The 72,089-nt window shown below is 42.7% G+C and overlaps 1 protein-coding gene across 1 annotated transcript; it reads left to right on the top strand.

Moving 5' to 3' along the window:
• Positions 1 to 50,969: 50,969 nt before the first annotated feature.
• Positions 50,970 to 52,412, top strand: LOC100757084 (PRAME family member 12). Its single transcript, XM_027433998.2, has one exon. It carries the CDS (start codon positions 50,970 to 50,972, stop codon positions 52,410 to 52,412), a length of 1,443 nt encoding a protein of 480 aa, XP_027289799.1.
• The last annotated feature ends 19,677 nt before the right edge of the window (positions 52,413 to 72,089 follow it).

The following is a 72,089-nucleotide window of genomic DNA, read 5'->3' as shown; positions in this document are numbered from 1 at the left end:
TTATACAATGGAGTACTACTCAGCAGAAAAAAGCAATGGAATCTTGAAATTCACAGGCAAATGGATGGAACTAGAAGAAATCATCCTGAGTGAGGTAACCCAGTCACAAAAAGACAAACATGGCATGTATTCACTCATATATGAATTTTAGACATAGAGCAAAGTATTACCAGCATACAATCCTCTTCACCAAAGAAACTAGGAAACATGAAGAACTCTAAGGGAAAAACCTTCTTGCATGGACCCCAGGAAAGGGAAGAGGCAGGATCTCCTGAGCTAATTGGGAGCATGAGGGTAAGGGAGAGGGAGCTGTCAGAATGAGAGGAGGAGAAGGGGAGGGGAGAGGAGGAAATGGAGTAGCAGAAATGTTAAGTTGGGGAAAGAATAGAGGAGAGCAGGATGAGAGATGCCATAACAGTGGGAGCCATTACGGGTCCAAGGAGAGATCTAGCACTGGGGAGATTTCCAGCGATCTACAAGAATGACACGAACTGACAATCTAGGTAATGGTGGAGAGGATATCCTAAATGTCCTTCCCCTATAATGCGACTGATGATTACTTTTTTTGCCACCCTAGAGCCCTCATCCAGTGGCTGATAGGAGCAGAGGCAGACACCCACAGATATACACTGAACTGAACTCTGGAACCTAGTTGCTATGAGGGAGGAATGAAGATCAAAAGGGTGGGTACCAGGCTGGTGAAACTCACAGAAACAACTGGCCTGAACAAGGGGGAACACATTGGCCCCAGACTGCTGCCTGGGAGGCCACCATGTGACTGATCCAGACCCCTGAACATGGCCTCTGCACTCTAGGGGGTCCCTGGTAGTGGATTAGTATTTTTCCCTGGTATAAGAAGGGACTTTGTGAGCCCATCCCATGTCTCAGCCTGGACACACGGAGGAGGGCCTAAGCCCAGCCCAGAAAGATGTGGTGGACGTTGGGGAGCCCCCATCGAGGGCCCTACCCAGCCTGGAGAGTAGAGGGTAAATGGGATGGGGGCAGGTGGGAGGTTAGGGGGGTGGTTTGTTGGGGAGGGGAGGGAGAGGAAGAGGAAGGAAGGATTGACATGTGAAGCAAGCTTGTTCATAATTTCAACTAATTAAAAAAAAGCCAAGCAGCAAGAAAAGCCTGTGTTTTATTGTGTGTGAATGATACCTCAATAGGATCATTTTAGTATTTGAATGCTGAGGTCTGTTTAGTATTTGAATGTGGGTCCTGACTCTTCATCAGAACCCCTACTTGTTGCCTCTGTAATACTGCCCAGTGACTAAGGAAGGTATATTACCTTCCATGATGTTCTGAGCTCTAAGTCCATGCCAGTTGGGGTAGGCCATCCTGATGCTCACAGCCAGACCCTGAAGCAGTCAGCAGGCCTACTACCTAAGACCACAACAGGGCAAAGAGAATCAGGCAAGAAACAGAGTATCAGAGGGCTCAGAATTCTCAGAAAGATAGGTGAGCCCCCCATTCCAGGGTATATGGTAGTGCCCTCTGTAATATTCTGGGTGAGAAAATCTACCCATGCCATTTCATATATGTTCAGCCCCTATGACAGAACGTAGTGAACAATAAGTATGTCCAGGTCACAGGCTTAAAGATGGCAGACTCTGCCTGAAGCTCCAGTTTGACTGTGATCATTAGGAACCCAGGGGACAGGATGTTCCCCCTTGCTGTAGCAGGGTGTGTACTCAAGTGAACAAACCATGCTATCTGGCCACTGCCTAATTCTGGTCTTTTTATGATGCTGTACCCCTCAAAGCATCCTTAACTCAACCACCACTATTGTAATGTCTTTTCAGTGCCACTGCAGGGGCATCCTGAATTGAGGCTGAGGTCAAGGCTGAGACATACAAAGAACTTCAAGTTGCCCTTCATCCTTCCAAGGCACGCTGAACACTTGATAAGCCTGGAAGGCTGCCCAGGTCTCTGACCTTATAGTATACAGCCTAATAAGCAGGTGGTGCCAGTGGAGACTGACCACCTCACTGTGTGGGGGGGACTCTGATAGAGAAGGGTCCTTTAACATACTGAGGAGCTCAGCAGCCACTCAAGGACATGTTTGAACACTGGTGACAGATGCTCTACATTGAAAGCAAGTATGCTGGGCACATTCTGAGTGGCCTGGACCTTCCCTCACTGGCAAGACAGCTTTGGGCGGTTCCAACAAGTGTGGCTCGAGGTGAATGGGACTCTACTGTAAGAGCCCTGCTCCACTGCACTGTGTAAAACATGACCTGAGGGGATCCTGAGGACTTGAGGTGATGGGGACAATCATCTCTAAGGTTCCTCAACCTACCTCTATCAATGCTTTTTTGACAGGGGAATCTTCAAGGTATTAAACTGAAAATGAAGTCAATTCTGTCTTAAGAGTTTGGAGTGCCAGGCGTTGGTGGTGCACGCCTTTAATCCCAGCACTTGGGAATCAGAGGCAGGCAGATCTCTGTGAGTTCGAGGCCAGCCTGGTCTCTAGAGCGAGTGCCAGGATAGGATCCAAAGACAGAGAAACCCTGTCTCGAAGAACCAAAAAAAGAACCCCCCCAAAAAATAGTTTGCAATGTGGCGCAGGCTGCAGCTCTGGGATGCCATGTGCCTCAGTTTCCATACCCCAGCACTGGCTGAATCAGATACCCTACTTAGATGGGGCCTCAAATCCACCTAGTCCTGCTGATCAGGACCCACTGTTATAGGTCATGGTGTATGCTAGCCAAGAAGTAAGGCTTTATACCTTCAACTTGAGACACAGGCACTTAGACTGTGTGAACATATTCCCTCACTGAGCTGAGTCTCATGATGCTAAACTCTCTAAATCAGTCCCTCGGGGAGGCTTTCTTGCTGTCTGTCTGTTCCTGCCATGGCCCTATCTGCAAGATCCCCAGTGGTGGGAAAGTCTGTAACTATTTTCTGTCTGCTATTGGGGCCTTATCTGAAAGCTGGGTCCTGCTGGAGGCCAGGATCTCCCTCCTGGCAGTGCCAAGCGATTCCAGTGAAATGAGGAGGCTAGGTCTCTACCAGCCGAGGTGGGGGAATTCCTTTCCTCCTGCTGGCCCTCCCCAGCCCTGAAAGGAACAGAAGTTGTCGCAATATCCCTAGGCTGTGCCACAGTCAATATCCCATATGGCTGTGTGGACTCCAGCCTCCACAAGAGACTGTCTGTCATTTTCCATGAGGGAATGATCTTCATTTGCCTGGTGTGCACTGTCCCTCTATGCCACTACTTCTCCCTGCCCCACTGGTAGGGAGCCTCTTCTCTTGTCAGTCCTTGCCACCTCCTCCAGTAATCCCCCTCATAACACCTCTCCACTAGCACCTGTTTTCCTTTGGGGAAAAAGTTTGGTCAATGCTCTGTCTCCCGTTCCTGGTTCTGAATCTGTCAAAACAGGTGCATGAGAAAAGTTTGTAGAGTAACAATAAGTATGTAAATAGAAGAAACTATTGTGATTAGGGAGGAGGCTGCCTGGTGTCTGGGGGTTTACCTGGCATCTGACTCTGAGCTCTGATGGACAGGCAGCTCTTCCCAATCATCTTGGCTCCATCTACAGGAAGGGAGGAAAGGCTCTCGGGGTGACCCTGAAGAAAGGACCCTGTGCCAGGCAGGCTCCCATGGGCCTTGGTCTGTGAGTCCTGCTGGGTTTGGAAAGGTGGGTGCTGCTCTGGTTCTTGCAGTGGTTCCCATCCTCATGTGTGGTCTGCAGGGGTCTCAGCCATGACCTTGCTGCCTGGGGGACACAGACTGGGGACTCTGTTCCTCTCCCTAAGTGTGTGTGACCTCCATGTGGTGATTTCAAAATGGCTACCACCATCCTTCTGAACAACTCATCAAATCTGGGAAGGCTGTACTCATCCTCACACACACAGGGACATGGAAGGGAGTGGGCACCATTCTCCCACACAGAGCCTGTCTCCATAATTCATGTTTAAATTGTGAAAATGGGAGTCAATTAAATTCCACTATCAGTTTTGCACCAATATGCAAAATATCTAGCCCCAATCAAATAACTATTATGTTTTCATTGCCAAATGGTGACCAATTTAATAAGCAGGAGGCAGATGGGCACTTGGGCATCTGGTCTTTGTGATAACCATGGGACACTATGTGGATTCCTTCCAGTGCTGTCCTGGCTGTCTGTGACTACCATGGTGGCCTGTGGGTGCCATTGAGCAGAAGTGCAGACTTGTGCCCAGACATCTCTACCTGAGCAGTAACCAGGCAACAGGTCCAGCATCAGCCTCACTATGTGTAATGGGAGGTGTGGTTCAAGACAGTGTTGAGGGTCAGGTCCTAATATTGTCCAAGTTTTATTTTTCCATGAACGATCCCCTTGACTTTTCCTTGAGGATTGCTGACTATCTCCTTTGCCTTATTTGGATAGGCCTAAGTTTTCCCGCCCATAAAGTAGGTGCAACACAGACTTTCTACTAGGTGGGTGTTTGGCAACTTCTGGAGACGGAATTTAGATAGGACTGGCCTTGTGTTCCCCACTCTACACCCTCACTCTTCTTTCAGCCCATTCCCATGATATCCGGTCTGGCTCACATCTTATATTCTGTGTTACCTATCATACCAAGGTCCAACCCAGCATGAACTCTCTGTGCCTTAGTTTAATCATTTGAGACAGGACTGGCAGATGACCTAACTGTACTGTGAAAGGAAGGGCATTTATGAAGTGCTGGGCCAAGGTCCCTTGTACCTTGCTTAAGAACCACTTTCCTTGTCTCCTGGTCCTGCTCGACTGGTGGTAGTAACCAGTGACAGCTGTTGTTTCCAAACCATGGGCCCCCAGCACACTAAGCTGCACTCTAATAGTGCCAGCAAGCTGTCCTGGGAGACTGCAGCTGTGAGAATTTCCAATCAAAGCTGAGGAGAAGGAGTCCAGGGAGGTAGAGTGGCTTGCCCAAAATCGCAGAGCAAGGAGACATTTTATCTGTCACTCTGCCTGGTTGGGAACAGTGAGCTTCTCCAGATGGATCCAAGTATAGGGCATCCTGGGGAGTCCAGCCATGTTTCATGGATACCCCTGACATACAGGGCCAGCCTCCTCCTTGTCTACACACCACAGCCCTTAATGGTCTAAGTGTACCAGATAGCCCAGTGTCAGCTAAGGCTCCATTGAAGTCAACTGAGGGCACATAACATCATTGTGGCCCCATGCAGGATTGCCACATTCCACATGTGGGTTCTTTGTTTGCCAGTAGTGATTGTGTCCTGCATTATCATAGCCAGTTTTATTGTTCTGGAACTGAATTAACAATATCAGAATGAGCCACCTTGCAGCCCTTCTTTCTCCATGCACAACCATAGGCTTTGTGAGGAGCACTCATCTTTACTCTTGTAAACAGAGTAACATCCCAGCTCCTAGGTTGTGAGATCCACCTGGATGTGCACCACGTTGGGCTCCATGACATTACTGGGGAAGGATGCTTCTGCTTGTGTTGCCTCATGTGCCCAGTTCAATGCCAGTGCCAGAGTTCCTAAGAGCAGGCTTCATACCATTGCTGAAACAGGCAGCCGAGACTCAGGGACCTTCCAGGCCCCAGAGAAACATAGAGCTCCTACAGTGGGATGGGTGCATGAGCCTAGGCAGGGAAGTCTCCAGGTGGACTTCCACCACAGCACTGTTTCCCAGCCCTAGTTCAAGGTCATGCAGGTCAAGGCATGTGTCTGCCTTTGTCTGACCTCTATTTCTGGGAGACTGGGTCCAGCACCCACAAGACTTCAGCTAGAAAACCTAGTTTCCCCTTCCTGGGACTTGTGATGTCACCCTAGTACCCCAGGATGAAGGTGGAGTCCCTCCTTTCCAGATCTCAGATGCTGATGTGTTGGGACTCAGCTTGACTCTTAGTGTCAGGGTGCCCAAATTTAATATTTTAGAATAGGCCTCAGCTCATTCCAGGAACTTGAATCTCCTATTGTCTTTTAGATGTTGGCTGGTTACCTCCAGATGGCCTGGCCAAGGTGGAGAATGTCTCCTAGTTTGTGTAACAATAGACCTAGGCCCTGGGTGGACCTACACCTATCTTGAGGGCTATTGGGCCATGCCTGGGGACTAGTGGGTTGTGGATAGGCTGGTGGGATGTGCCTTTGTGGAATGTCTGAGGACTTGAGTACGTTCATTCTAGGACTTTCTCTAGGATTAAAGGAAATGTTTCCTCATCAGTCCTTTATACATGATAATAGATGTCTTCTACCAGTACCCCTGCTTTTGGAGAGTTATTTAAGATGGTGCTGAAATGAACTGTGGTCTCCAGTATGGACTGAGAGCTCTCATGAGATCAAGATGTCTTTGTATCCTCCTCATCCACATTTCCCAACGCAGGGTCAGACCCAGGCCTGTTTGGCTGGTTCCAATCACAGCCCCAAAGACATCAGCCCGGAATAGATGTCCTTTGTACCATGGGACTGATACAGGATGGACCCCAGCACGTAAGCTTTCACTCCCACCCACCACACACCGTTGCTGGTGCAGTCGCCTTCTCTGCACATCCTATCTCCGTGCCTCACCCTTGCATTTGCCCTCTTTTCTGGTTTAGGAATCACTATGTTTCTTTGGTCTTTGCTACTCCCAGGAGCCACAGGCAATGCTGTGAGGCCCCCGAATCTTTGAATGGTGTCTGACTGTATGAGGACAATGTGAGCAGGATGGCACTGACTCCTGCAGTGTGATCTGGATTTCAGACACAGAAATCTGTCCTTATCCTATGAGAACGGGGGTCTCAGCCTGGCCTCTGTTACATCCCCATATGTCCCTATGCCATTGCCATAACCACTACCATGGATCCCTCAGTGGCTTCAGTATTTGGTGTGGCCTAACATGTGTTGGTATTGAAGGCCTTGCCATCGGCCTGTGGGTCTTCTACAGAACCTCCATTCTTCCTGAAAAGAAGCAGCCCTGAGTAGCTGTTCTGTGGAGCAGCAGGTTTCATTCGATGTGAAAAGCTGGGTCCCCAAGTGACAAAGGGATGCATCCTAGCCCATCCCCCTGCCTGAAGACACTGGCCTGCCTCCAAAATGTCTCTGAAGTGGTGAGGACCATTGCTAAGTTGGTAGAGCACTTGTCTACCATACACAAAACCCTGGGTTAGATCCCCTACTACATATACCAGGTATGAAGGTGAATGCCTATAATCTCAACACTCAGGAGGTAGAGACAGGGGCCTATCCTACATAGTACAGTGGTTTTCAACATTCCTAATCCTGTGACCCTTTAATATAGGTCCTCAATTTATGGTGACCCCCCAGTGAGGTAATTATTGCATTGCTATTTCATAACTCCATTTATGCTACTGTAATGTATCGTAATGTAAATATCTGTGTCTTCCAGTGGTTTTAGGTATAACCTCCATGTAGAGACCCACCGATACAGTAATTTCAAGGCCAAGGTGGAATACACTAACTAGACCCTGTCTGTAAAACAAAGCAATACCAATATGGCATTTACATGCCTTGTGTCCTCTCCTCTACTCTAGGACAGACACCTCACCCTAGGGTATCCTAAGGCCCTCTGACACATGTCCTTTGGGGTTGTTTTCTCTTGTGCTCTCAGGCTTCACAGCTCTGAGACTCAAGGCCCCTCCCACTCCAATGGATGTGCCCAAAATACAGGCTCTTCTCCCTCCTCAGTGACCACAAAATGACAGGATATGTTCCCTGCAAGCTGTGGCTTAAAAGCACAAACTGGGGGTCAGGCTAGGCTGGGATTTTGAAAGACCCCCGGAGGTCAAGACCCCAGGATCTCGGCCCAGGACTGCCGTGACCCCAATCACTAGGCAGAGGCGAAAGCTTGATGCAAACCGCAAGAGGCTTTATTGCAGTTGTTTAAGGAGCTAACCCCATTAGCTCAGGCCTTTCATCCACCCACCATGGAGGATGGCTGGGGAAAAGGATCCCAAGAAGCCATGGGACAGAGATCGTATAGGGCAGCATAATGGGAATATCTAGGGATGTGTACAGGCTTAGGATTGGTGTGCCTCCAGGCTTGGAGGACTTGTCCTGTGTTGATTGGTCAACTGGTTGTTATGGCCCATAGGCCCTCCCAGGGCAGTTGCTATGCTCTGCATGTCATTGCTGTGCACTTGTCCATAAAGCACACCCAAAGCCATAAAGCATAGTACCACCAGCTAACTTCTGATTGGTTCCCTGCCACAAGGCAGGCATCCCCCTGCCTGAAGACACTGGCCTGCCTCCAAAATGTCTCTGAAGTGGTGAGGACCATTGCTAAGTTGGTAGAGCACTTGTCTACCAACTTAGTGACCAAGGCAAGGTCAGGCAAGCACATGTTAGGCTGTTATGGCTGCCAAAACGGGGAGCTGGTCCCTTCAATTTCAGCTGGGCCTCAATTCTGTTTTGTCACTGATAATCTTGAGTGACTTCAGAGGTTGAATCACTCATGACCTGTGGTTGATGTCCTCTGGGTGTCATTGTGGACTCCTGGGGGCTTATTCCAGCCTGCTATCTTCTACTTCAAGGTGGATGCCCCCCAACTAATCTGGAGGGAGGAGAGCAAAGATGCCCAGCCCCTACTGTAAAGTATATCTATGTCCTGACCCAGTCCACCAATCTTGCATCTGCTATCTTTATGATCATCATGTTTTTGACCAATGTAGTGAGCACAATGACTCACTTTTGGGGAGCTCTGCACCAAACCCCAAGTTTGGTGTGGTTTAACATATGTGGCCTGAGACTTTTCCTGCAGGAGGTCATAAGCAAACAATAGACATGTTTGTTGTGTGACCCCATGAATCTGTGTGTGAGCTTGTGAGTCTGTGTGTAAGCCTGTGAGTCTGTCTGTGATCCTTTCTGTCTGTGTGTGAGCCTGTGAGCCTGTAGGTGTGTGTGAACCTGTGAGACTGTGTGTGAGCTTGTGAGTCTGTGTGTGAGCCTATTAGTCTGTGAGTCTATGTGTGAGCCTGTGACGCAGAAAGACCTGAAGCATCCCTCTGAGCCCCAAAGGACACTGTGTTTCTTTCTATTGGGAGTGGATGTTTGGGAAGGATGGAGACTCTTGTCCTGGCAAGTAGGTATCCATTACCTAAGAAGGGAAAGACAACATAAAGGACAAGGATAGGAAATATATCAAGTGACTCCAAAGCTCAGGAATATTGTGTGGTGAAGGATAAACCCAGGGTGAACATATTAGATGACAGAAGACCCAGATGAAGTCACAGCCTCTGCCTCCGTGTGTGACTGGCCCTTCCCTTGTCCTGTCACCCACTCTACCCAGGCACCAAAGCTGTGTGTGTTTAGCCACTAAGAAACTAGGGTGGCCTTATCTAGCAACACCTCATGATGTCTCTGGGGCTCATATTCGAAGTTCTCTCATAGATATGGAGGTGGGAGGAGAAACTCAGGAAATGGACATCAGCCCTGTGGAGTAGGAGGCCACATCCCCTAGTTCTCAGCCATAGATGAGCCCACAAGCCAACCCAAAGAAGGTGAGTGTGCAGATCAGCATCCTGCCTAGAGATCATAGGAGGACACAGGGTCTCATCAGGTAGCTAATACCTAGTGTCCCCCAGATGCTGTCTCCAGGACCCATAGGGATCCAGGTGTGGTGGATATCTGCTGTGCATTAATAGGAAGTCCAGTTTCATGCCAAGGTTTCTGAGGCCTGGGTGGGGCAAATTTATTCAAGGTCTAGACCTTAAAAACACCTCGGCTACTCCTAGGCTGTTTAGAACTGTGAAATGGTGTCTAAAGGATCTGCAGGGCTGTGGCTTGGGCTCTATACATAGCATCAAGCTGCATGCAGGAAAGGCTGTGAGGCTCTTTAGAAGCAAAGAACACATTGTATATGGTGAGCTGAAGGACTGAAGGGCAGAGGGTTAGGAAGCTTGCCTGTGGTCACAGCCCTCAATCCAGCAAGGATCTAACCTAGGTCTGGGTTTAGACTCATCCCACAGTCACATTGCCCCCTTTCAATCCACTTATCTTCCTCAGACTCTATTAGGCCTCTTAGTTTCAGTTGTCCAGGTAAGGGCATTTCTGAAGCTGAAGACAGGTCATGGAAGAAACCCCACAGACCCCCACACCACCCAAACTGTAGGAGGCCAGTTTAGTCCAGGTGCTGGATGTAGGACAATGAGACTTCAGATGCCCCTGAAGTCCTGGGAAGTGGGATCTCAGATAGGCAGAGTACTTGAGAGATCAGCTCTTTGCTTGTATTTTGAGGCCACAGCATTCTGGAGAGATGTTAGACAGGTATCTAAGGGATACCTGCGTCCTGACCCAGTGTCCTTGCCTCTACCTGGCTGTGAGCCTAAAGCCCTGCCATGCCTATCTGCAGCTCTGAGTTTCAGGACCACTTCACTCCATACCTTGAGCCTTTCTTTGTTTCACCTGCAGCCCCAAGCTGCAAGGGCATATCAGTCCATATCTATTATTCTTGCCAGAGTCTGAATTAACCACAACTAGGCTCATACCACCCCCACCTCAGTGCCACAGATTAAATCTAGGTTTTTAAGCATGTTAGGTAAACACTGTGACATTGAGCCACACCCCAACCTTGTCTACCAGCCTCTGACTGGATGATGTAGCTATTTGGTCACTTGTGAGCATAGTTAACTAGTGAAATGACCAGAAGAAATGAAGGAGAGACAGATGGTGACCTTAAGCAGAGATCCCCAAGGAACCCCCTGTTTTATGTACAAAGAGGGCTGTTACTCTGGAAGTGGTGCCTTCCAGTTTATAGGGGGACACAGGGACTGAGAAGATGTCAGAGGATGGACAGCAGAGAGATTAGAAGGGGTACACAAAGAGGACAATAGACCTGGGAAATGACTCAGTCAATAACATGCTTGCACACAGGCTGGAGAACTGAGTTTGAACCTCAGTGTCTGTAAAATCTAGGTGTGATGATGCATACTTCTAATCACAGGTGTGTCCCTGGGGCTTACTAGTCAGCCATCCTAGCCATATTGCTTTAGTCCTTGGCTATTGGGGGGGATGGGGGGTAGAGTGCAACAAGGCAGAAGACAAGGAGGATGGAGGAGGATTGTGATGACAGGACAACAGAGATGACAGAATTGGAATGACAAAGAGGACATAGGGGGCATCAGAGAGTTCTTTAGGAGTCCAAATGGGGAACAGAATTTATAGACAGACCTTCATCCCTGTGGTCTCCTCACTGTGCACCCCACCAGTGTATCAGAGTCCCTGAGTAAATGGCTACAGGTCAGGGACCCTCCACTTCCCTTCTTTTTTTCCAGGTCCAGCATCAAGCCTGAGGCTCTGGCCCTTCCTTGGCAACAGCCCTGGGGGTCAAGCCCTGACTCCATCACCCTTAGTTCTCCAGGGACACCTGCCCCAGGAGTGAGGTGTCAGGTGCCAGGCCTGTCTCCAGTTAGGACCTTATTCATTGTTACTGTTTGCTTTGCTTTTTCTGGCAAACAGTATAGAGGGCTGACATTATCTATGATTGGCCCTAGACTATGTCTCAGCCTCTGTTTCTACTGGGTGGCCTCCAGAAGAGCTTTTGTCATGGTCATAATCTGCCACCTTCTCTTCTTCGCCATCAGAGCTACCATTGGGAGCTGCAGTTAGGCAACTCTGGCACAATTGTCAAAGGGCAAGTGGTTGGTGGCTACCCAGGGCTTTCTGTGGAGCTGGTCTTTATCTGATTGTGGAGCTGGAGCTGCTGGGAGGGTAGGCAGGGAAGGATCTGGGACAAACAGCCAGGCCTGCATCTGGTAACAGTGGCCGTGATAAGGTAGTGATGGCCATGATAAAGACACAAGAGAATTATTGATGTTCAGGCAGGTCCAGTGCAACTCCTCACAGTGGCTGGAGCTCAGACAGCAGACACATTGATTTATAGTCAAAATAGTAGGGCTTTTATTCCATGGGGTGGGTTTATTTGATGTTAATCACAGCCTTTATTGTGGTTTTAATAAGCTGCTGTTCCCTTGATGTCACCCACAGGAGTGCATCAATAAGGAGTCACACAGGTTATCTGCTCTGCCTGGAAGGCGAACATGATCTCTGGGCTGGAATTGGGTGTGGGGCTGTGGAGGGGTCCAGCTGTTGAAGAGACCAGTGAGCCAGCAGCCATAGGCCTAGACACACTGGGTGGGCACTGGACTGTGACAGACAGCAGCTAAGGAATAATTATTACTATTGTGATCAGCAGGGACTGAAGGCTTTACAAGGCCAAGAGGAAACCTGAAGTGTTAGATAAGGCAGGAGGGTAGGTGACTGTGCCCCCGGCCTCAGTTTCCCTCCTGGTCACAGGCTAGCAGCAATAATGTGACAGTGTTTTCCTCTCTACAGATATGAGTGCCAGCACCCCCGGAGTACCCCCAGAAGGTCCTGAGAATATGGAGGGTCAGGAATTGGAGATGAGGCCCCAGGATGAAAAAAAGAGGAAAAGGAAGAAGAGGAGGCAGCCATGGCCAGTCCCTGGTGTGGGCCAGGTAACTGGGCTGAATGGCCCAGTACAGCATTGCTCTGACCTCAGGGAAGCCTTGTTACAGCCATCTGGGACAGCTGGGGATTAGGCTGTTGTGGATGCTTGGAGACAACTGGCACCCCTTTCTGTGCAGTTGTCCCATGTAATGTGGTCTGAGTTGGTCTCCAGAGTGCCCACACCCTGAGACTGTGGTGTAGACAGAAGCTTTTGGAGGGTCTTGTGTTGCTGGCAATGAGGGCTGAGAGATGACAGCAGGGACAGCCACCTGGAGGGGTGTCTAGAAGATGTGGCTGGAGTTGCCTGTCTGGGGTCTTCCCAACTGCAGATGCTCAGGTGGGCTCAGGCTTCTGTGAGAAAACAACTGCTCTTCTTGAGGGATGAAGCCACCTGCCCCACAAGCCAGTCGGTGCCTTTGCACATCTTCAGGCAGTGAGTGCTGCTGGTCACATGCCAAGCTAGAATTGGCAGCTGGATTGCAGCTTCACGGATCCCAGAATGTGGCAATTATGGTACCCTTGCTTCTGATAATCAGATGCCATGGCCCAGGAGCACAGTGGGAACGTCAGTGATTTCCAGGGCTCTTACTGAGTGAGGGCCGAGGGCCACTGTGCAGGACAGGTAGGTGAGGTGGGATAAGTGGTGTATGTATAAGTTGTATATCAATGACGGAGGAGTTTGGAGGCTGAGCCTGTGGGTGGGCCACACATGTGTGCATGGTTATTGAGTGTCATCTGTGTATGAGCATCTACATGTTATCACAACCAGATTCCCATGTGTGGATAGACGGCATGTCAAGGATCTTGTCTTGCTGAGGGATCAGAGAGACGGCTTTGTCAGGGCAGAGACCCTCTTCCTCCCCTGGGGAACTTGGGATCCAAATTGGAAAGAGGTGGAAATGGACTCGTAACTGAACATATGGGTGCTAGGGTGGGGTCCTCAGGCATTAGAAAAGTTCAGGAGTCAATTGGTGATGTCTGCCACCAGTGCGAAGGAAGATGAGTGGCAGGTGTGGCTGGCGGGTGCACAGTGGAATAACAGCCTGAGGCCAGAGAGAGAGGGAGGGTTAGCTCAGAAGGCCACAGACAGAATGGGGACCGGGGCCCTATATGGAAATTGAGTCCATTCACAGAATTCAGTATACTTTAGTACATAGATGTTTAGCACATTTCTCAAGGCTCTAGATGACCTGCAGAAATGTATGGCAAAGATGTCCACTCCTCCAGGGGTACCTGGTTGGAGTTGAGATAGGACCCAGAGTCCTGTCTCAGTTGAGGCCAGTGTCCCCAGATCACAGTACCATGATGGGAGTAATTGCACTTGATTACTTGATCACGTGGGTGCCAGGGCCTTTTGCACTCACAGGCCAACTTTTTCCACTGACATGCCTAAAGCCATGGAACTGGACAGAGCCTTGTCATCAGACTGCCCAGTTTCTAACCAGCCCTGTGATGACTCAGTTTCTTCAGTTAGAAGGGTGTCTATGACACTGACTCAAGATCAGGAGTCCCTGTTCCACGTCCCTGTGTCTCTGTTCCATGTCCACAGCATAAAGTGGATTGTGCCTGCTGGGGCTGGCAGGGATCACGTGTGTCTATGGACTTCACTGGCCCCTGAGCAGGTAGAACACATAGATGGTCTTTACATCAGCCCCATGGGGCCAGTACAGTGTCATACCCACTTCACTGCAGTGTTGCAGGAATTTTGTCATTGGTCCCCGAGCCAATGGTAAGAAGCAGCTTGGCCCTAAGGGTGGAGATTTCATTAAAGGGTCATGACCTGAATACACAAATAAAAGGCCAGGGACAAAGGATGGTCTCTTGGGTTTAGGCCAGCTGGCAGTAAGCCACTGGAGCCTGCCTGGCTGGTGGCTTGGTTCTCATCCTCTTTTGCAACTAAACAGTGGCAGCAGCAGAAATGGCGATGCTGTGTGAGCTGGATCTATAGCGGCAGCAGCTTCATTCTGTCCTTAGTGTAGTTTCATCTTCTGTATATTGGAGTTAGGGAGAGTTGTTGTGGCCCTCCAGCTTGTCACCTACTAGGGCTGAAAGCAGGGCCAGAACCCCTCCAGAAGCTGATTTTGCATTAATTTGCACCTGAGCAGCACAGTGGCATTGTTTTGTTGCAGATCTGATGGACACACACTACCAATTGTCCTGCTTTACATTGACCCCACAATGTGGTCTTGGCAGTGGAGATGGTGTAGTCCTATGTAGATTATAAAACACAGGGAAAATGCCAGGGAAGTGCCTTCAGAGCCCATGTGATAAGTCTGTAAGTGCAAAAAATAAGGAAGCCCTTCTCTCAGTGTTCAAATAAACCAGATGGTGCTCTGTAGGATGAGAGTGACCTAGATGGTCCTTCTTTTTTTTAGCAATTTATTTTAAATTCATTTCATATGCATTGGTGTGAAGGTGTCAGATCCTCTGCAACTGTACAATTGTGAGCTGCCATGTGAGTGCTGGGAAATGAACCCAGGTCCTCTGGAAGAGCAGCCAGTGCTCTTAACTGCTGAGCCATCTCTCTTGCCCCCTAGACAGTCCTTCTCTGGCATGCTGTGTCTTGCTGTCTGAGGGGTTTGTAGATGCCGTAAAGAAGAGCTTATAAGAAAGGAATGGTCATGTAAACACTCAGAGAACTTGGAGCCTTAGCAGTCCATGAGCCAAGGGAAAGTGGAGCAAGAGGGGCTACAGCCCACGGCCCTGTGGATTTGGGCCTGAACCCAGCAGGTGAGGGAAAAACTGGAAGGATTAGAGCAGGAGGGCTCTCATGACCCCAAGGCTTAGCAGGGACACACTCTGGGTCTGAGGGGGCCACAGATCACACCATGGATCCAGAGCTCTGAGAAATTGTGTACAGGGCTTGGGATTCCCTTGCTGAGAACCACCCCTGTCTTTCTGTGGTCCTTTGCTGAGTTCTAATTGGGAAGAAGACTAGAAACAGAGAATCTGAGTTGTTATCTTTGAAATTATGTTGTTTGTAGAAATGATGGCTGTTTCAAGTCCAGCTATGCAGGAGACTTGAAAGCAGATCTGTATCCTTGCACAGATGCCTTGTGTTGGGATTCGGGGACCTGTCTGAAAGTTTTCCATACCCCAATATTAAGTATCTCTGCTGACACAGCAAATCAAACCAAGATGAACTAAGAATTAGAAGTCCAGGTTTATTAAGTAAAAGGATCCCAGATGGTCTTCTGGCCCCCAGAGAGGACCTGGAAAACCACAAGGCTGGTCTCTGTGATTAAGTTTAAATACCCTGTAGGTGTTTTCAATGGCATTTCTGAGGGAGAAGCTATTGTTTGATGGGTTTTCTGATAGGGGCAGGGTTTGGAGAGAGAGATGGGGGGAGGGGGGACTGAGGTGGAAGTTCCATCTGAACATCAATGTGATTCCATCTTAGATGCTCAGTTCCAAGGTTGAAGCCATCTCCTGCTTAGACTCACTTTCCTAGCCTGATTGCACTCCCCACAAGGCAAACAAATCATAAGAATGAGGCCTGTTCAAATGTCAACCCAGTGATCCCATTCATACTAACCTGACAGAAGTGCTCTGGGGGTCAGGTGTGGAGCAGGTGCTTGGCCAGCTCTTCCCTTGCACCCCTTGTGCTCAGCCATGGAGCAATTTTTCCAGGGTAGTTTGCAAACTGAGCCTCCCAGGGCCACTGTCTCTGGAGAGTGCCTCCTGGATGCCTGTAGGATAGTGCTGTCATCAGTCACTTTTTCACCTTAATTCTCTCCTAATAGCTCTCCTTTCTCCCAAGCTTAACTTGACACCATCGGGTGTGGAATGTCTGGGGCAGCTCAGGTGGGTTAGCAGAGCTGTGTGCTCAGCTCTTACACTCAGAGCTGAATGCAGTCTCACCTACCTCTCCTTAGGAAGCTCCCCTCTTCAATCTCCAAAAGAAAAGGACTGATCACAGAAGGCTATGTTCAAAGTTACATCATATGTGACCGTGCAATGGTTCGGGTATAGTTGCCAAAAAATATAGACTTGTTAAGGGAGTCTGAGAAGCCTGGGTTTGGTTCCTCCCATCTTTGGGATGACCGTGGTCATGGTGTGACACTGTTTCCTCACCCACATCATAGAGGTGATTCCTGCCATGTGAAACTGGTTTGAGGAGACAACATAGTCAACATGAGAAAGGGTCAACAATCACATATGTGAGATCAGTTAGTAGTTGCATACTGTGGTAAAATATATCCAAATGCAAGACAAAACACATAGAATAAACCCTCACCCCTTACCCCTTCTCAGCCACCACTGCCTCCCATGTTTTATTCTTCCTTTCTGAACTCCTCAAGCTTCTTCTAGCAGCTTTTCATCATGTGGTTGTGGTACTTGTGGAAATCATGAAGTCTCCTGCCTTTCAAAGCTGGTCTCTTTCCCTCTGCCCCTTCCTCTCCCTCCTCAGAGGGACAGAGTACAGACTACAAACTCACTATGACCTTACACCAGCCCCTTCTCTCCAGGCTCCACATGTGGTAAAGATTTCTCATGGAGTCTCCCAGTCGTCTCCATGGGACATTTCCTGCTCCAATCTCCATGGCACCTCTCCAAGCCATGGTGACACATAGTGATTATGGAGACCCCTAAATAAATCACCCATAGCTGTCTATGCTTGAAACATTTAGCTCTGGTTCATGTGTTGGGAGGCAGACCTGGGGCCCAGAAACGGGATGAGAAAGTAAGGAGGGGTGATAGCCCATTGTCCTGGATCTAGTTCTATGAAGAGCCCTCTCTGGAAAAATTGTAATGGGGCATTTATGAAAAAGTTCAAGGACAAGAAGCCTCTGGCTTGTGCAGTTTTTGAATAAGGGGATTCTGCAGCAAAGTGGCCACCTGAGCTTCAGGTTAGGATGAGGGAGAAAGTCATAGGAACCTCAAATGACTAAGCAGAGATTCCAGGCAGGTCTGCTGGGCTCTAGGACCCTCACTCCTTCATGCTAAATTCTGAGAGAATTGGAATTTGAATTGACTTCCTTCCACATTGTAGGGAAAGGGGGCCAGCCAAAGAAATACATCCTGAGCGGAGCCAAAAGAAATACACTTTAGCACTGCAACCAGAGCCAAAAATTGCACCCTGATCCTAAAACCAGTGACAAAGAAACACACTTTGTCCCTGGAATCAGAGCCAGTGAAAGAAATACACACTGGTTCTAAAATTAGAGCTAAAAGGCTAAAAAGCACCAGTTAAAGAAACATACTTTGGCCCTGAAATCAGAGCCAAATCTGAACCTGAACCTCTGCAAAAAACCAACCAATCCCTGAGCACGAAATCTAGCCAATCTGAGATCAGGGATTGAAATTTGACCAATCCTCACCCTGGAAACATCCCTGGAAAAACTCCACCCCTAAGAAGCCCTATATAAGCCCTGTACCTGTTCAACTTGTGGTTGTCCAGCTGCCCAGCTATCCTCTGCCACCCTGGCAGATGGTAGCAACTCTTCTGGGTCCTTATCTTGCAATAAATCTCTTGAATGAGGTTTGGGTGTGACCTTCCTTTGCACAGGAGTGTAACAGTTTCACTGGGGAAACCTTCCCCTGGTGAAGTGAAGTTGTTACACTCTGGTGGACAAGAGCCAAAAATGTAACAACTTGGCTGGGGAAGCCCTTCACTGCTAGGGAAGAGATATTACACTGGGGAAGCCTTTCCCTGGAGCAGGACTGTAAGCTGCTATGCTTACTGTGACCTATGGTATTCCTTGGCTCTCAATTGCCAGAATGCTTTTCCATCCAAGCTCTAACTCTCAGTATTCTGTCTGAGCCACCACAATGCTTACCCACATATTTAGTATGTTTTATTTTTCATACTACTGATGGAACAAGTCCCTTCCATTAAGTGCTTGATTGCAGTGCCATATCTCCAACCTAACTGATTTGACAGCACCCCAGAGGAAAAGACAGGCAGATCTCTGCAACTTCAAGACTAGCCTGGTTTACATGAGAGTCCTGAGACAGCCAGTGCTATATAGAGAGAACTTGTCTAAAAAAAAAAGAAAGAAAGAAAAAGAAAGAAAGAAAGAAAGAAAGAAAGAAAGGAAGAAAGAGAAAACAACCAGAAAGCATGCTGCTCATCATAGGAGCTGTTTTTAGGGAAGCCAGTGGCATGGGCACAGGTGAGGTTATCCAGGCTCTGTGTCAAGGGCACAAACTACTTTTATTGAGATGCAGGCAAGGCAAGGAGTCAAGGTGAGGAATGGAACACTGAACTATGTGGTGGTAAGAAAGACACATAAGGAGGCTCCTGGGTGAGTCTGGGTGTCTCAAAGAACTGGGGACACTCTGTCCGTGATTCTGTGTCCAGCAGTGACCACCAGAAATACTCTTACTCTAGGAGTTTATGTGCTGTCAGGGTCAGGGAGAAAGGCAGCTCAGGGAACTGTAGCTCATTTATAATCAATTAATGATAGAACAGAAGGAAACATAATGGACTGAGCTCTGGTGTGAGAGCTGGCACAAAACCTGGCAAATCATTTAGCAATATGGCTAGGATGGGTTGCAGTCCTTGCTCTCAATAGTGACCCCTACCATATTCCTTGCTTTCTCTTCATGAGAAGAAGCTTTTCCTCAACTTGGGAATGGTAGCATGTAATACATGAAGTTCTTGCTGTTCTTCATGGTGGTCATGCACACCACAGTCTCCCTGAGAACAGCTATATTGACAGGTTTTGGGGTATAGATGAAGTAGCCCACCATTTCAGTGTTTCCCAGCAAAGCACCAGGACACATTACTGACAGAGGTAATGCCACAGTCCATGGAGGGAGCTGTGGAGGTTGGAGGTAGGATGTTGGAAGCTGGACATTTCAGGACTTAAAGGCCTCTGGAGTTTCTCATTTGGTTGTAAGCTACACCTCTGCATGAAATTATATTCTTAAACTTTTCCCCTCTAGCTCCTATTGTTAGGATTGAACCTAAGACATTGTGCATGCTAAGCAACTACTTAGTCCCTGAGTCACATCCCAGGTCTGGAACTCCATTAATCTTATACAGCAATTATAGGGCAGACTGCATGAAGATGGTCAGCTGTCCATTTGTCCACCCCAAGACTGTTCCTTGAGAATGGCAGAGAGAATGCTTTCAGTAGTGGGAGTGTGGCAAGGCAGTGGTGGCACATGTCTTTAATCCCAGCACTTGGGAGGCAGACACAAGCAGATTTCTGTGAGTTCAAGACCATCCTCATCCTGTCTATAATAGCAGTCTGTACAATACAGCGAGAACTCTTTTTTTAAAAAAATTAAAACACATGTTGCTCATATATATAATTCTGAAGCAATAAAAATTTAAAACACCAATAATAATAAAAAGAATGGCACCCCAAGTTAGGGAGGTCTGATTGATAGAATGAATTAATTTCTAACTTAATTTTTAACCTTTTGGTCCCTATAGAAATCTTAGCCAAAGAGCAGCTATGGTGGCTTTCACAAAATGCAGACTGCAATTGTGGGCTTAGTTCCCAGAAGAGAGATTGAATAAAAAGTCAAAGTCAAAATTCCTAGGCATGAAGGCACACACCTGCTATCCTAATACTTGGAAATTAAGGCAGGAGGAGTAAGCAGTTCAGTCATTCTTGGATACTTAGTGAATTTGAGGCCAGTATGGACTACCTGAGACCTCGACTTAAAAACCAAACCAAGCCAAATTGGCCAAAGCAAGAGCCAGGGAACACTGTAGAATATTTTCTTGGGAGATTAGTGCTTAAGACAGACTCCTTTACTCTCCCCTATGAGGGCCCTTACAGTGTCATGACACTGAGGCCAGTGATGTGTGGGCAGTAAATGTGCTTACCAGAGGTAAGAAAGAGGGAACTGTCAGCAGGGTTAGAAGACTGTAGGAATTCCTCTTTTTATTTGGGGCAATTTTGTCTCAGCCTTGGTTCAAATGCACCTGGTTTGGTGCTTGCCTGAGACTCTATGAAATGGAGTGCAGTCTTCAGACAGCCAGGACTCTTACACAGAGAAACCGTATGTTGGAAATAATCAAAAACCCCACCTGGGATGTTTAGATATCTGGGAGAGAAAAGGAGAAGCCTAAGTCCATACTGGACACTGAGAACAGGTTAGCTTGGGAAAAGCTGATATGAAATTATCATCTATCTGCATCAATGCCTGCAGAGGAAACCAGGTTAATCTATCCATCTGGTAGCATTTACCCAACCAGCCAAACACTGCTGAGGACCCACATGTGAATAAGGCATAGATGGCCCCAGACTCCTTCCAGATACTGAGAAGATGGACAAGGCAATCCACTCAAAATAGTAGTAACTTGGTAGTGTGGCCTAAACCACGGTTGACCTAGATTCCAGTGTGTCTACAGATGGCCCCTCTGTGTCAGGTTTAGCTAGAAAGAGAATTTGGACTATGGCAGAGAGTAACTAAATCCCCTACCTACTTCTCTGAGACTGAGCTTTTAAAAGCCCTGGTTTCTCAGCACCTGTCTGGGGACCCACAGGATTACTTCCTCCATGTTTAAACACTCTGACTCACCTCCAGTTTCAGAAGTCACATAACTCCCAGGAGCTCTTCAATTATAGACAATCGCCAACAAGAAATTCTTCCTCACTATACTCTGAGATCTGCCATGGCAAAGGGCAGCTTCACCTCTCCCTTTCATGTCCCAGGGTTGCACAGGCATGCTCTCCACCAGAAAGAAGCATGTGTCCTCTGCAGCAGGCTACTTGCACTGTGCCTGCTCTGCAGCTTCCCTCCAACACTTCATAGATAAGAGGTCTTTCTTGCTACAAGGGAATTCCTTACCCTACACCCAGGCCCAAGGAGGGTCATCTCAACTCTGCATTTCATCAGATGTGCATAATATGTATTGTCTTCATAGATGAGAAGTGACAGATAAGCTCCAGCCCTGACAATAAGTGATGCTGCAGCACGATCCTGAACCCTCACAGATCAGTGGGGACATCAGAATCCTGCCTAGATGCATGGCAGCCTAAGACAATTAGTATGTCTACCTCATGTACCTGTCCCTACAAGTCTCCAGAGACTCCTCTCTTTGGTTGGGGGTGAGCCCAACTAATACAGCACCTAGGGCTTGAAGGACTAAAGTCAAGAGCAGAAGTTGGGGAGATGCCTCATAGATTAAGAACATTTGCTGATGTCTTACATGGCATTTAACAAGCATCTATGAACAGGGATTCCCATGTCCTCTTCTGGCCTCCAAGAGAATTCTAGGCATATAGGGCAAATTCAAGTCAGGAACAACAGTGGTTATAAAAAAAGCGATTTCTCAAAGTGACTTGCAAGGTCATTATCTCTGTTGTGTAGTTATCACTGTGGCTGTACTGCAAGAAAATCTGAGGCAGATGGCTCTGGGTTTCCTAATTTATTTTATACTCCCCTTATGAATGTTTTTATTGTTCAGGAGTGTACAGAGATAAAGGTAAATTTCTCAATTTGGCCCTTATAACCAGTTCAGACTAGCCATGTCTTCAAGCTCTGGGTTTGACTGAGAGACCCTGCCTCACTGGTAAGGTGGAAGATTAATTGAGGATGGTTCCTAACATCAACCTGAGAACCTGAGCATCCATATGCATGTGCCCCCATGTACCTGCCCATGCACACATGTCCCATCCACACGCAGAACATGCATTCAAATACATGCACTATACACACAGCCATGAAAATGGAAGAAGAGAACAACAACAAAAAAGAAAAACTGGCTTGAGCTGTGCAGAAACTAGTAATTTTTAAAAGTTGAGTGTATATATCTTTGAGTTTTTAAAAATTTTATTGCATTGTGTGTGTGTGTGTGTGTGTGTGTGTGTGTACATGCTGGTGTCGTATCATGTGTGGTGGTCAGAAGATAACTTTTGGCTGTGGTGATATACTATTTATGATTTATTAAAGCTTGCCTCAGGATCCAGAATGCAAAGTCAGCCACAAGCTATCCAGGTCAGCCAGTGGTGATACACTCCTTTAAATCCCAGAAGCCATAGAGCTAGGCAGTGGTGGCACACACACACCTTAAATCTCAGGACTCAGGATTAAGAGGTAGAGGAATCACTGTTAGTTCAAGGCCACACCAACTTGATCCAGTACTAAAAGAAACAGCTTACACAAAATGATCTCAGCACCTGATCACATGCCTTTAATCCCAGCACTAGGGAGGTGGAGACAGGAGTGGTATGGCTGGGGGAAGAAAGGAATAAAAGGAGGAGGAGACAGGAACTGAGGTTTTTTTTTTTTTTTTTTTTTTTTTTTTTTTTTTTTTTTTTTTTTTGCCTCTGAGGCTTCATGGTGACAGGACTAGCCCTTACCTGAGGCAGAGGTAAGAGTTAGTGGCCAGCTGCTTTGCTTTACTCATTTTCAACTTGAAGCTTGAACCCCAATATCTGCCTCTGGGTCTTTATTTATTGTGCTACATTTGACATTCCATTTTTTTCTTCCACCATAACAAATCCAAAGATAAAACTCAGGTCACTGGGTTTAACAGTAAGTACCTTAAGGTGTTGATCCATCTGGCCAGACCCAACTTCTCTCTTTTATTTAACTATGTGTCTACTTATTTTCATATTTAAGGTGTCTATTTTTGGGGGGAGGACAGGTGTAAAGTATAGCCCAGGCTGATCCTAAACATGTGATGATCCCTTTACTATGCCCAGAACTCCCAAGTGCTAGTATTGCAAGCACACATAACCACACCTTTCTTAATTTCTCTGTCTTAACAGTACAACCTCTATAAAGTGTCAGACAAATAAAACAGTAAAAGTGAAAGCAAATCTAAAGAAAATTCCCCAAGGAAACCTGGGCTTAAGCTTCATGTGAATAGTTAGACTCCATTTCTACCAAGTGATGTTTAAGGATTAAGAATCATGGTTTAACTCCAGCCTCGAAAGCCTACCATTATAAATAATCTGGGATAATTATGAGAGCATCTGAATAAACTGGAAAAGGCTGGGCATACAGAGAAAAGCAATAGTGGGACATGTGTAACATGGAGTCTGCACAGAAATCTCCCTTGAATCAGAGTGACAGCTCTCATCTCCACGCTGGAACCTGTGTGAAGTAAATACAAAACCAAACCTAACCAAATAAAAACAATGCTCTTCCCTCAAAGTGTCTTTTTGTCTTTATAGTTATTAGGAACTAATATAGAGCCTTTGGAATTTTTCTATGCTGAACATGAAAGCCTTCTGATTCCAGACTGAGATACACAGCAATAACATTGAGGTCAGGGTGGCCCCTTAATCCTGAAGCCATTGTGTTTCTACCTTCATCAGCCCAGCATATTCCAAATGTGTACCACTTCCCACATTGTGACGGCAGAAGGTTAATAGGGTTCAAGGGAAAGCCTTTAAGCAAACATATTTCTGGAAAGGTTACAGAAAAAGGGAAGGTTTTCAGAAATTAAATAAATTGTTCTGTAAACAAGTGGTACATCTGGTTGTATTAAAGTCTTGGATGCCTCTGAGAGAGGAGACTGGGAATGGGTGAGGTTAATACAAGATAAGGAACAATTTTGGTTGGAGATTCTCTGTAATAATTGTGATAGGGCCCATGTTTCCTTACCCCCCCCCCGTGTGTGTGTGTGTGTGTGTGTGTGTGTGTGTGTGTGTGTGTGTGTGTGTGTAAATATGGTTTTGGAGATAAGGCAACCTCCAGCATCATATTTCCAGGACCTTCCCACTTATTGTTTGAGATAAGGTCCCTCACTGTCCTGGAAGTTTACCAGGTAGGCTAGGTGGAGGAAACTTTATGGATCTTCCTGTCCCTGCTTCCCTGTCTCACTGTTACTAGGATTGTAGATAAATGGAACCATACATGCTTTTTACATGGGCTCTGGGGATCTGAGCTGAGTTCCACATCCCTGTGAGGCAAGTGATTTAGTGACTAAGCCATCTTCTCAGCCCTGAATTTTCCTAATATTACTTCTTCTACAAACCAAATTAACTTTAATGTATTGTCTCTAAACAGGGAAATTGAAGGAGTTAAAGTGGGCAGAATATTTACTCTGTGCCAGACAGCATGCTAAGAGTTATTCACAGGTTGTTGAAATACAAATAAAAAGTACTTTGAGATTTCATCTTGTACCAGTCAGAATGGCCAAGATCAATAAAATAAAGCACATGCTGTCAATTATGAAGGGAAAGGGTAACACTTATTTATTTCTGCTGGGTGTGCAAACTGGTCTAGCCACTATGGAAATAAATGTGATGGTATCCCAGTAAGCTAGAAATCAATCCACCTCAAGATCCAGCTAAACCACTTTTGGATATACACCCAAAATACAAAAATACTTGCTCATTCATGTTCGTTAGTGCTGTATTCAAAATAGCTAGAAATTGGAAACAGCCTAGATGGCCACCAACTGATGAATGTATAACTAAAATGTGACACATTTACACAATGGAATATTGCAGTTCTCAGGTGAATGGATAGAGCTAAAAAAGTCATCTCAAGTGAAACAACATAGATCCCCAAAGATAAATATTATATACTTTCCCCCATATGTAGATGTTAGCTTTTAATCTTTCAATATATATGCTATAATCCAAATAACCACAGAGGTTAGAAACCAAGTAAGGTAGTGGGGGAAGGAGATGCTCTTCCAAGGAAGGAGGAAGGGAATATATTGTTATGGAGAGACAAGGAATATAGGAGGATTAAATTGGGAGGGGATGAGAGAGAAGGGTAAAGGAGGGACTGTGGGGAGGGACAACTAATAATAAAGGACATTTTAAAATTTTATATGGAAACATCCTTCTGTATAAGCTCCATAAAACACATACATGTCTGAAAGGAATCTAAATGGAATTACAAAATAATAGGGGAGACAATTAGACATCTTATGCCACCAAGTAAAACCTACAGTGCCAGTAATAGGTAATATCTTGTTGAGCCATTGGCAAAAGAGGCCCCACAGGGTTACCCAAATATCACAGGCTATTTCCAATCCTACTGATTCCTCTCCATAATATGATGGTAAGGCTCTCTTGCTGAACATTTACTTCTATCATCAAACATGGAAGAGCTGAGCTAGTCCCTAATTAGAAGTTTCACTTTTATTGATTAGCTGTCATGGTACTAGAAGGTACTCTGCATGATACCATAAGTGAAAGGTAATCATTATTATTACCCAACTACAAAACCTGTGACTTACAACAGTGACCTGCCTGTATGACATACAAGTTTAATAGTGGCACAAATGTTATGGGAGCAACCAACCACTTTGTTGTTCCATTAGATGAACCTCATACTACAATGTCAAAGGGGGAAATTTGAAATGTTACGGACCTAGGGGAAACATACTATTATTATTCTGGTATTGGAAAATTGCAATAAAATGACTTCTAATGACCTGCCACCCGGCAACTGCCACCACGGGCTGTTCTATCCCAGGAAGAGATAAGCAGCCCCGAGAACTAGGAACATAAGATGTTCCCAGGCAGCAGACGTTCTTCAGATAGCTGCTTCCACAAAACACCAGAGATACTAACCATAGTAAGGCACTCCCATCCTGCCACATTCCTAAATAAGTCTTACCGTTCCTTCAATAAACCGAGACCTTGACAACAGAATCTTGCTTGGTCTCCTTTCTTTCTCTCACCCATGATTTCTTTCAGGCAGTACCTCTTCAGACCCTGGAATAACTGGACCTGCTAGACGGGTCAATCTGGCTATAACATAGATCAGTGTCTTGCCCAATCCCTATCAGAGAAGCTGCTTCTTGTAGCAAATGGGAGTTAACAGAGACCCACAAGTGCACAATGTGTAGAAAGTGACACACATTAGAGCATTCAGTCCTAAATGGAATGTTTTGATCAAACCCCTCCCTACAAGGCTCATGGAGGTAGGAGAGGGAGGAGGCAGAAAAATTGTAAGAGTCAGAGGTGATGGATGATTCCAAGGAAACAGTGACTTCCAGGCACAATAGGACTGATGTACATATGAAGTCATTCAGATTGTGGCAGCACACACAAGAGTTGCACAGGTTCAAGTTAGAAGTAGTCCCAGCCCTGAGTGTGGGAAGCGGTATGAGCTCACACTCCTTACTAAGAATCTATATGCAATTAATATCCATTGGCAAAAGGAAAAATCAGTTTTCTCCAATACAGTCTCACTGATTATATCAATCACACTTCAGGACAGGCCCCAGGCTGAGGAGTAAACGGCTAACAAAAAATTCACTGATTGGTTTTTTTTGTGGACTTTTTGTTCCATTTTGCATTGTCTTGGATTTTTTTGGGGGGATCTTATTTGTGTTTTTATTATTTCTATTTTTGTGTTTCTTACATTTTATTTTTGTTTTTGTTTTATTTTTTGAAAGAGAAAAAAAACAAAGTTGTGTGGGTAGGGAGGTGGCGAAGATACAGGAGGAATTGGGGTGAAGAAAACATGATTAAAATATATTGTATGAATTTTTTTCAACTAAAAAGGAGTTAAAAAGGAAAGCCCCATTTAACAAGAGAAATTCCTAGTAAAATCATTGAGCACTCATAATACCATCTGTTAGGTATAGGGAGGATGGTAGTGAGCTTGCCTTAATTAAAACTTCCCAGATGGTAGTGGTTTTCATTTTTGCAGTTTTTTTGCATGTCCATATCTTGTACTAGTATACTAGTACAATTAAAATTAAAATTAAAAACTGATTTTAGTAATGAGATTAATCTTTTCATATAATTTTTGAAAATTTCATGTATCTACATAATATAGTTGATCATATTCACCCACCCACATCCCTCTCAATTTCTTATTCTCTTTTTTTCTTAAAAAAGTTGTAATCCACTGTGCTCAATTTAAGCTGTCCATATATGCATAGGTGTGGGACCATTCACTGAGGCCCACAAAGGGGGTCCAATTCTTAAAGGAAACTAACTTTCTCTTCCCCAACAGCAATCAACTATCAATAGCTCCTCATAAGTCCCGCCCTCTGATGGGGCATTCATCTAGGGGACAGCTGCATGACATTTTCATATTCATAAGTTTTTATCATCTGGATCAAAATACAGAGCCAGAAACTCTGAACTGTTCCTTCTCAATCGACACCCTTCTCCCCCTAGGAAACCACCGCTTTTACTTCAATCAATATAAACTAATTTTGAGGCACACAGAAAACCTCACTTTTCTTGCTTAATATCTACACACACACAAACACACACACACACACAAGGGGGCTTTTTCAACTTTCTATTGACCGAAGAAATAACATCTGTCAAAATGGTTTGGCATGACAGGCCTGTTTTTCCTTAATAACACATCACAATATGTAACGATAGGAAGTTTCCTTTTGTACCAATTAATCTAGTCTCTTGGGTCACCACTGGCCACGTGTCCATTCTTGGTTTCTCTGAAGCCACTAGATGATTTCTGAAGTTCATGGCAATGGTTTTGTGGTGATCACGTAGCTCAAAGTCACAAGACACACCGCAATACTCTTCATCCTGTCAACGGGCCATCCACCCATCCAATGCCCTTGTTGAGAATCTACCATTGCACCACCTTGGACACTAAGACGACCCCATTTCTTGTTTGGACATGAAACACAAGGATAAGTTTTGTCAATATGTGGTAAGTGCTTGGACTTACGTCAGCACCAGGAGCACTGCGGAGGGGCGGCTCCAGGAGATGGGGCAGGTAGGAGAAAGTGGGTGGGCATTTCCCCAGCAGCTGTTGCCACCCACCTGTCTTTGATCACTTTGCACCCTGGCCACAGTTGCAGTCAACCTAGCAACCAGAGCCCACAGCCTGAAAGCCTTTCTATTGGGTTCACACAGTGTGATGGGCAGCTGAGACGTCCAATGGTAATTCTTAGGCTTGGCCTGTTGCCCCGGCTACCGCTGGTCCGCAGGCAGCGCATGCGCGGGTGGGCAGGGCTGTGTGCAGGTCAGCGGGGAGTTGGAGGAGCGGCTGTTAAGTGTATGGTTCCCGTGGCTCGCTCCTCGCCCCAGCCACCTCCGAGGGAACGACCGCCTATGTCCCTCTTCGCCATCAAAGGAGCAGAGCTGCTCTGAACAAGCCCGCGGGAGCCCTGGGAGCCGCACGGTGAGAGCGCAACTTAGTTGAGGGAGTTGAGAGCAGTTTGGGCTTCTGAGGAGGGGGCGCGGTCGCGACCAGGATGGCGGACCCTCCTCAGCAGCATCCACGGGGGTGGGTGGTGCGGCCGCTGATCCCAGCCTCCTGGATTCCCAGATTCCCAGTTCTCCGGCTGCTCGCTTCAGTGTCTCCTGCTGAGGCTTCCTCTGAGGGAAAACTGTTCGTGAGGCTCGCTGCCTGGACAATCAGTGGCCATGGGACGAGCTCCCTGGGGCAGTCGAGCAGGGTGAACGCCGCACGCCCCGGCCGCCTTCCAGGCTTTTCCAAGCTTTCTCCCGGGAACGCGCCCTAAGCTCCCGAACTGTGCACCTGACTCCTCAGCCTCTGAGCCCTAGGGCAGCCGCTAGCACTTTCAGAGCTAATGACTCGCTGCTTTTGGTAAATAGGACTCTCGAGACGCATAAAACTATTGAAGGGGAAAATCTTCAGTTTTCTTCTCGTTGAGAAAGTGTATACCCCCATTCCCATTCCGTCTTGCAGCAGGAAGATTGTTTCACATTAAGTTGCTAGACCCTACTGAGAATTCAGGATTCACAATGAAAATTGGACTGAGCAACATTTTAGTGTTCGATCTTTGCTTTTCCACTCCATAATGAAGTAATTTTGAGAGTTCATTGCCAAAGAGATGTGCCTTTTTTGGTTACTACCCTCACCCCTTGTCCCCTTTTATTTCCAGAGGCCGCTTATTAATTTTTTTAAACCTTTGGATTGCCGAGGTTGTCTGTAAAGAGTTCAGATGAGTTGAGAGACTGAGAGATTAATCGTTGTCACTTTTGTACACCTTCATTTCTTGGGGATTTACAATCTGCATTAAGCCCTGGCCTCCTGAAGTTATGGGTGGATTCATTCCACTGCATTTCATTGACTGGACTTATGCTATGATGATAATACTATTTTAGTTCCCAAGTGGAACTATCTTAAGTATCCTGTCATTCGTACTGAAACACAATGACCATATCATTTCATGTTAATTTCAGTTGTATCTCTTTGGCATCTGTTAAATTTCTTTTTGAAATTTACTGCAAATAATATTTTGCTTTGCTTTCTATGTGGATAATCTGAAGAAACATTGCTTGGGTTTTCTGGTTTGTTTGGCTTTTCTTTACTTGAAATCCCACTCTGTTTACCTGATGAAACCAAGGGAAACTATTATTAAGTCACAGGAATCCAGGACTCACAATCCTTTTGCTTGCTTTTCCTTTCCTGGGTGCAGAAAGTGGAAGTTAATAGGGAATTACATAATGTAAACATAATTGCTTACTAAATCAAGTGACCAGGACACCTGTTGCTTTCCTTCCCTGGAATGTGATAACATGTGACAATACATTCATTTGTTTTAGGGTTTCCTAGAATTTAACTTGCTTCACTAAATGGAGACTATATGTAGTATAAATGGTCTTTCCTAGTCTTTTTTCCTCAAGAGCTGTGATGGGCGACACTTTGCTATGTACTGTCTTTGCTGGAAAAGTCTCTACACATGGTTGGCATTCAGTTTTCATTTGATTTGGGTGTAGCTATTTTTATCAGCTACTGGTAGTATACACAGGAGAGACTTGTTAATTCTTGGGCCTTGTACGAAACAATAATTAGCTTGAACATCTGTGGTGAATTTAGCTTAGGAGAATTTCTATGGCTTCTCTCCTTTTAGATGAAGTCTCACTATGTAACCCAGGATGGGTCTTGAACTCACAGAGATCAACCTGCGTCCTCAGTGCTGAAATTAAAGGCCTAGAACCAACCCCTTTGTTTTTTGAGTTAGGGTTTGCCTTGTGTAGGCTGGCTATGAATTCAAGGCTTCCGTGCCTCAGTTTCTTTAGGGATCGATAACAGGATTGTATCACTTTTCCCAGGTTTAAAACTCTTTAATTTGTTCTTGAAAATAAGTGGGATTCAGAAGGTACACTGTGAACTTCCAAAAAAGATTACAGTTTACAATTTGTCCCTCACACTCCCTCTCGTTGAGATTATTAAACTCCTGAATGAATAATTCATTCATAGCTGTTCCCAGCCTTTTATTGTGAAATTGGGAGGGAGCACAATTTAGAAGAAATACACTTTTGTAGTTGTGTGAATTTGAGTTCGGATCCTTACTTTTTCTTTGTCAGGTTTTGAAGACTTGAGCATCTTATTTAACCTCTGCGCTTGTTTTGTTCCTTCTAAGGGGTAGTAGCATTACATGTTCTTAGAAATGCAAGAAATAGGAAGGACTTAGTAAACTGTCTGACATTGTGAAGGTGGCTGCTTCCATGTGGCTACAATGATAATTTTGATACATATTACATGACTTTAAAAAGAGTTTTTAAAATGACATTTCTGTACATATGATGAGGCAGTCAGTAAAGACACTTGCCACTACGCCTGATGACCCGAGTTCAGTCTCCATAATCCCACATAGTAGAAGGAGACAACCAACTCCTGAAAGCTGTCCTCTGACTTCCACATTCACACTGTGACACTTAATCCCCACGCTAAACTCACAAATGAATATAAAATTTCAAAAGATGTCATTTGAACAGAAGGATGATAGAAACTATACTGTTTCATCACCTGTTAGCCATCTTCTCAGTGGGACTCCAGGTGGCTTGGAGTAAAGACTTATGTACAGCTGTGTCGTTTGGGAAATGGCAAAAAAAATGGATTGCTTTCAGTACTGGCAGTAGTGTATCTGTCTTAGTGTTCTATTGCTGTGAAGAGACACCATGACCATGGCAACTCTTATAAAGGAAAGTATTTGACTGGGGCTTGCTTACAGTTTCAAAGGTTTAGAACATTGTCATCTTGGTGGGAAGCATGGCAGCATGCAGGTAGACATGGTGCTGGAGAAGTAGCTGAAAGTTCTACATATGGATGCTCAGGCAACAGGAAAAGAGAGACTCTGGGTCTGGCTTTGGTTTCTGAAACCTCACAGCCCACCCCCAGGGACATACTTCTTCCAGCCAGGCCACACCTACCCCAACAATGCCATGCCTCCTAACCTTTCTACCAGTGTCACTGCCTGGTGACCAAACATTCAAATCCATGAACCTATGGGAGCCATTCTTATTCAAACCATCACAGTGTCTAAGTTATAGTCAGTTTAACTTTTCCTTTTTACTTTGGCCTTGAAAACAATATATATGGCTTTATGACATTTCTCAGGTTTGCCCAAGATAGAACTGGACTGGGTGTTAGCAGAATACACAGTTCAGAGACTTAAGCACACCCCTGCCTTGCCTTTCCAAATGCCACAATGTACAGAAGGAAGCAGTGATTAAGGTCAGGTGTACCAACATAATTTACAATGTTAAAATAACAAATGGAGTTGATATGTTTTAGAACTGTTTACCTGATCCAACCTAAAGATTGTGGGTATAAATATCCCTGGACAAGTTACCTGGGCAAGCTTGCACTTTGATGCTTGCTTCTCTTGAAGTTAACTTTTATTTTTTTCCTTTTTATATTAGAAAGGAAATTATTTTACATGTCAACCTCAGGTCCCTGTCCCTCCCCTCTTCCCCTGGACCTCCAACTAATGCCCTACTTATCCCATACCATTTCTGCTCCCCAGGAATGGTGAGGCCTCCCATGGGGGGGTTCAAAGTCTGTCATATTCTTTGGGATAGGGCCTAGGCCAACCCCCTTGTTTCTAGGCTCAGGGAGTATCCCTCCATGTGGGATAGACTCCTAAAGTCCATTCCTATGGTAGCGATAGGTACTGATCCACAACAAGAGGCCCCATAGATTTCCAAGGTCTCCTCACTGACACCCACACTCAGGGGGTCTGGATCAGTCCCATGCTGGTATCCCAGCTATCAGCCTGAGGACCAAGATTTCTCCCTTATTCAGGTCAGTTGTTTCTGTGGGTTTCACCAGCCTGGTATGGACCCCTTTGCTCATCAGTCCTCCTTCTCTGCATCTAGATTTCAGTTCAGTTAAAGGTTTTGAAGTTAACTTTTAAGTACACTCTAACAGCCTCGAACTATAGTTATAATTGACTAGGACAAACATCCATATGGAAGTGGTTGTCATTGTGTTGTCTGTTCTACCTACCTTACTACATTGGAGGAGAGAAGGAAACTGTTAGTAGGAAGTTCATTTCATGCATATATCCTCAAGTTTTTAGTTTCAGTTTTCTGGGAGTTTGGATTAGCAGACCTAGTACTGAAATAGTGTGATTGAATTCTGTTTGGGGCAATAGGATTCTTTTTTGTTTTACCTCATTAAAGCAGTATTTAGAGGTTTGCATGATATGGATGGTAAGTGAAAGAAAGGGGAAAGGTATGAGGTGTTTATTCCTTAAGCCATGGTGTAGATTTCTTGTAGGAATTTTTTTCAAATAAATTCTTATTTAAATTGAAAACAATCTTATTTTACATACCAATTCCAGTTTCCTCTCCCTCCTGTCCTCCCATGCCCACCCACTAAATCCCACCCCACCCCCATTCACTTCCCCAAGAGGGTGAGGCCTCCCATGAGGGATCATCAATGTTTGACACATCATTTGCGGCAGGGCCTAGGCCCTCCCCCATGTATCTAGGCTAAGAGAGTATCCCTCCATAGGGAATTGTCTCCCAAAGCCCATTCATGCACTAGGGAAAAACACTGATTCCAATGCCAGAGGTCCCATAGACTGCCCAGGCCTCCTAGCTGACACCCATGTTCAGGGGGCCTGGTTCAGTCCTATGCTGGTTCCTCAGCTGACAGACTAGAGTCTGTGAGCTTCCACTTGCTCAGGTCAACTGTTTCTGTGGGTTTCCCCAGCATGGTCTTGTCTCCTTTGCTCATCACTCCTCCCTCTCTACAACTGGATTCCAGGAGTTTGGCTCAGTGCTTGGCTGTGAATCTCTGCTTCTGCTTCCATCAGCTACTGGATGAGGGAGGGCTCTATGATGGCATTTAAGGTAGTCATCAATCTCATCATAGGGGAAGGACATTTAAAGTAGACTCTCCACTATTGCTTAGATTCTTAGTTGGGGTCATCCTTGTGGATACTTGGGCATTTCCCTAGTGCCAGATTTCTCTTTAAACCTATAATGGCTCCCTCTATTAAGGTATCTCTTTTCTTCCTCTCCTTCTCTATTCTTTACCTGACTCAATCTTCCTGATCCTTCATGTTCTCCCCATCCCCGCATCTTCCCTCCTCTTTCTCCTACTTCCCTCTCCACTCCTCACCCCGTGTTCCCAATTAGGTCAGGAGATCTTAAGCATTTCCCTTTCTCCAGGGCACCCATCTCTTAGGGTCCTCCTTGTTTCCCAGCTTCTCTGGGGTTGTGGATTGTAGGCTGGTGGTTATCCTTTGCTCTGTGTCTAATATCCATCAATGAATGAGTACATACCATGTTTGTCTTTCTGTGTCTGGGTTATCTCACTCAGGATGGTTTCTTCTAGTTCCATCTATTTGCCTGAAAATGTCAAGATTTCATTGCTTTTTCCCCCTCTGAGTAGTATTCCATCATGTAAATGTACATTTTCTTTATCTTCAGTTCTTCAGTTGAGGGGCATCTAGGTTGCTTCCAGGTTCTGGCTATTACAAACAGTGCTGTTATGAACATAGTTGAACAGATGTCCTTGTTGTATGAATGTGGATCCTTTTGGTATTTGCCTAAGAGTGGAATTGCTAGATCTTCAGGTAGACTGATTCCAAATTTCCCGAGAAACTGCCATACAGATTTCCAAAGTGGCTGTACAATTTTGCACTCCCACCAGCAATGGAGAAACATTCCTCTTTCTCCACATCTTCTCCAGCATAAACTGTCAGTGGTGGTTTTGATTTTACCATTCTGACAGATGCAAAATGGTATCTCAGAGTTCTTTGTGATTTGCATTTCCCTGATGGCTAAGGATGTTAAGCACTTTCTTATGTGTCTTTCAGCCATTTTGGATTCCTCTTTTGAGAATTCTTTATTTAGTTCTGTACCCCTTTTTAATTGGATTATTTGGTGATTTGTTGACTAGCTTCTTGAGACTTTGTATATTTTGGAAATCAGCCCTCTGTCAGGTGTGGGGTTGGTGAATATCTTTTCCCATTCTGGGGGCTGCAGTTTTTTCTTGTTGACTGTGTCCTTTGCCTTACAAAAGCCTCTCAGTTTCAGGAGGTCCCATTTATTGATTGTTGCTTTCACTGTCTGTGCTATGAGTGTTATGTTTAGGAAGTGGTCTCCTGTGTCACTGCATTACATGCTACTTCCCACTTTCTCTCCTAAGAGGTTCAGAGTAGCTGGATTTATGTTGAGGTCTTGATCCATTTAGACTTGAGTTTTGTGCATGGGGATAGATATGGATCTATCTGTAATCTTCTACATGTTAGCATCCAGTTACACCAGCACCAGTAGTTGAAGATGCTTTCTTTTTTCCATTGCATAATTTTAGCTTCTTTGTCAAAGATCAGGTGTTCGTAGGTGTGTGGGTTAATATCAGGGTTTTCAACTCGATTCCTGTCTACTTTTATGCCAATACCAAGCTGTTTTCAGGACTATGGCTCTATAATAGAGCTTGAAGTGAGGGATAGTGATGCCTCGGAAGTTCCTTTATTGTACAGGGTTGTTTTGGCTATCCTGGGTCTTTTATTTTTCCATATAAAGTTGAGAATTATTCTTGTAATGTCTGTGAAGAATTGTGTTGGGATTTTGATAGGGATTGCATTGAATCTGTAGATTGCTTTTGGCAAGATTGCCATTTTTACTATGTTGACCCTACCTATCCAAGAACATGGAAGATCTTTCCATTTTCTGGTATCTTCTCTAATTTCTTTCGTTAAAGACTCACAGTTCTTGCTATACAGATCTTTCATTTGTTTGATTAGCATTACCCCAAGATATTTTATGTTGTTTGTGGCAATTGTAAAGGGTAATGTTTCTCTGATTTCTTTCTCAGCCAATTTATCTTCTGTATATAATAGGGCTACTGATTTTTTTTTGAGTTAATCTTGCTGAAGGTGTTTGTCAGCTGTAGGAGTTCATGGTAGAGTTTTTCTTCTTCTTCTTCTTCTTTTTTTGTCCCTCATGTAAACTACCATATCATCTGCAGATAGTGTAAGTTTGACTTCTTCCTTTCCAATTTGTATCCCCTTGATCTCCTTTTGTTGTCTTATTGCTTTAGCTACAACTTCAAGTACAATATTGAAGAGATATGGAGAGAATGGACAACCTTGTCTTGTTCCTGATTTTAGAGGAATCACATTGAGTTTCTTTACATTTAGTTTGATGTTGGCTGTTGATTTACTGTATATTTCTTTTATTATGTTGAGGTATGTTCCTGTTATCCCTGATCTCTCCAGTATCTTTATTTGAAGGGATGTTGGATTTTGTCAAAGGCTTTTTCAGCATCTAGTGAGATGATCATGTGTTTTTTCTTTTGCAGTTTTTTTTTTTTTTGCACCCCGAGGAAGTTTCTGATTTTTTTAAAGATTTTATTTATTTATTATGTATACAACATTCTGCATCCATGTATGTCTGCACACCAGAAGAGGGCACCAGATCTCATAACGGATGGTTGTGAGCCACCATGTGGTTGCTGGGAATTGAACTCAGGGCCTTTGGAAGAGCAGTCGGTGCTCTTAACCTCTGAGCCATCTGTCCAGCCCCCTTGCAGTTTGTTTATATGTGGGATAACATTGATGGATTTTCGTATGTGGAACCATCCCTGCATCCCTGGGATGAAACCTACTTGATCATGGTGGATGATTTCTCTGATGTGTTCTTGGATTCAATTTGCCAGTATTTTTTTTTCTTTTTCAATATTTTTTTTTATTTTAGAAGCACCCCCCACTGTCCATTCCCCAGGGATTGTGAGGCTCTCCACAGGGGATAGTCAAAGTCTCATGTCATGGGGGGGGGGGCAGGGCCTCCTTCCCATATCTGTGCTGCAATAGTATCCTTCCATAGGGAATGGGCTCCCAAATCCATTTGTGCCCTAGGGATAAAGACTGGCTCCACTGTTAGAGGTCCCATAGACTGCCTTGGCCTCCTAGCTTGCACCCACATTCAGAGGGCTTGGTTTGGTCCAATGCTGGTTCCCCAGCTTTAGGACTCTGTGCTCTCACTAGGTCAGGTCACCTCTTTCTGTGGGTTTCTCCAGCACAGTCTTGACTCCTTTGCTCCTCCCTCCTCCCTTTCTGAAACTGGATTCCAGGAGTGTTTAGGCTGTGGGTGCCTGCTTCTGCTTCCATCAGCTACTGGATGAAGGCTCTAGGAATGATAACCAAGGTAGTCATCAATCTCATTATAGTGGAAGGGCATCAAAGGCAGCTTCTCCACCACTGCCTAGAATTAGCTCAGGGTTCTTGTCCCCCTCCTCTTCTTTGGGGGACCATGCGTTCTTCTCTTGGGGTCCTCCTTATTTCCTAGTTTCTATGGTGGTGTGGATTGTAGGCTGGTAGTCCTTTGCTCTATATCTATCCATATATGACTGAGTACATACCTTGCTTGTCTTTCTGTGGTTGGGTTACCTCCCTCAGGATGTTTTCTTCAAGTGCCATCCATTTGCCTGAGAATTTCATGTTTTCATTGTTTTTTTCCCCCTGAGTAATATTCCATTGTATAAATGTACCACATTTTCTCCATCCATTCTTCAGTTGAGGGGCATTTAGGTTGCTTCCAGGTTCTGGATTTGCCAGTATTTTATTGAGAATTTTTGCATCAATGTTCATGAGGGTCTGTAGTTCTCTTTCTTAGTTGTGTCTTTGTGTGGCTTGGCTACCAAGGTAATTGTAGCCTTGTAAAAAGAGTTTGGCAATGAACCTTCTCTGTTTCTATTGTGTGGAACAATTTGAGGAGTATTGGTATTAGCTCTTGTTTGAATTTCTGGTAGAATTCTACAGTGAAGCCATCTGGGCCTGGGCTTTTTGTTTGGTTGGGAGATATATATTAAAACAAAGGGCTGGAGGGATAGCTTAGCCATTAAAGACTAGGCTCACAACCAAAAATATATTTGTAAAACAAACCCCATAAAGGTAGGTAGGATCAGGACGGAGGGAAAATAAAGTAATTTATTCAAATTATTTGAATAGTAACAATATGCACCCCCCAAGTAACATAAATTTGGAATCATAAAAGAAAGCCCACCAAGTGTGAACAATGATTTCTTTGCTTTAGTTCAAGAATGAGTTCTGCTTTTGTGCTTTAAAAAGTGGCTGAGAATATTAAAATGAAAATATAGGTGATAAATACATCATTTACCCAAGAAAGGACCACTTAGAGCCTCTCTGACTTGCTGGAAAGTGTGTGGTTAACAATTAATTTTGCTCCTGGAAGAGAAAGGTGATATTTAACACAATCCTGTTCTGTGATTTCTTGACTTTTACCAAATTCTCGATTCTTAAATTTCCATCTTCGAACTGGCAAAGCCATAAGCAGGCAGAGCGAAGAGGGAAGGTCTGAGCTCAGTGAAAGGCAGAAGAGGAAAAAAAAAACTAGGTCAAAGCAGCTGCACTATGATTTTTCAAAGGCTATTCTAAGCATTGAAATTCTGATACCTCACTCTTGTGACAAAAATTGTAATGAGAACAGGAAGTGGTACCCCATGAATCCACTGTCCTGACAATGCTTTAATGAGAATGGGAAATGGTGAGAACATAACTAATTCGAATTATGATCCTAAAGTTGTCATCTGGTGGTTCTGCTCAGATGTGGAGGGATGAAGGATGTGGGACATCAGCTGGGAAAGTGCAAAGAAAAGCATGAAGATGGTGACATTGTGTGGCCTGGAAGTAATGGCAGAATGTATCAATGATGGAGGGGAAGGGCTAGGGAGGGGCAGAGGGGGAATTAAGAACAAGGATTTTGCTTGCTGAATGCCAAAACAGGAATACATTTCAGTATTGGTGCATGCCAACTGAAGGGGAAAAGAGAGAGGGTAAGGCAAATGCTAACACAGATAATTTAAGATAGGAAGTAACTAGTCAAAGAAGAATGTGCAAATCCTCCAATCTGGCCCATTGAAAGATGGTATATTATTTTTCTTGGAGATATTCAAGTTTGTTGAGTAGCAATTAACTTTGTGGTCCTACATTTTGTTTTTCATGAATATATAGTTTTACCTTCTAAACTTAAATTTTGAGGTATGGACTCATTGTAATCCAGGCTTGCTCCTACCCTCAACATATAACTCAAGATAGCCTCGAACTCCTCCTGATGCTATTCCTATACCCTCTGAGAGCAAGAATTTCAGGCATGCACCACCATACCTATTTTCATGTGGGACTGGGGCCTGCTTCTGGGGCTCAGTGCATGACTGGTAATCTCTGTACCAACTTTCTACTTTCTCTGTGTTGGGGGGCTTTTGATGACTGCTTCTATTTTATTAGGGGTTATAGGTCTGTTTAAATTGCTTATCTGTTCTTGATTTAATTTTTGTAAGGGATATCTATCCAGAAAATTGTCCATTTCCTTTAAATTTTCGAATTTTGTGGAGTACAGGTTTTCAAAGTATGACCTGAAGATTCTCTGGATTTCCTCAGTGTCCATTGTTATGTCCCCCTTTTCATTTCTGATTTTGTTAATGTTCTCTCTCTGACTTTGGGTTAGTTTGGATAATGGTTTGTCTATCTTGTTGATTTTTCTCAAAGAACCAACTCTTTGTTATATTGATTCTTTGAATTGTTTTCTTTGTTTCGACTTTATTGATTTCTGCCCTCAGTTTGATTATTTCCTGGCATCTGCTCCTCAGGGGTGAATTTGCTTCCATTTGTTCTAGAGCTTTCAGCTGTGATGTCAACTCTCTGGTGTGGCTATTCTCTAGTTTCTTCATGTGAGCACTTAGAGCTATGAACTTTCTTCTTAGTACTGCTCTCAAAATGTCCCATAATTTTGAGTATGTTGTGTCTATATTTTCATTGAATTCTAGGAAGTCTTTAATTTCTTTATTTATTCCTTGACTCAGGAATGGTGCAATTGTATGTTGTTTAATTTCCATGAGTTGGTAGGTTTTCTGCATTTTGTTTTGGTTTTGATTTCTAACTTTAAAGCATGGTGGTCTGATAACACACAGGGATTATTCCATTTTTTTTGTACTTAATGAGGTTTGCTGTGTTGCTGAGTATGTGGATTATTTTTTAGAAGGTTCCATGTAATGTTGAAAATAAGGTATATTCTTTTGTGTTTGGATAGAAAGGTCTGTAGATTTCTGTTAATCCCAATTGTGTCATAACTTCTGTTAGTTCCTTTGTCTCTTTGTTAAGTTTCTGTCTGGTGGTCCTGTCCAGTGGTGATAGTGGGTGTTGAAGTCTCCCACTGTAACCGTGTGAGGTCTTATTTGTGATGTGAGTTTTAATAATGTTTCTTTTACAAGTGTTGGTGCCTTTGTATTTGGGGCATAGATGTTTAGAATTGAGACTTCTTTCTGATGTATTTTTCGTGTGATGAATATGAAATGACCTTCTTCATCTCTTTTCATTGATTTTAGTTTGAAGTCTAACTTATTAGATACTAGGATAGCTACCCCAGCTGATTTCTTGGGTCCATTTGATTGTAATATCTTATCCCAACCCTTTACTCTGAGGTAATGTCTGTCTTTTGAATTTGAGGTGTGTTTCTTGTATGCAGCAGAAGGATGGATTCTGTCTTCATATCCAATCTGTTAGCCTGTGTCTTTTTATAGGCCAGTTAAGACCATTAATATTGAGGGAAATTAAGGTCCATTGAGTGTTTATTCTTCTTAGTTTTTGATTTGTTGTTGTTAGTGGTATTGTATGTGGATTTACCCTGCCTTTTATTTTTTGTTTTTGTAGAGTGGGATTATCTATTGCCTATGTTTATGTGAGTGTAGTTAATTTCCTTAGGCTGGAGTTTTCCCTCCAGTACTTTCTGTAGGGCTGGATTAGTGGTTACATATTGTTTAAATCTGGTTTTGTCGTGGAATATCTTGTTTTCTCCATTTATAGGGATTGAAAGCTCTGCTGGGTATAGTAGTCTGGGTTGGCATCCGTGCTCACTCAGAGTTGGTAGACTATCTATCCAGGTCGTTCTGGCTTTCAGCATTTCCATGAAGTCTGGTGTAATTCTGATAGGTTTGCCTTTATATGTTAACTTGGCCTTTTTCCATTGCTGCTCTAAATATATTTTCTTTATTCTGTACATTTGGTGTTTTAATTATTATGTGACGAGGGGACTTTCTTTTGTGGTCCACTCTATTTGGCGTTCCTGTAGGCTTCTTGTACTTTCATTGGCATGTCTTTGTATAGGTTGGGAAAGTTTTCTTCTATGATTTTGTTGAATATGTTTTCTGCACCTTTGAGTTGGGTTTATTAACATTCTTTTTTACCTATTATCCTTAGGTTTGGTCTTTTCATGGTATCCCATATTTCCTGGCTATTTTGTGTTTTGGATTTGTTGGACTTCAGATTTTCTTTGTTTGATGAGTTTATTTCCTCTAGTTTATTTTCAGCGTCTGAGATTCTGTCTTCCATCTCTTGTATTCTGTTGGTTATGCTTGCATCTGTGATCCTGATTGTTTACTCAGCTTTTCTACTTCCAGCATCCCCTCATTCTGTGTTTTCTTTATTGTCTCTAATTCAGTTTTTAGGTCCTGAACTGTTTCCTTCAGCTGTTTAATTGTATTTTCTTGGCTTTTTTGGCTTTCCTTAATTTCTTGCGTCTTTTAGTTTGTCTTTTCTTCCATTTCTCTGAAGGATTTTCTGATTTCCTCTCTTAGGTTCTCTATCATCTGCATGAATTTGTTTTTAAGGTTGCTCTCTTCTGCTTCTTCTGTGTTGGGATGTTCATGTCTTGCTGGTGTAGAGTCCCTAGACTCTGGTGGTGTCATATTGGGTTTCCTGTTGTTGGATATGTTCTTATATTGTCATCTTCCCATCTCTTCTTCCAGTGGGTACAGGTGGTGTCACTTCCTTTCCTGGTGTGTATGGGTCCGATGTTCTCTTCAGGTGGGTGCAATTGGCTCCCATACTCTGATGGGTCTCAAGTTGGGTGCAGGCAGGTCTGAGGCACTTGCTCTCCAGGTGGGTGGGAGCAGGACTGGCACAGAGATGTCAGCAGACTTTGGGTTGCTTGGTCCTCAGGGGTCGGCCCATCCTGTCTGCAGACCCTTGGGCAGCAGTTCCCAGAGTGGGCAGGTGGAAGTTGGGCCCAAGACAGAGGCTGAAGCAGCTCACCTCTGCACTCTGTGCACTCTGTGGGGGCCGGAATAGCCCAGCGATCTCAGCAGAGTCAGGCTCCCAGTGTCCTCAGGGACACCGATTCAGTCTGCCTGCAGACCCGGAAAATGAAATCTTGACTGAATATCTTCATTTGATAATGCAAAACTTAGAATGCTGAGGTTTTTTTAAAAGTTGTAAGTGAAGCAGTGACTATGGAGGATTACCACCTACTGGCTTGCCTTCTATGGCTTGCTCAGCTTGCTTGCTTATGCAACTCAGGACCATCTGCCTAAGAGTGGCTCTGCCCACAGTGGACTGGACCTTCCCACATCAATCATTAATCAAGAAAATGGGCCAATCTGATGGAGGGACCTTAATTGTGCTACTGTCTTCCCAGGTGAATCTAGCTTGTGTCAGTTGACAAAAACTAACCTGCATGCTTTTCTGTGCTTTATTTACATGCTACCAACATGTCTAAAAAGATTTTGTGTCATTTTATTCACAACTAACAGACTTTCCTTTTAATTAGTATAAATGTAAAGTTTCACTGTAACATTAATTCCTGAATCAATTAAGTAGTGAAGGGAAGAAACAGTTCTTGTTTTGTTGGGGGGTAGGAGGTTACTTAGTTGTCTTCTATAAATGTATGGTTGAGCCTTTCTATCGAAGGTCATTTAAAAGAAAAATAAGTAAAAATCTAACTGTGTGTACATGCAGATTCTCTTTTAAATTTTGAAGTAGCATAGCTTATGTATATTTTTGCATATTTCTTGGATATAGAGGAATATATGTTAACTTCCTATTACCATAGAAAAATACCTGGAAATATTTATAAGGAGGAAAGATTTAATTTTGGCTCACTATTTTGAAAATTACAAAAATGTGTCTGCACAAGATAGGATATTATTTATTAGAGAGGAAGCAGGTAAATCACCTCCAAAGAGACAAATTAACTGATTTGTGGGAAGAAGGTAGTGAGCCTAAAATAGGTGACAAATCTAACAGGTTGCTCATAGCTTTCTGCTTGTGGGATCCTTACGAAGAGTCCAAGGAATTGATTTGATAGCAGCTGTAGATAATACAGTCTAGCTTATAGACATTCTTGTGTAAAGGGTTTGTTTTAGAAGATTCATAAAAGTTTATTTATGAAATTGAAGAATTGCTATCTTCTCCTTGCTGTCTCTCCAGTATGTACTAAAATCTTTAGACGTTGGATATGGCTGTCCTCTCCTTGCATTTTAATTTTCTGATCCACCCTGTCTCCTTCTCCCTCTCCATCATTCCTTTTCTTTCCCCTTCCTTTAGCGGTGCTGGAGGTTGAGACCATGGCCTTAGGAATGATAAGCATGTACCCTTTGCTTCTGAGCTCCATTCTCAACTCTTTTGTGTATATATGTATCATGCTTACCAGTGCAGGGCAGAGGCTGCACATGGTGACTTCCTCTATTGCTCCACCTGATAGGTTTTTGATTTTTGTCCTAAAACTAGAGTGTCTGTTTTCATTTTTGGTTTTGTTATTGTTTGTGCTTTTTTTCCTGCTAGACTGGCTAGGCAGCATCCTGATCCTCCTGTCTCCACCCGAGCACTAGTGTAACAGATCTGGGCCCATCTTTTGCCTGGCTTTTTATGTTAGTGTGTGGACTAGGAGCTCAGATCTCTTGCTTGCACAGCAAACAATTTACTGAATCATTTCTCAGCCAAAGCCTACCTCTTTTATCACCTCTTTTGAAGGACCAGATTGAGGCAGGATTATGCACTTAAAAGAAAAATTCAAACAACTAAATAGCTCTTTACATTCTAGTCTGTGATAGCTAAAGTAATTGTTAACTTGATTTGGAACCTGTACTCACCTGGGAGATAGTCCTCTGGGCATATCTAGGGGAGATTATCTTGACTGCATTTATTGAGAGAGAAAGAACTGCCTACTGTTAGTGATATTATTCCTTGTATGGAGTCTGGACTGTATAAGTGGAGAAATGGATCTCCATTTCCTGATTGTGAATGCAGTCTGATCAGGTATTTCATGTTCCTGATTTCTTTACTTCCCTATCAAGATGGACTGAACCCTGTGAGCGTTTTATAAATCTTAAGTTGCCTTTTTAGCCTATTTTTTCACAGCAACAAGAAAATAGATGGTAAAGGATTCTTCACAAATACGTTCTGGACAAAAGTAAAGGTGTAAACAGAAATGACCACCAAGTCAGTACCATTTCAAACATAATTCCCTGATAATGAGCAATTGATGAAGTGGGTGTGACATCATTTATAATTACATCAGTCATACAGGCTTAAGGGCATGCTAGAACCATATGATATCTTTCTGTACTTTCAAATCATTTCAGGTCTCACAGCCTAAGTCATTCATAACAAAGAATTTTTATGTTCATTCAATCAGTTTTACACCTTTAAAATTTTTAAATTGTTTCTTAAAGATTTATTTTATGTATATTAATGTTTTGCTTGTATGTCAAGAAGAGGGCATCAGATCCTCTGGAGCTGGAGTTCCAGATGGTTCTGAATTACCATGTGGGTCCTGGGAACTGAACCTGGGACCTCTGGAAGATCAACAAGTGTTCTCAATCTCTGAACCATCTCTCTAGCCTTGAGTTTTATACCTTTATGGGTTGCAGATAAGAAAAAGTATAGCCAAGTTCTTCGTAACATGCATTCACATTTGACACTTCACCTCCATCTTCATATGCCATCAGTTTCTTTTTTGTTGTTGTTGGGTATTTTGTTTTTGTTTTCCTGAGACAGGGTTTCTTTGTGTAATAACCCTGGCTGTCCTGGAACTAGCTCAGTAGACCAGGTTTGCCTCGACTTCACAGAGATCCACCTGCCTCTGCCTCCCAAGTGCAGGGATTAAATACATGTACCATTACCACCTAGCACAGCTGTCCAGTTTCTTTATGATACTGGAGTGTCTCATATCAGGACCACATAGATGAGAGGTCCTGTGGAGATCACTGAGGAGATCACACAACCTTGGGTATCTTCTCTTTCATCTCCTCTGGGTTTGGCTTCAGAGTGAGGCCCTAGATCCAAAACATTGTGGCTCTGCCTCACTAGCTTGTAGCCACTGTGCTGTCACCCAGAGTCACTACCAACGATATTTTTGCCAATCATCATCATCATCTCCTCCTCTTCTTCTTCTTCCTCCTCCTCCTCCTTTTTTGTAACCTATGATTATTACCATTAACATAGTACAGTGGCAAGGAAGGGGATATTTATTGACTTATTGCTCACATTTTGATCTTAACACTATTACTGTGAGTATCTTTATGATCTGAAAATTTATTCACTAAAATGTTTTTAGTCTTGTGAGAACTCTTAGCCACAAAGGTATTCATAAAGTCCTGCTCCAGCTTCAGGTAGAGAGAGCTTCCATTTTATAGTTTCTACCTAAGATCTCACTCTTAATAGGTGATGGATAGAGTAGGACACAACTCCAGTTGGCAGGTCCTAGGTGTAGTGAAGGTGAAGGTAGCCTTGGAGCAGTCTGAGAAGACAATTTTGAGCCAGTTGTTATCAGATTTTACTAATATCTCACATATCATAAAGAAGGAATTTTAGAACCTAGGACATTTATGGAAAAGACAGAAATAAGAGCAAGGAGCAGTTCTAGGTAGCACCTGAGATTTTAAACCTGGCAGCATGTCGGCTCTACCAGTTTAGAGCATATTATTTTGGGTATATTAAGTTTCTTTTTCTCTGAGTTTTGCTTTCTTCATCTGATAAATGATAGTACTGTCATAATCCTCAAATGATAGCTAGGAACCTGGACTATGTGCAGAAGTTATGGCTAAGTGCCCAGATTCTAATTATTCTGTAGAATAAATTTAGGAGCCCTCAGTATTTGAGTTTGAAGAGAGATTCTGTGTCATGTATTATTGCTAAGAGGTGAATCTCTTTAGGAGAAACTTAGCTTCCTCGCTTGGATGAGGGATTCACTCTAAATCACGCATCTACTCTGAGTCTATGTTTTGTGTCTTTTTAAATAAAACTTTCTACCTCTCTTGCTGTTCTGCCTCAGTCACATTGTGGTTTGAACCAGATAAAATTTGTGCAGATGCTTTGCTAAAGTACATGGTGATCTCCTTGAAACATACATAAAATTGTGTGTAACAATGTCAGTAATGTTAAGACCACTGAACTGTACAACTGAAATTTGTTTGATTGGGCTGGTGGGAATTTTTTGTAACATACATCATGGTTTTCTGGAAGTTAAAATTAGTAGGGAATTGGAGAAAATTTCAGAACAGCCACTTTTGAATGTGAAGTCTTCCTCCATGAGGCAGTATCACAGGTTGATTTTAAAATGGTGTGCATTGCTTCTGCCAATAGAAGAAAAGAATTTCTTTTACGATTGTCAACTCTAGAGTATTGACATAAAATGCTGAGGTATTTCATTTGCTAGTAAGAGCCAGTTTACATATATTTATCTTCATAAACTTTATCTGAATTTTAGTATTGCTTCAACAAATAGTTACTTGCCAAATGTACCAGTGTTGCACTGGAATCTATAGTTAGTATATTGCAAGTACTATTTTATTTTAGCTTTACAATGGCCTTTCTGAAGAAAATGTTATTTGCGATTTGTGGGTGAAAAATGAATGCACACAGAACAAAAATAACTACTGAAGGATATGCAGAAAGTGGTTTTACACAGACATCAATGGAAGTACAAGGCCAGCATTCTTCCCTGTATAGAAATCTGATACAGAGAAAAGAAATTCAGGGATAGACTGCTAGCTTCAGGATAGAATAGTGCTTAACTATAGAAGGGGTGTCTACTTTCCATTTAGCCCCAGCCTCTGTATGGGGAACACAAGATCCTCACCTTAATAACATTACAATTAGAGGACTCATTGGGATTTTTAAGGTATGATTGGTTACACTTAGGCTATTTTCTTCCTTTTGAGTTTCACAAAAGCCTGATGAATGGGTAGAATAAGTACTATTATCTCTATTGTATAGTTGTGGAAACTGAGGTTAAGGAAATGAAGTGCTTTGCCCAATATCACTGACCCATAAAGTAACAACTAAGCTTAGCCTGAAGTCTCCTGATGACATTTGTAAATGTGCCGGACCCAGATCCAGACCCCCATAAGTCCCAAGTACTCAGTCATGGGCCATTGTAGTAGGCAGTATTAGCCCTTCTCAGAGGGTTTATGCTTATAAATTTTTGAGTCCTACTTTTGAGACACAAACATGAAACCTGAGTCCTGTCAGGCATATTGAATAACTGTAAATCTCACAGAAGAACCAAGGACATTCTGTCAAGATGTTCTGTGCAACATGTTCTGTCAATACTGTGATTACCTTTTGGAGGTCCTCTTATGTGGTTCCCAATGGCTGATCTGTTACAAAACAAGTTCAGAGCCTTTGCTTTTGTTTAAGAGAAGTGGAAGGATGAAATAAATACATAAACTTAGCTCTAAAATAATGGCTAGAGAGAATGAGCTGAAACAGCCTGACTCCTCTGATTCCTTACTCAGCATGTGAGCTGAGTCTTCGTGTTTTGTAAAGATGAAATCGTAGAACTGATAGGAATTTAGAGATGGAGAGGACACTAATATTTATCAAATGCAAATAGCCACCTTGTCTTGTGCATAGTGCTGATCTGGGGGTTTTCATGCCTTCTCCCTTAAAATAACTCAGGAAATATGGGGCATAGTTCCTGGAGTATCTAAGTAGCTTTCCAAAGGATATATTCACAAGCCTGACTTTTGAAAAAAATAAAAAAGCATGTTTGATAGCAATATCTGGTTTTTAATTGGCAATGTGCTGGAAAATTGCAAACTGCGTGTCTTTTCTTAAAATGATAAACTTTATTTGACAATAATTCCAATTACCAGATACTGTATTTGTAGTAGGCATTTTTCAGAAATACGTATCCTCCCTGGAGCCCGTGGGGGATGAGGACATTCTCTCCATTTCACAATAACAGCAAAAATGGGTAGTAGAGCAGAGATTTGTACAGATTCACATGTTGAGTTTTAACATTGTTTTAAGCACCCTATAAAAGATAGGTATTAGAAGTTAGTTGGGATCATAAGGCTTTCCCTATTGTCTTTTATTTAAATCTTTCCTCTCTGCTATATGATGTCAAATGGCCTGAGCAGGTATTTATCTCTATTGTAATGTAATGTTTAGGCTAAGAGTTTCTCATATTTGTGGAATTACAGAGCTTCAACCATATTAGCATTCTCCCTGGCAACAGCCAATGATTTTTTCATGGACTATGGGGTTTAGTAAATACTGATCAGAAATTCAAGATCACTTAGGATATCTACTTTATACATTAGTATAGTTAATACATGCTAATAAACATTTATAAAAATAGTTGTGTTGAATAACCATTTTGCAAATAATGGTTTGACCAAAATGAGTATCATTAGCATGGAATGAAGTTGTGTGATTTAATACATACATACATACATACATATATACATAAATACATACATACATAATACATATATCCAATCTTGTACATTTATTACAGTTTAGTAATTACACATTTGACAGCTTGTCCTTACAGTGGAAGGACTTCTTCACAATGTCATGCATTAAATTGCGTGTAATTTCTTTTCACATCGATTGTAAACAATCAAGTCAGGTAAGTTTTAGTGATATGCTTTCTTGAAAGCATTTGTCTTAATATCCTTACTTAAGAAAATCGCAGAACTCCATTCACTGCCTAAAATGACTGGCATTTTGTAATGATCATTTTGACAAGGTTTTGTTTAAATGTTTAGTGTCCACAGGCACAGAAAATGATTTGTATTCTTTAAAGTTTTGTTTTGATATTACTTAGTGAGATTGATGAATTAGGTACCTAATATTTTTCCAGATATATTTTCCTGATGTTTTATTTGTGGATTGAAGATGATTTATCCCAGTTAACATTTTCTTTTCTATAAAATTTGGAGATGACAATGCTATTATTCTGCTTTTAATTTTTTTCTATAAAACATGAATAATTTATAAATAGAACTTTCTATTTAAAAGGCTAATGGCTTAAGTAGGATAAGATAACTCTAATTTAGGATTTTTTATAATTTTTCTTTATTAATCTTTTTAAAATTTATTTATTTAGTTTAGAAACAATCAAACACCCACAGCTAAGCCCTAAACTGTACTCCTGGAATCCAATTGTAGAGAGGGAGGAGTGATGAGCAAAGGGGTCAAGACAGAGCTGGAGAAACTCAAAACAGCTGACTTGACCAAGTGAGAGCACACGGACCCCAGTCATAAAGCTGGGAAACCAGCATTGGACCGAACCAAACCCTCTGAATGTGAGTGCCAGTTAGGAGGCCTGGGCAGTCTATGGGACCTCTGACAGTGGAACCAATAGTTTTATCCCTAGTTCACAAATGGATTTTGGAAGCCCATTTTCCATGGAGGGACACACTCTCAGCCCAGATACATGGAGGAGGGCCTAGACCCTGCCCCAAATAATGTGACAGACTTTGATGATTCCCCATGGAAGGCCACACCCTCCCTGGGGAGGGGATGGGGGTGTCGGTGGGGAACATGAGAGGATGGGAGGTAGAAGGAACTGGGATTGACATGAATTTATCTTTTTTCAATCTTAATTTTATTTGTGTAACACTTATTTATTGTATTTGTGTATGCATTGGTATGTGTTGATGTACATGCCTAAGTATACACACTTAGAGGCCAGAACTTGGTTTCTCGTATCCTTTTTATCATTCTCTACCCTGTTTTTTTGAAACAATCTCTCATTGAGCCAGGAAATGCCCAGTTGGCTAGATCGGCTCACCAGTGAGTTTCTAGGATACAACTCTGCAGCTACTGGCTTATGCCCCTACCTCTGGCTTTTTCTGTTGGTGCTAGAGATCTGATGACATTTTTTCATACTTGCATAGCAATTACTTTACCCTTTGTGTCTTTTTCCTAGCATACTTAAGGTTTTTAAATGTTACTAAATGCTATTTTTAAAAGTTTATAAAAATCTAATGTTTGTAGTTCTTGCTTATACCTTTAAATTTTTATAAACATTTGGTTCAAGAAATACAAAATATTTTAAGTTTTCTAGCACCAGTACATTTTGATACTGCAAAACTAGTTGTCTTGTTCATATGAAAATTAGTAGTAGTTCTGCAGTTCATGACAACAGTTTTTAAAGTCACTAATTGTTGCATTATTTCACTGTTATATTTCATGTATATTTTAAGCTGTAGCCAGTAGAACTTCTGTATTAAAAAGCATATAAGAAGGTTTTTGCTTTACATCATCTAGGAAGTCTGTGGAGAATGCTTATTTCATATATCAGAAGAGCAGCTTCACTGGCAGGATGATATAACCTCTGCATTCATTTGATCATCGACCACATAATCTTTCAGAAGACAGACAGACATTTGGCAAAACTGGACTTGGATTTTGTTTCATAGGTCTATGTTTCCTCTTTATAAAAATGGGGATGAGAATCTGTAAGTCATCAACATTTTAGGGCTAAAAGGAAAGTTCTTCAAAACTTAACATGACTTTTATCTGAGGAGGTAGGAAGTAAGGTTCCTTGGGAATATTTTAATTTTGAATATGATATTGCTTATCTTGATCATCCTCTTTCTTACTGTTTCTTGGTTATAGTTAACCTGAAACTGTGGCATTGTCTCTTTTGTATAGTAAAAGTCCCCCACCCCTTTGGATTTGGAAGGAGTGTCATGAATAGTGGTAGGTGTTATGAGGGTCGTTGCCTGGAAGCCCCCTTAAGAAGATCTCTATGCTCACTAGTATTATTATGTAATCATCATCTGATAGCCCTCAGAAGCCTCCTTCTGATTTTGTCCTTTGGAATTATACTAGTCCCCATGATATGCCACATTTTGCACTGTAGTTTGGGGCATACAGACACTAGGCTAATACTTGGCATTCTTGTTAATTTGAGCCTCAAAATGAACTTAGTTTTCTGTCCTTATAGATGAGAAAATTGAAGTGCAGAGAAAATATAGTCCCACTATCACATAAGTGGTTTTATCAGAATAAGGAAGCCAAACTAATGTTGTCTTTTTCTCATTATGTTCTAATTACTCTTCTGTAAATTGTTTCTTTTACTAATTATTTAAGAAGAACATTTTTATAACACATTACTGATAATAGATGACACTTGAGAAATTATGTGTCTTCTTGGCTTTTCTTTTCCTTCGTATTTCTCTTGTGGTGGTAATTTAGGGGAGAGTAACAGTTCTGTCTCCTACTGTGGTTTGCATAGGGCTTGGGGCTCGATTGTTGATTGCCACTGCAGTGTTCATTGCAGGTGAGACTCACTGGACAGTCCTAAAGTCTGAGAGAACCACACTGGGAAGAAGAGATGAAGGCAGTTCTTATAACCAGAACTAGTTATAAAAGCCTAAACCTGGAGTGCCTGGCCTGTTGGAAGAAGGAACACAATCGACAGTATATGCCTCTGTTTCCCCAGGGTCCAACAGGATGAGCATCCGGACCCCACCCACACTGGAGGAGCTGGCAAGGAATGTGCTGCTGAGAAATGAGACCTTAGCCATATCTGCTTTGGAGGACCTGCCCATGATGCTCTTCCCAGCACTGTTCAAGGAGGCCTTCAGTGGCAGACACACTAAGATTGTGAAGGCTATGGTGGCAGCCTGGCCTTTCCCCTGCCTTCCTCTGGGGACCCTGATGAACAACACCTTCAACCTGGAGGTCTTCCAGGCTGTGCTGGATGGACTGGATGTCCTGCTGATACAGCAGGTTTGCTCCAAGAGGGGGAAACTTCAAGTACTCGATTTTCGGCAGGTGCACCATGAGTTCTGGTCCATACAGGCTGGAACAAGAGATGGGGACTGCTCAGCAGAGACTGTGAGTGAGAAACAAGTAGTGCAGGTCCTTCCCAGAGATGAGCTGAGGGGGAAACTGAAGGTGGTTGCTGACCTCTACTTCAGGTTCCAACTGGATGAAGAAGAAATGTACTTGTTGCACTGGGCCCAGCAGAGAAAAGACTTCCTACAGCTCTGCTGTGTGAACATGAAGATTGTCTTATTGTCCCTAGATAATGTCAGGATGGTTCTGACAGTTTTCGAGCCAGAGCACATGGAGGTTCTGGAACTCACTGTAGATTGGAATTGGTGCACTCTGGCACGATTTTCTCCCTGCCTCACCCAGATGAGAAATCTTCACACACTTTCCCTAGTGTGGATTCACAAGAATGGATTTGGGGTTGTGTATATACCAGGTTTAGAGAAGTTTATCCAAAAGTTCATTGCTCAGTTCTCCAGACTCGGTAGTCTCCAGCATCTCTATCTGAATGGCTTCTGTTTTCTCAGTGACCACATGAAACTCTTGCTTAGAAACCTGAAGACCACCTTGGAAACCTTCTCTGTCACTCACTCCCACTTTTTACAGTCACATTTACATCACTTCTCCCAGTGTCAGCAACTCCATCAACTAAAACATCTGGACATGAGTGGTGTCCCAATGTCCCATTTATTTATGATGCCACTCAGGGTTCTCCTAGAGAATGTTTCAGACACTCTTGAGACCCTGGAATTGCAGGGGTGTGAGATAAAGGACTCTCAGCTCAATGTCCTCCTACCTGCCCTCAGCCAATGCTCCCAGCTCACCAAGGTTAATTTCTACACCAATGACTTCTCCATGAATGTCTTGAGTGACCTTCTCCTCCACACAGCCAACTTGAGCAAGATGACCATGGAGCAGTACCCTGCCCCGCTGGAGTGCTATGATGATTTGGGTTATGTCTCCATAGAGAGATTTGTACAACTTTGCCTTCTGCTCATGGATACACTCAGGGCCATAAGGCAACCCAAGATGATCTCCTTTGCTACAGATGTTTGCAGCAGATGTTTTAAGCGCTGTGTGTATGACCAGGAGATCAGACTTTGTCCTTGCTTGCAGTAAGGAGGGGAATATTAAAAAGCGTAAACCTGAGCCCAAGTCATTCTTTGTCTTTTGTCTAGTATTATGACCCCTGCTTCCATACATGCTTTGGAAATTGGTGCCATCTACCATGAGATGACACAGCCAAGGGGAGTCTACCCAGAGCCAATGCTTTTACCTTAACTTCCCCCCGTAAACTAAGCTAACAAACCTCTTTTATTCATACTTATCCAGTATTTCATTATTGTAATGAAAATGTACCAGTCCATCCCACAATCCTACCCCTCAAAAAAGAGGGAAGAGGAAATTACTAGTGAATCTGCATATACGTGGATATTTATCTGACAATACCTACCTAAGAAGATAGATGTGAGAAGAATAACTCTTTTTCCCCTTGGTCTACTTGCTCCTCTTCTGGAGTTTATATTTTCCACCTTCATTTCAGTGGAGTTGTGCTTGATTTTGTAAACTCCATGGAGGACTAGAAATGTTACAGGGATGTGGTTTCAAGAAAGATATTGCAGTAGCTCTCAAATAAGGAACCAGATATTGCAGTTCCAAAGTAGGCTCTGGGCAGAACACTGCATTTGAGAAGGCAAGCCTGAGTGTTTTTGACTTTTTTTGTAAAGTGATAGAATAAGTTCAGGACCCAAATAGAATGGGCTTGAGATATTCATGGTACTTGAGCGGACAAATGTGAGTATCAGCTTTCAAACTGATGTATTATTAGTCTGTGCTAACTAAGTTTTGTTGTAATTAAACAAAGTAGCTTTGGACTTCCCCTAAATGACTAGTGTTACTAAGTCTGGAAAAGACTTAGTAAAAAGTTTTCCTTCGTAGTTAATTTATTGGGGGGTTTCATGTATGTTAGCATTAAGGTTGATTTTTTTTAAAGATGCAAGGTGGGAGGGTAGAGAGATAAATTATTGGCTCTTGTGTGGCAGCTAGGTTTCTCAGAATTAGTTCAAGTCTACTGTAGGCATATTGAATTTTGTTGAACTGCATATGTAATTTTTGGGGTTTGTTGCCACTTATAGACTCTCAATTTGGGTGCTATAACTCTATCTTTAGAGAATGACTTCTAATTTATATTGTTCTACAATTAAACATAATGTGTTGTGGATCCTGTAAAATTTATGAAAACAAATACCTAATATGCCTGATTGACTTCTGTTACATATTATATCAACTTCTGTGCAATTTGTTGTAGGTAATGTTGGGAAGTAAAAAAAGAGGCACATGGTTTAGAATGTGTTACTATTTCTGAACTTTTGGTTTGTTAGCTGGGTGTTCTGGAGGCCAGTTGCCTCTCAAATCTAAATTTCCTTACATGCAAAATGTGCATACAGTGATAGTAGCCCCAGAGTGATAAGGATTAAAGGTGGATAATGATGTCTGCTTTCTAACTAAGCATCTTATATTGTTTGTTAACATCAACCTTTGGTTTTTCTTTTGTCTACTCCTCAGTGTTTTGTCACCACCATGAAGAATAAAGTCCTAGTTCCCATCAGGACTCACACTGCTCTCACATACAATTCTTAGGCCTCATTTCATAAACACTTTCCCTATTCCTATCGATTATTCTGCACAATTACACTGGTCCTGGCCTTAACAGCCAGCTCATTGCCACCTCTGTTTTTTTTATGCATTCTATGCTGGTTCTGTGAAATTATCTGTTCCATAAACTCTACTTCCATTGTTGCTTCTGAGAGCTGTTCCTGACTACTTATATCCAAATTGTATCCCTTAGTAAAAGAAGCTGTTTCAGGAGGACTCTTGTATGTCTTAATTCTTCATCAATATACAACCAGTATCTAGACTCATAAGAAATACTGAATAAATATATGTTTTATGTTGGAGTAATATGTAATTTAAATGTCTAGTAATGTACTCTTTTGAGGTATCTTAAGATTTGAATTGGAAAGCATTACAAAGAAGAAACAGGCTTCAGGTACAGTTCATTTATTTATAATGAAATGGCATGCACTTTTGTGTTATCTTTTCAACAAGATTTTTGGAATGTATCCATAAGAGAAAAAGACCAGTATGAACATTTGAAACAAATACACATATTAAAACTTAGTGCATTTTCAAATACTGAGGAATAGTAATAGCTTCCTGTGTTGACCCAGCCCCATCCTATTTCATAAGATTCATTTTTGTATTTTATGGTTCACACAGTACAAGTCAACAGTTTCTATAAATATCTTCTAAAGCATTTCTTTTAGAGCACATATGCTTTTGAAAATGTTGAAATTTTCACATTCATAACATTGTGCCATTTTACTCATTGTACCATTTTAAAAATGTAATCTAAGACATTTTGGGTTTAGCTTTACATATAATCTCATTAATCCACAGAAGCCACTAAATCGAGAAAATACTTTCCTGGACATAAATGACTAACTAAATAAGTGGATTTTTGCTCTGGCACTGTAGCTCTATGAAACCTTCATTTATTTACCTTTCATAGAATATTGGTATTGTCACTTGGGAAATTAAATGTGGTTTTTGTTGTTATTGAGAACTAGATAATAGTTTTCAGTTGCATTGTGTTTATTTTGAGCTATAATTTGCTCCCAGCATTAAAAGGGAATCATTTTAGTGAATTATAGAAACCCTTAGTAAAATGGCTATTAAAGTTGAACTTTGGATGCTTTTGATAAAATCACCACCATTATTTTCATCATCAACCATAATAAACAGTTGTGAACTGGGCTTTTAAAATCTCCTGAATACTATTCAGTTAATTAAATTATGCACATCCACATTTTTATTTTTATTTTATTATTTTTATAAACTTAATTTATATTAGAAACAATCTTCTTTTACGTATCAGTCCTAGTTCCCTCTCCCGCCCATCCTCCCATGCCTCCCACCAACCCCCCTCATCCCATCCCCAGGGAAGGTGAGGACTCCCATGAGGGATCAAAGTCTGACACATCACCTCCCCCATTTATCTATGCTAACAGAGTATCCCTCCATGGGGAATGAGCTCCCAAAGTCGGTTCATGAACTAGGGATATGTCGCGTCCACCCTTGACCAGCAAGAACGACGCAACACTGAGGAATCTTCTTCACAGTTTTATTCAGGAACCTTGCTTTACAGTGAATGGCGGCCCCGGGTAGAGGAAGACGGGGCCTGAAATAGTCTACATCTACCAATCACCTAACCCTAAGTGGTGCGCCAGGATAGGTTGTCTCCAAGCAGAATTAAGATGATACATGACCTTTACCAAATTAGGAGTTGTTTACCACAGAGAGCACTCACCGTCGGGCTGGCAGAAGGTGGAAACCAGCGCCATCTTTTGGGTGCGGTACTTTGCAGCTCCCAACAGTTCCCCTTTTTGTTTTAATATTGTAGGAGTAGCAGTATCTATCTGTTGTCATATTTCAGTCATCTCTGTCTTAGGTTCAACCCCAATGTCCCTATCTTACCCGTCAAAGAGTCACTGTGTCGCCCTCACAGGCTCATGTCTTAGGTCGAAGGGAACACATGTATGCTTATTCGCTCAACAAGAGGTTAGGTGCCCGTCATTGAGCATGACTGATTCAGATACGCATCACTCACTCAGTAAGGGTGAGACAGACATCTATTTGTCTGTCAGCATGGATAACCATGCTTGAGGGGATTGTCCTGCTTCCACAGCAGCAAAGGCCTGTACCAACATGGCAGCTTGGGATTTTTGTGACTTCCTGATCCTGCATAGGCACCACAGGCAAACATAAATGGCTAACAACATCATGGAAAGCATAACCCCTACCCCAGCCCATTCCTTAACTAAACTAAAGGCTTGCTTAAGGGCAGTTAAGAGGGTATTAACAGTGGGCAGGCTCAGGCGTGTAGCATTCACGGCAACAATCTGTTGTGTTAAGGTATCTGTCAGGTTCTCGAACTGTTGACTCCAATTTCCCTGAAGGTAGACACTCAGCTGCAAACCCAGGTTGCTGTTCTCTGTGAAATTGTTGGCTATCCTGGAGGTGATACATAAAGAAGAAAAGGAATGAATGAATCCTATGGAAGTTAAGGTTACTAAATAATCTACCTGTTCCTGCAACAGGTCCACTCTTTGGTTCACAGTTAGAATGCCAGCTTTTAAGTGGCCATCAATAGATCTTAAGGTAGTTAATGTTATGGCTGTTTTTTCCACAATGTCATTGACTGTCTCAGCTGATTGGACCTGAGCAGCCATGGCAACGTCAGCAGTCATAGCTGCTGCTGCAGAAAGGGTTATGGCAGTAACCAATGCTGCAGTTATGCCAAAATCCCGTTTGGTTCTGATGATTTCCGTAATGGGAAATGTTCCTGTATCCACTTTAACCGGAATAGGAACATACATAGGAATCCTCATCACTACTGCTGTATTAGCAGAACCATTCCAACATTGACTAGCAATGCAGGAGACGTCGGTCGAATTGCATGAGATCACTTCTTTGATAGCATCAGTAGCGTTAGCGAGCAGAAAGAAAAAAGGAGCTTTTAAACATACTGGGCTAGCTGAAACAATGAGATTATTCAAAGTTTTATGTATTGATAGATTCTTAAGAGAAGGTTCCTTCTCATCCCTTGTACCAGAAACATTAAGAAGTCTTATGCAGAGATTCTGGAGAACTGCAAAAGGTTCAAGAGAAGTAAATGCTTCACGCTCATTGGAGAGTACCCATTGAAACCATGGCCAGGTATTTTTACTGCCTGTTCTTTGGGAACCTCCTTGAGTTAGGTTGTACTGATACCTGCCAAGAGGGGGAGTAAATTCAAAACCAGGAGCTATCTGTTTAAGTTTGTGATCCGGACTCTGACAGGGCATCCAATGAAGAGGATACCCTCGATTGGGTGCACAATAAGGCAAGACTTGTCGAGCAGTGGAGTTCTCTTGACTAAAGCGTGAATTTGAGGGTCGGAGCCCCTCCATCAGCATCAGAAATGTAGTGATATTCATGTCCTTGGTCCCATTTGTACCAGTGTCAGAGCCAGAACTAGCGCCTGTACTAATCTGAGTCAGGACTTCAGTGAGCATAGCACTGGAGATCTGGTTATGAGTAAAGGGGTCAAGACAATTGCCGACAGAACCATTCTTCAACCAAATGCATGGGTTAGAATTATTAATAAGGGAGAAGCATAATGCTCCATGGAGAGAAATATTAGTGGCTGAATACTGGGCAGTATCAGGGTCGAAATTGACACAAGGCAAACCCAATTCACACCTAGTAGAAAAGAAAACAGGCAAAACTTTAGATGTGCTATGAATAGGCAAGGGAATTGGCCACGCCTTCGCTATGGCCCACAGGATTTGTTCTCTGGCCTGGATCAGCCACGGTGTTGTCAAGGTCAGCAGCAGGATCAATATCGGAGGCTTCATCTTGTTTGTTGCACCGCCTCATTAGTCTCTCTGGAATCCACACTGGGTCTTGCTGATCCTGGGGGAAAACACAAACAGAACCTCGCTCCCATGCTAACACAGGGTCCGGTCCATGCCATAGACCCGTAAGGATATCTTTCCATCTTACGTAGCCCTTCTGAGCAGGTGCCTGAGTCCGGTGACTATCTCAAGGCAGCAGAAAGGCCTTGAGAATCCAAATTTAAAAAATTTAGAGTAAAGAGAGTCAAGGATAGTTGTTCCTTTGGTGTTCTACCATGGCCTATTCCCCCTTTTTGTTTTAATAAACATTCTTTCAATGTGCGATGAGCTCTTTCAACTATTCCTTGTCCTTGGGGATTATAAGGTAGGCCATGGTTTAATTGGACTTACATCTGTTTACAGAAGGAGGTAAAAGATTGAGCTTGTAAGCAGGACCATGAGTCTTTAATTGCTGAGATTTTCCCCAGGCAGCCCACGCCTCAAGGCAATGTCCAATGACATTGTGAGCCTTTTTCCCACTCATAGGGGTGGCATGGATGATGCCTGAACAGGTATCCACAGACACATGGATATATTTAAGAGTTCCAAATCCTGAAAAATGAGTTACGTCCATTTGCCAGATCTTCAAGGGCAGTAACCCTCTGGGATTGACCCCCAGGCTAGGGGGGTGCAAAAAGGTTATACACTGTTGACAATTCAATACTATCTGTCTAGCCTCCGCTCAAGATAGCTGAAACCTTTGCTGCAAAGTTTTTGCAGATACATGGAATTAATTGTGAAATTGCGCTCACTCCACAGGGGAAGCGAAAAATACATATTCCCCTCTAGTACAGTGATCTACGATCTCATTGCCTTTTGATAGAGGTCCGGGCAAGTTGGTATGAGCCCTAATATGTTGTATAAAAAATTTCTGATTGCGATGCCAGATCAACTTTTGCAACTCCTGTAAAAGTTTACAAACTGTACTATTAGGTTTGATAGGTCCTGCAACCTCCAGGGCCTTAACAGCATTCACAACATATGTCGAATCAGAAATCAGATTAAAGGAAAACGGGCAATTTCTAAACACTTCAAAGACAATTTTACATTCAATAATCTGGGGGGAGCCAGGCTGATATTGAAATTGCACTGGATCCTGATGCTCTATCTTAAAGGCTCCACAGCCCGTCTTGGATCCATCAGTGAAAATATTTGTGGCTCCAGCAATAAGACATTTAAAAATGACATTAGAGGGTGTTTTGGATAATGATTATCTATTTCTCCTGAAAATCCGAAGCGCAGAATGGCCCAATCATCCACAGTTCCACAAAGAATCTTAACTTGTTGAGCAGTATATGGGATTATGATCTTATTTGGTAGTCTCCCAAAATATTGAATGCATTGCTGTATCCCATTTTGATCCAAGTCAGCAACCGCTGCAGGATAGTATTCAATAGTTTTTCCTGGGAGGATTTAGAATAAATCCATAGTAACGGACCAACTTGCCACAGCAAAGCTGTAGGCTGGGAGAATGCTGGGAGCACACACAAAAGAATATCTATATTTTCTATTAGTTGTTTAAGGCTGGCATTTTTTAATTCTGTCTCCACTTTCTTTAAAGCTTCTCTGGCTTCAGTGGTCAACTTCTTAGGTGAATCTAATGCTGAATCACCATTGAGAATATTATACAATGGTTTCAACTCATAATTAGGTAATTTTAAATAACACCTTATCCAATTTATATCTCCCAACAACTTCTGAAAATCATTAAATTATCTTTTCTAATCTCTATCTTTTATGGAATAATTGTATGAGGGAGAATCTTAGCCCCTAGATAGTTAATAACAGTGTCCTTTTGTACCTTTTCTGAAACTATGATTAAATTATGCATCTCAAGCAATTTTACCAATTTTGTATATACCTTATTGAGCATTTTATCTTCTTTGGCAGCCAATAAAATATCATCCATATAATGAACACATCTAATCTTTGGAAAGTCCACTCTCAAAGGAGCAATGGCTTCTGCCACAAACAACTGATACATAGTAGGACTATTGGCCATCCCCTGTGGCAGCACTATCCATTCATATCTTAGATCAGGTTGTTCATGATTACAAGAGAGCAGCGTAAATGCAAAACACCCTGAATCCTTGGCACACAAAGGTATGGAAAAGAAACAATCTTTAATAGCTATATAGATGATAGGCCATGATGCAGGTAAAGAAGTTAAAAGTGGAAGACCACGTTGCACAGGGCCCATAATTTGCATCTGCTGATTAATAGCTCTAAGATCATGAAGCAATCTCCATTTACCAGATTTTTCTTAATGACAAAAATAGGAGTATTCCATGGAGATACAGAGGATTTTATATGCCCCAGATCCAGTGCTCCTGCATTAGAGTCCTAGCAGCCTCCAGTTTTTCAGAGGAAAGTGGCCACTGAGCAACCCATACTGGCTCCTCTGTTTTGCAGGTAATAGGAATACCTCCCTCAGTGGCCCCTAGGAAAAACCCAGACCTAGATTCTTAGGTCTCGGTTGTGGAATAATAGGAGTAGTTTGACCCTGCAGATGTTTTCTGAGGTCTCGACCTGGGGCGTATCCCATTTGTTTCATGATATCTTGAGATGTTTCTGAGTATTCATTTGTGAGTTTAAAACCCATATCCTTTAACAAATCTCTTCCCCATAGTGAAATTGGTAAGTCTAACACATAAGGTTGCATGGTCCCTGAATGCCCTTCTGATCTTTCCAAGGCAATTGTCTAGCACTCATATCAGGAGCCTTAACATAGCCCAAACCTTGTAAAGTTTGAGAAGAGATCTGTATAGGCCAGACAGAGGGCCAATCTTTGGTGGCTATAATGCTCTTATCAGCTCCAGAATCTAGTAAGCCTAGGATTTTTCTTACCATTCATAATTAACTCAAGGGTTGGACATTGATCAAGGTCTAAAGCTAGGAAAGTTAAGTTCGATCCAGTCAACCAAAGCTTCCCTCTCCTCTCTATGATTTGAGCTGGAAACTTGTCATGTAAATTTGGCAAAAGCAGTAGCTGTGCTATCCTGTCTCCAGGAGAAATGGCTGTAATCCTTCTAGGAGATTCTACCATGATCTTTACTACACCCATGTAATCAGGATCTATAACTCCAGGATGTACTTGTAGACCTTTCAATGCTGCAGATGATCTTCCTATAAGCAAGCCTACTGTGCCAGACTCAAGGGGTCCCTTAAAATCAGTATCAACGAGCTGGGCCCCCATTCTGGGAGCTAATACGAGTCTGGTGGTGGAGCGTAAGTCCAGCCCCGAGGAGCCTGTAGTGGCTCTCCTCGGTCCCTCGGATGTCGAAGAGAGGGCCAGGTTTCAGGACTCTGCTCCTGGTTCTGATCCTCCATGGCCCCATATATTTGTGGGCTCTGGGGTCGTGGGCCCCGTCGTCCATTTTTTGGACAGGCTCCTCCATACCCCTGAACAGGAGGCTGTCCACTGATGTCTTTTACTGATCTACAATCCTTAGCCCAATGATTTCCTTTTCTACATCTAGGGCATAATCCAGGTTGCTTAGGGCGCGGGGTAGAGTTATTGACTTTAGTAATTCCTCCCTCTGGGCATTGCTTTCTCAAATGCCCTTGCGTGCTGCATTTAAAGCAAGCTCCTGAACTTCCGCCTTTCCTAGTTAATTGTATCACAGCAGCTGCTAGGCCAGTATTGGTCAGTGGACCCCCCTAACTCCCTACAGACTTTCATCCAGACCTCAAGGCTTTTACCTTTATAAGGAGTTATTGCAGCCCTACACTCCTTTGTACATTGTTCATAAATCAGCTGTTTGATCAATGGCATAGCAGCATCTGGATCCCCAAACACTCGTCCTGCAGATTCTACCATTCTTGCCACAAAGTCTAAAAAGGGTTCCATAGGACCTTGTAATATCTTTGTAAGATTTCCACTGACCTCACCTTTGTTGGGCAGAGACCTCCAAGCCCTAATGGCTATTTGGTTAATCTGATCATACACTTGAGGAGGATATCCTGTTTGTTGCTGTGCAAAACGTCCTTGACCAAGAAGCATGTCCACATCCCAGGCTGGATTACCAGCTGCTCAGTTAGCCACACCTTGATCATTGCAAACTCAATTTGGAAAGCTCTCCAATCCAAATATTGTCCTGGTGATAAACAAGCTCTTACCAAATTCATCCAATCACTAGGTGTCTTACAGAAGCGAGTGACTGCTTCTACCTGAGCAATTGTAAAAGCTGCCATCACCCCATAGGTGCGTACCGACTCTGCCAGAGCTTTGACTATTTTAAAGTCAATCAGCTCATGATATTTCTGTTGGTTACCATCTGTAAAAACTGGATAAGCCAGTGGTCGAGCAATCCAGAACTCAATGCGAACAGTACGCCACACTTCCAGACATAAGGTGGAGCAACCAGGAGCTCCTACTTCCTCTTTCGAGCAGTAGGGGGGAGGCGCGATAGGGCGGTGCCCTTGCTTTACAGTCGCCATTTTAGGGTGCTGTTTTCTGATACTTTTAAGGAATGTTTTTCCATGAGCTCAATAATCTCTCCCACCTCATCCTCTGTGAGGTCCTCATCCTCACATATATCCTGCTCTGATTCTGAATCCTCTCCTGGTTCTTTTAATTCCTTAACTATCCTAGAGAAGAATAGACTCACTTCTTATTCCCTTTTCGTTTTTCCTTTCCTCTCTTACTTTCTGACTGTTCTGATCTTTCTTCTTGAAGCATTTCAAGGGCAGCTTGTCCATTCGCTATAGCTTTCTTATTTCCCTCTTGGTCCTCTAGACAGCTGCATACCAGTCGCCATACCGGGCGAACACACGGCTTCAACGTTCCTTGTTCCCAGGCAAAATCCAGGTCTTTCCCTAACTTATCCCAACTAGCCACCGAGAGATTGCCTGAGGCCACGAACCAGGGTGCAATGGTGTCGCATTCATTCGGGAACCTCTGCAACGTGGCTTTAGTTAACCTTAAATTTTTAGAATGAAGCAGCTCTTGAAAAGCCAGAAAAATTGGATGTGATTGTGACGATCCCATTGTACTTTTGTTTTAGTTTGTGCGCTCCGAAGGCGTGCAAGTCGGATAACACCACCAGAAAACAAAAGCCCACACTGCAATGTTAAAAGAGCAGCCAAATCACCACTATAATAGCAGGGTCCATTCACTTACTTTCACTCTGCAAGTTAAAGCAGGAGCAAGGTGTTCGCTTTTGCCGCCAACAGTCTTGCTCCTCTCCAGAGACTGTATTGCCTCTTTGCTGAGGGCTTTTATTGCTCCTTGCCGGAGACTTTATTGCCTCTTTCCCGAGGGCCTTGTTACTCCTTTACCTGAGACCTTATCGTCCCACTCACGTTGGGAACTTACCGGCGCCACCCTGACTGTGAGAAGTTCTGATTCCCAGTATGGGCCACCACTTGTTGCATCCACCCTTGACTAGCAAGAACGACACAACACTGAGGAATCTTCTTCACACAGTTTTATTCGGGAACCTTGCTTTACAGTGAATGGTGGCCCCGGGTAGAGGAAGACGGGGCCTGAAATAGTCTATATCTACCAATCACCTAACCCTACGTGGTGCGCCAGGATAGGTTGTCTCCAAGCAGAATTAAGATGATACATGACCTTTACCAAATTAGGAGTTGTTTACCACAGAGAGCACTCGCTGTCGGCATAAACCGGCACCATCTTTTGAGCGCGGTACTTTGCAGCTCCCAACAGGGATATATCCTGGTTCCACTGCCAGAGGCCCTATAGACTTCCCAGGCCTCCTAGCTGACACTCACATTCAGGGGGTCTGGTCCAGTCTGGTCCTATGCTGGTTCTCCAGCTGTCAGACTAGAGTCTGTGAGCTTCCACATGCTCAGGTCAGCTGTTTCTGTGAGTTTCCCCAACATGGCCTTGACCCCTTTGCTCATCACTCCTCCCTCTCTATAACTGGATTCCAGGAGTCTAGCTCATTGCTTAGCTGTATATCTCTGCTTCTGGTTCCATCAGCTACTGGATAAAGGCTCTAGATTGGCATTTAAGGTAGTCTTCAATCTGATTATAGGGGAAGGGCATTTGAGGTGGTGTCTTCACTAGATTCTTAGTTGGGGTAATCCTTGTGGATCTCTAGACATTTCCTTAGTGCCAGATTTCTCTTTAAACCTATAATGGCTCCCTCTACATCAACTTTTTAACCAAACTAAATAATGGAGGTGTTGACTCCTGTGGACTTGGCCCAATGTGAAATGGGAGCTGTACTCCTCCTCCCATTCCAGGAAAGACAGGGACAAGGACTGACAGGGGTGAAGGTGGGGTTAGGGGAGTGGAGGGGGCATAGAAATATAACACATTAGAACACAAATGTACATTCTCTTCTCTGTTTTCTGTATCTGTTTATTGTGGATCCCTCTGCATTACTTTTTGTGATTTCTGCCTTTTCCTCAATTTTCCATTTACATCTCTTTCTATGTTCTAAAGAAAACCTGACTCCATTTACATGTGCTGCCTCTAGACCAACATGGTTCAGATTCTTCTGTCATCTTTGTCTTCAGTGTGCCCCCAACTCTTCTCTAATGCCCTATTTTGTTTTTATATTTCTGTAGTGATTTTCTTAGTATAGTACTGAACTTGTCACCCTTGCCTAGAGAATAAAGCATACTTTCATTTTAGCCCTGTCTCTTGTTATTTGCATAGTGAAACTACTTGTGAAAATCATTGGGTTTTGTTTTACTACTACTAACTGAAGTAGCAATCTCTAATCTGGATTATACGCATAGGCTCTAGAGCCATGGGTTGTCATACATGTGATTATGTGCCTAACTCATAGCTTCCCTGACAGTCTTGTCACTTAACAGGCTATGAAGTATCTTTTTCTCCTTTTATTATTTTTTCTCTTTTTATTATTAAAAATATCTTTTTTCTCACATAATATATCCTGATTAATTTTTCCTTCCTTCTTTTCCTCCCAGCTCCTCCCCACCTCTCTCCCATCTGCATCCACCACTTTCTGTCTCTAAGGGATAATAAAATATGATAAAATAAAACAAAACAAACTGAAAAAAGTCCAAGAAAATGCTCAAGAAATCGAGATAGATACAGAGATCCACTCATTTCCATATCCAGGAATTTCATGAAAAATACTAGACTGGACACCATAATGCATATGAAAAGAACCTTGTAGTAATATATTATTTATGATTTATTAAAGCTTGCCTGAGGATTCAGAAAGCAAAGTCAGCCACAAGCCATAGAAGCCAGGCACACACCTTTAATCCCAGTATCCAAAAGCTATGAGGAGGTGGTACACATCTTTAATCCTAGGACTCAGGATTAAGAGGAAGACAGATCTCTGTGAGTTCAGGGCCACCCAGATCTACACAAGATTGATCCAGTTCTAAAGAGAAACAGATCACACAAAGATGATCTCTGCACAACTTCCATCCCTGCATTAGGGAGATATATAAGACAGGGACAAGATCTCAGTGTCAGGCATTCATTCTCCAGCAACATTGAGTATAATCCAGCCACACTGAGGAAAGGAAGCAGGATCAGCCCATTCAGCCTAAGGTAGTGGTAAGAGTTAGTGGCCCTCTACTTTGCTTTTCTGTTCTTCAGCTTGAAGTTTGAACCTCAATATCAGTCTCTAGGTCTTTTAGACTGGAAGTCATAATGTATATGAAAAGAACCTGTAGGGTAAATAGAGAAAAGAAAAATGTAAATAAAATTAAAGTTAAGATTAAACAACAAAAGCAAAAAAATAAAAATAAACTGTGACAGGATATTATGAGAGAAGGTACCTATGAAAATGCCAGATCCTCTGGAAGACCAGACAGTGTTCATAACCATTGAGTCATCCCTACAGCCTAGTAGCAGCTTTTTGGGGTTAGTTTTTACTTCTTTTTAACAGTAGGCACAGTGGACATGGCTTTCCTTTTAGCTTATTGCTTTCTTTACTTCAGAAAAACTAATTCCACAGTTCTGTAACTTCTAGGTTAGTGTGTATAATCTCTGAGTCAGCCCACCTACTATATAGTGTGTGCATGTATGTATGTCTATCTGTTTTAAATATAACATTTGTAACTTGACCAGAAAAGTTGTATGTAGAGCTAGAAATTTTGTACACAGTAACACATGTTGCCGTGGTCAACATGGTAGTTGTGAAACAAAATTCTGAGGCAAGCTTATTACCACACTGACAGATTTGGTATAGTGCTCAATCGTAAATGGTGTTCAATATGATTTTTTTAAGGAAAAGAATAATAAAGCTACCCATGATGAGTATCTCCTAGTACCTCCTTTTTAAGAAAGTAACAAAATAAAAAACTACTTTCTATTTCATAAAACTATGTTTCAGGAGAGAAACAAAGCCACATCTGTTATGATAATACTAAAAATCACAGATAAGAACAAAAATGTTGGCAAAATTGCCATATGATATAGCCACTTTGGAAAACAACCCATATTCCCTAAAATTAAATCTATGTTGCAAGGTGCATAATTCAGCATTTTTCTTATATATATTTCCTCAACAGAAATAAAAACATATATTCCTAAACATGCATGTATAAATCATTTGTGTAAAATGTTCGCAGTATTATTCATAGCAGCTGGTAAGTCAAAACAACCCAAATGTTCATTACTTGATGAGTAGATATGTAAAATGGAGTTATATCCATACAATGGAATATTTTAAACATTAATAAAGCAATTATGCTACAACATGGATGAGTCTTGGAAATATTTTGCTAAGTGAAAGAAATATCACAGAAGAATAAGAGTACATGGCTACATTTCTAAGAACTGTTTGCAGTAGGCAGAAGATGACAACTTCTGCTTGTCTTGTCTAGGACCAACAGAAAAAGATGTGGATATTATGTTTGTTTTTAATCGACATGAGGGTGCTCTGAAATAAGATGATGGTGATGAATATTCTAACACATGAAATTCTATGGTCTAAATGACTGGGTTTAGGTTTTGTGAGATGAAAATTTGAGTAAAGTTGTTAAAATGCAAAATTTACAATTGCACATGTTCAGTTGCATACATGTTCACATACATACATATATACATACATACATACATACATACATACATACATACATACATACACAAAATAAGTACAGTTTGCATCCTGGATTGTCCTTGGAAGAGAAAAAGAACATGAGTGGAAGAGTAAGTGAATGCAGATGACTTTTTCTCCTTTAAAAAAATATTTGTCATGCAATAATACTTTGATAATGTTTTTCCCTCCCCCAACTCTTTCCAGGTCCTTGCCACCTCCCTACCTCCCCGTCTCTAAGTAAGAAAAAAAGTTAAAACAAAAAGTTCCTTCAACAGCAAAAAACATGGAGCTCATTTTGCATTCGCCAGCTACTCCTGGGCATGGTTGTCTGCCCTGGTTTATATACACAGTGTCACTTCTTTGAAGAAAATAATTTTCCATTTGCCAGCAGTTATCAATTGCAAATAGCTTCTGTGTCCACTTGCCCCTCTCAGTGCTGGGAACCAATTGACTGAATCTGTGCAGATCTTGTGCATGCTGCCACAGTCTCCATGAGTCCACATGTATCTAGAAAACACTGGTTCTCTGTAGTTACCCACCACCTCTGGCTCGTACAGTCTTTCCAGCTCTTTTCTTCATACATCCCTGAACCTTGAGGGAGGGATTAGATGAAAACATCCTATTTAGGGCTAACTGCTCTAAAATTTCTCAGTCTTCTGCACATCATGCAGTTTGGGTCTCTGTGTTAGGTCCCCTCTACTGCAAGAAGAAGCTTCTCTGATCAGGGCTGAGTGAGGCACTGAACTATGGGTATAGCAGTATGCCATTAGTTATTTTTTCAAGTATCTGTTTTTAATTATAAACATAATACTTCTAATTATTGGTCATACAGCATGGACAATACACTGTTTGGACCTTAACAGGAGTACTCAATATTATATTTATGTAACATTTTCTAAGCCTTATTACTTGTGAATAAAAACACATTAGCTCATACAGCTATTTTTTCAAGTCAACATACATAATCAAACAGATATGAAGAAGGAAATACATTTGTCTTGTAAAAAAAATGCAGGTTATTTGTTTTTCTGTCTGCCCCAAGAGAAATATCCTCTGATTGGAACTGTAATTTGGCTGCTTCCTGTGCTGGCCCTTGAATCTTACTAATAGCAAATGCAGATTGCTCTTAAATTTTCAACATTTTTTTTATCTTCAAACGCATCCTTTCATTTATTTATTTATTTACTTTTTGTTAGAAAATTATTTTACAGTCCCAGATCCCTGCCCCCCCCAACTACCGCCCTACCTATCACATACCCTTTCTGCTCCCCAAGGAGGGTGAGGCCTTCCATAGGGGGTTTTCAAAGTCTGTCATAGTCTTTGGGATAGGACCTAGGCCAATCCCCTTGTGTCTAGGCTCAGGGAGTATCCCTCCATGTGGGATGGGCTCCTAAAGTCCATTCCTATGGTATCGATAAATACTGATCCACTATAAGAGGCCCCATAGATTTCCAAGGTCTCCTCACTGACACCCACATTCAGGGGGTCTGGATCAGTCCCATGCTGGTTTCCCAGCTATCAATCTGTGGTCCAAGAGTTTTCTGTTGTTCAGGTCAGCTGTTTCTGTGGGTTTCAACAGCCTGGTCTGGATCCCTTTGCTCATCAGTCCTCCTCCTCTGCATCTGGATTTTAGTTCAGTTAAAGGTTTACCTGTGGGTGTCTGCTTCTACTTCCACCAGCTGCTGGATGAAGGCTATATGGTGGCTTATGAATTAGCCATCAATCTCATTATCAGGAGAGGGCATTTAAGGTAGCCTCTCCTCTGTTGCCTAGATTGTTAGTTGGTGTGATCTTTGTAGCTCTCCAGACATTTCCCTAGTGCCTGATTGTTCTTTCAACTTATAATGTCTCCCTCTATTATATTATCTTTTATCTTGCTCTCTTCTGTTCTTCCCCCACCTCAACCTCCCTGTCCCATCATGTCTTCCTCACCCCTCCTCTTCTCCCCTTCTCATTCTACAAGTTCCCTCTCCCCTCCCCCATGCTCCCATTTGCTCAGGATATCTTGTCCATTTCCCCATCTCCAGGGGACCATGCATATCTAACTTAGGGTCTTCCTTGTTTACTAGCCTTTCCAGCAGCCTGGGTTTCCGACTGGCAATCATTTACTCTATGTCTAAAATTCACATATGAGTGAGTACATACAATGCCTATGTTTTTGTTACTGGGTTACCTTGATCAGAATGGTTTCTTCTAGTTCCATCCATTTGCCTACGAATTTCAAGATTCCATTGCTTTTTTTCCCATTGTATAAATATATCACATTTTCTCTATCTGTTCTTCAGTTGAGGTGCATCTATTTTGTTTCCAGGTTCTGGCTATTACAAATAGTGCTGCTATGAACATAGTTGAACAGATGTCCTTGTTGTAGGAATGTGCTTCTTTGGGGTATATGCCTAAGAGTGGAATTGCTGGATCTTGTGGTAGATTGATTCCCATTTTCCTGAGGAATCTCCATACAAATTCCCAAAGTGGCTATACGTGTTGGCACTCCCACCAGCAGTGGAGGAATGTTCCCCCTTTCTCCACAGCCTCTCTAGCATGAACTGTCATTGGTGTTATTGATTTTGGCAATTCTGACAGGAGTAAGATGGTATCTCAGAGTTGTTTGATTTGCATTTCTCTGATGGCTAAGAATGTTGAACACTTTCTTATGTGTCTTTCAGCCATTTTAGATTCCTCTATTGAGAATTGTCTATTTAGATCTGTACCCCATTTTTAAATGGATTACTTGATGCTTTGAAGACTAGCTTCTTGAGTTCTTTGTAAATTTTGGAGATCAGCCCTCTGTCAGATATGGGGTTGGTGAATATCTTTTCCCATTCTTTGGGCTGTCATTTTGTCTTGCTGACTGTGTCTTTTGCCCTAAAGAAGCTTCTCAGTTTCAGGAGGTCTCATTTATTAATTGTGGATCTCAGTGTCTGTGCTACTAGTGTAATGTTCAGGAAGCAGTCTCCTGTACCAATTCATTCAAGGGTATTTCCTACTTTCTCTTCTTTTTTTTCAGATTTTTTAAAATTTGAATTAAAAACAAGGGGGTTTTACATGACAATCCCAGTTCTCTTCTCCCTGCCATCCTCCCCTACCACCCCCTACAACTAAAACCCCACCCATCACATATTCTTTCTTCTACTCTTCCCTAGACTCAAATTTGCTGTTCCCTCATGACCTCTGCATCCTTCCTCTTCTTCCCCTTCTCATTCTTGTAGCTACCTCACCCCTCTTGCTCTGCTCTCAATTTGCTCAGGGATTCTTGACCCTTTCCCCTTCTCCAGGGGACCATGTATGTCTCTCTTAGGGTCCTCCTTGTTTCACAGCTTCTCTGGCAGGGTGGATTGTAGGCTGGTAATCATTTACATGATGTCTAAAATACACATGAGTGAGTACATATCATGTTTGTCTTTTGCGATTGGGTTACCTTGTTCAGAATGGTTTCTTCTAGTTCTATCCATTTTTCCTGCAAATTTCAAAGATTCCGTTGTTTTTTTTTTCCTCTGAGTAGTACTCCATTATGTAAATGTACCACATTTTCTCTATCCATTCTTCAGTTGAGGGGCATCTAGGCTGCTTCCAGTTTCTGGCTATTACAAATAGTGCTGCTGTGAACATAGTTGAACAGATGTCATTTTTGTATGAATGTGCTTCTTTTGGGTATATGCCTAAGAGTGGAATTGCTGGATCTTGTGGTAGACTGATTCCAATTTTCTTGAGAAGTCACCATACTGATTTCCAAAGTGGCTGTACAAGTTGGCACTCCTACCAGCAGTGGAAAAGTGTTCCCCTTTCTCCACATCCTCTCCAGCATAAACTGTCATTTGTGTTATTGATTTTAGACATTCTGACAGGAGTAAGATGGTATCTCAGAGTTGTTTTGATTTGTAGTTCCCTGAGGCTAAGGAAGTTGAACACTTTCTTACGTGTCTTTCAGTCATTTTAGATTCCTCTATTGAGAATTGTCTATTTAGTTCTGTACCCCACTTTTTAATTGGATTGTTTGGTGTTTTGGAGACTAGCTTCTTAAGTTCTTTATATAATTTGGAGATCAGCCCTCTGTCAGATGTGGGGTTGGTGAATATCTTTTCCCAGTCTGTGGGCTGCCGTTTTTGTCCTGCTGACTGTTTCCTTTGCCTTACAGAAGCATCTCAGTTTCAGGAAGTCCCATTTATCAATTGTTGATCTTAGTGTCTGTGCTACTGGTGTAATGTTCAGGAAGCAGTCTCTTGTACCAGTTAATTCAAGGGTATTTCCCACTTTGTCTTCTAATAGGGGTAATGTGACTGGGTTTATATTGAGGTCTTTGATCCATTTTGACTTAAGTTTTGTGCATGGCATTAGACTTGGGTCAGTCTGTAGTCTTCTACATGTCCACATCCAGTTATGCCAGCACCATTTGTTTAAGATATTCTCTTTGTTCCAGTGTACAAATTTGGATTGTTTGTCAAAAATCAGGTGTTCGTAGGTATGTGGGTTAATATCAGGGTTTTCAGCTCTATTCCATTGGTCTACCTGTCTATTTTTGTGCCAATACCAAGCTGTTTTCAGGACTATAGCTCTGTAATAGAGCTTGAAGTCAAGGATGGTGATGCCTTCAGAAGTTCCTTTATTGCACAGGGTTGTTTTAGCTATCCTGGGTCTTTTGTTTCTCCATATAAAGTTGAGAACTGTTCTTTCAAGGTCTGTGAAGAATTGTGTTGGATTTTGATGGGGATTGCATTGAATCTGTAGATTGCTTTTGGCAAGATTGCCATTTTTACTATGTTGATCCTACCTATCCAAGAGCATGGGAGATCTTTCCATTTTCTGGTATCTTCTTTAATTTCTTTCTTTAGAGACTCAAAATTCTTATGGTACAGATCTTTCACTTTTTTGGTTAGTGTTACCCCAAGGTATTTTATGTTGTTTGTGGCAATTGTAAAGGGTGATGTTTCTCTGATTTCTTTCTCCACCAATGTGTCATTGGTATATAGTAAGGCTACAGATTTTTTTGAGTTAATCTTGTATCCTGCCACTTTACTGAAGGTGTTTATCAGCTGTAGGAGTTCCCTGGTAGAATTTTTTGGGTCACTTATGTAGAGTACCATATCATCTAGTGAGATATGATATGTGAGAGTTTGATTTCTTCCTATCTGATTTGTATTCCCTTGATCTCCTTTTGTTGTCTTATTGCTTTAACTAGAACTTCAATGACAATATTGAAGAGGTATGGAGAGAGTGGACAGCCTTGTCTTGTCCCTGATTTTAGAGGAAATGTATTGAGTTTCTCTCCTTTTAATTTGTTGTTGGCTATCGGCTTGCTGTAT

The sequence above is a fragment of the Cricetulus griseus genome (genome assembly GCF_003668045.3).
Source record: "Cricetulus griseus strain 17A/GY chromosome 1 unlocalized genomic scaffold, alternate assembly CriGri-PICRH-1.0 chr1_1, whole genome shotgun sequence".
NCBI classification, from domain to species: Eukaryota; Metazoa; Chordata; class Mammalia; order Rodentia; family Cricetidae; genus Cricetulus; species Cricetulus griseus.
Note: the sequence above shows the minus strand (reverse complement) of the source record. Positions and strands in the feature narration are given on the sequence as shown.

Bases quoted from the DNA above. Each gene is read 5' to 3' on its own strand.
- LOC100757084 (XM_027433998.2), top strand. From the start codon at position 50,970: ATGAGCATCCGGACCCCACCCACACTGGAGGAGCTGGCAAGGAATGTG.